The 72,089-nt window shown below is 42.4% G+C and overlaps 2 protein-coding genes across 3 annotated transcripts; both read right to left on the reverse strand.

Moving 5' to 3' along the window:
• Positions 1–8,176: 8,176 nt before the first annotated feature.
• On the reverse strand, positions 8,177–25,784 carry DDO (D-aspartate oxidase). 2 transcript variants are annotated; one of them, XM_081324404.1, is made up of 5 exons: positions 25,727–25,764; positions 17,481–17,655; positions 15,234–15,342; positions 13,565–13,741; positions 8,177–10,693 (listed from the first exon to the last, which is right to left on the reverse strand). In XM_081324404.1, exons 2-5 carry the CDS (start codon positions 17,650–17,652, stop codon positions 10,126–10,128), a joined length of 1,026 nt encoding a protein of 341 aa, XP_081180530.1. In that variant the 5' UTR covers positions 17,653–17,655; positions 25,727–25,764; the 3' UTR covers positions 8,177–10,125. The 2 variants fall into 2 exon arrangements, with proteins under 2 accessions (XP_081180530.1, XP_081180531.1); XM_081324405.1 differs by lacking the exon at positions 17,481–17,655 and having other exon boundaries at positions 25,727–25,784.
• Positions 25,785–28,575: 2,791 nt separating this feature from the next.
• Positions 28,576–57,857, reverse strand: SLC22A16 (solute carrier family 22 member 16). Its single transcript, XM_081327336.1, has 9 exons — positions 57,780–57,857; positions 43,595–44,071; positions 40,267–40,309; positions 39,638–39,712; positions 38,325–38,871; positions 32,649–32,776; positions 31,436–31,545; positions 31,192–31,291; positions 28,576–29,743 (listed from the first exon to the last, which is right to left on the reverse strand). The coding sequence occupies exons 1-9, from the start codon at positions 57,827–57,829 to the stop codon at positions 29,528–29,530; spliced, it is 1,746 nt and encodes a 581-aa protein (XP_081183462.1). The 5' UTR covers positions 57,830–57,857; the 3' UTR covers positions 28,576–29,527.
• Between the last annotated feature and the right edge of the window lie 14,232 nt (positions 57,858–72,089).

Here is a 72,089-nt window from a genome sequence, read left to right on the forward strand (position 1 = left end):
GTCAGTTATTATCATTATTTCCTTTTTGCAAATACAGAGCTGTGATCAATAAAAAAAAAGATTGGCCTAAAGCCATAGGGGGAGATTAAGGCCAGAGAGGGATTTAAATCAAAATTCAGCACTCTCTCAAGAAATGCAACAAGTCATTGCGGAATCAGAGGAAAAACATTTTCCTCAAGAACTACTAATCCATCCAAACTGGATTCGATTGGCAGCAGAGTAATCCCCTCAGCTCAAGACAATTTAACTACAACTAATGTGGGATAAGTGGATGGAGGAGTGCAATCAAGTCTGAAATGAAAAGGCTTAGCATGAATTGAAAGAAAGGAAGAAAATCCTACAAAATGCAAAGGTTTTATAGGGCCAACTTCACACACACCCTTGCACCATGTACCAAAGTGCTCTGGTTGTTATTTTTCAAATGCACAATACAGGAAGAATAACAGAACAATCAATAGCATATTAAAAATCTAAAAGGTCTGAGCGTAGCATGATTACTGTCTCTTTTGTTGGAAGGCTACAGCCAGTGAAAAATACTTTCTTAAAAAAGAAATCAGGCAAATGGGTCAATGCTGTTTGGATGAAAGACACTGGAAGATGGGCAAGAGCGATCTGTGGGATGAAGTAAAAAAAAAAAAGGCAAGATGGTAGCCAGAACATTGCAGTCAAACCTCCACTGTCCTTTATGTGCATCACAGACCCTCAATCACACTGTCTTGGCTGCCATCCTGGCTTTTTTTTTCAGACACCCCTGATAACAGGGGAGATCAGTTCTAAAGGCAAATCACACAAAGCAACCAAGAGAAGCTACCTCAAAGATCCTGTCAATCTTCCTCAGCGTGCCTGGCTGAGGAATTCTGGGAGTTGAAGTTTACAAGTCATAAAAGGGCCAGGTTTGAAGACCCCTGTTTAATTCAAGTCCACCACCATCCTCCCAAACTGTAGCCCAAGGCTACAGAGGGGAATGTGGAGACTTCCAGCACCCCCTGATATAGCTAGTGGAAGATATCCATTTCTCACTCCATAGCAGGATTACCAACCTTTCAAAATAGGAGCTGTGTGCCTCTGACAAATGAGGCCATAGGTACAGCAGAGGAAGGAAGCCCTGTTGATCATGGACAAAGATAAACTGGTCAGAAGTAATGGGCTATAATAGGAATGCCCAAGCTTGGCAACTTTAAGACTTGGCAACTTTAAGACTTCAACTCCCAGAATTCCCCAGCCAACCATGCTTAAAGTTCCCCAGCCAACTGATAAAAGTTGTTAAGCTTGGACACCCTGCCTGGGCTATAAGAATAACCTTGGGAAACAGGAGGAAGAGCTGCAGCCTAGACCACAACCAGGCTGCTAAGATGAGTCAAAACGGGTGGGGGAATGGGGGTCTCCTTGTTCTCTGGAAAATAAAGGCAGGAGAGGGAGAAAATGTTTTTAAATTGGCAAGATTCTGTTACTGTAACCTTACAGTAACAGGGGTCTTCAAACTTGGCCCTTTTATGGCTTGTGGACTTCAACTCCCAGAATTCCTCAGCTAGGCACGCTGGCTGAGGAATTCTGGGAGTTGAAGTCCACAAGTCATAAAAGGGCCAAGTTTGAAGACCCCTGCAATAAAGGTAGCATTAGTACTCATGGTTTGGTTTCCTGTCTGAATGACCCGCAAAAAACTGACATCAGGTGATTTGGGGCCTGTTATTTCCTCTCAGCGCAGCTCACTTCATATGGTTGTTGCAGTGTGAAAAACAAGAGAGGGAACACTATAAGCCTTGCTTTTAATTCCTGAATGAAAGGTTATACTGTAAAGCTAACAAACAAATAACTAATTAGGCCATGCAGTGGAAATAACTCCTATTTCTCCAGTACAGAAAACTAGGAGCTTGATAACACCTTTCCCAACTAACAAATTGTATTAAAGGACATAAGCTCACAAAAAAATAATAAAATACCTTTGTCGGAAGTGGGTTGCCAATTCCTTATGTTTTGTCTTGTTTTGTTTTGTGCCATCATAGCTCTCCTTTTCCAGTACGGACGATTCTATAGGCAACCGTACTACCCAAAATAGATCATTGTAGCATTTTAGCTACAAAACGAGTTAAAGCTATAATTTAAAGCACTGTAATTTCTTTAAATAAAAGCTTGTTCGGCATTGCAACGGGCTTTCCCAATAGTTAGATCTTTAGGCCGGAGGGATTTTCTCTGAATCGGCACGCCAAGGCTGCAGAAGAGAAGAATCACTGCTTCTCATTCGGCCCAACTCAGGAAGCAGCAGAGCCCAATCTATAGATCTAACTGTGGCAGCTTACAGTTTATTCATTATAGCTGTGACGACGTTTCTGTTTATTGACACATTCTAAATTGAGCCCGATTGTTTACAACGGGTCAATATTTTCAGAATTGTACCTCACGGTGCTTCATTTAGCTGCGTAGAGGTTTGCGGGAGGCGTGTGGGAGGGGAGGGGAACAATGAGTGCAGAGCATCACGGGTCCTCGGTTTCATTACACCTCATCGCGCTCTTTCTCTCTTTCTCTCACACGTTCCCCAACCCCCAGACTGGGACAGAAGAGCCGTTCACAGAAAGTAAGGTGTTCCATAGCACTTCAGTCATCATTGATGAGTGGGGAAGATGCCTTAGCAGGTACTGTGAAATTCTTCCTCCTTTTCTCCCTCCCCTCCCCTCTGCCAACCCACAACAGTTTCGAGCCTGCATAGAGTTTTCTAAATCCCCACACATACTTTGTAAAATAACAAGCAAGGCCAACATTTTGGGTGCGCTAACTGCTCTTTTTGAAAGCTGCTCTGTGCCTCTCTTCATCTTTCCCATTCAGACTAGAATAAATGCTTTTCTGGCTGTGGACCAGCACACAAACACGCACACTCGGAAAACTGGGGAGGGGGAGAAGAGATGCAGGAAGCACTCAGAGACCTCCTTTATACATTTATTGGCCTTATCTGACAACACCAACCCTGTTATTAAAGATTCCATGGCAAATAACAGCTTCTTTCACTGTTATAAAACAACAGGGACTACCATTATTATGACAGGGAGACTCTGCAAGGGCCCTACTGGGCCTATTTTGACATCCAGGAATTCCATTGTGATTTTTTTTTAAAAAAAGTAAGTATAAATAATGCAGGCAAACAAAACACACTGCATTCACACCCATACCTCCTGCTGTGTTCAAGGAAGGGAAGAGTGGACAGGTCAGAAGGACAGAATGCTGAGTAAAGTCATCAAGCTTCACCTCTTGGTAGGGAGCAGCCAGATGAAAAAGAGAACAAATTTGGGGGTGGGGTGGGGGGTTCAGAGCTATTACTGTATAGCTGGGCATCAAAAATTTGGGTAATCACTAGTTGGCAGCAAAGGAGGAATGGGGAACAGCTCTTTGATGCCATCTGGTGGTCTTCCATGGTACTGTCTACAATAAAATCTTTTTTAAAAAATGGGTAGAGACCCTACATTGCAAATCTGCAACTGATTGAAAATAGGAAAGGCAGCAGCTATGGCTTCATTTTCTGGCTTAGGGATGACATGCAGCCAGTGTGCAAAAAGGCACTTTTCTGATTCTATATAAAGCATAAACATGGGAGATAACCTGTGTGTTCACTGCTCTAGAACCCAGAAGAGAGATTCCGGTTGCTCCCTCTTGTGATGATAACGTTCATCTAGAACACGGGTGTCAAACTCAATCGCGTCATGTGACGTATCGTGACATACTGCAACGTTTTTTCTCTTTGCGGAGCCAGGGTAGGTGTGGCCTGCGCATGACGCATCCAGCCCGCAGGCTGCCAGTTTGACACCCCTGACCTAGAAGCACTGAAGAGAAGATGGAAGCAGAGGAAATGGATCTCTAACTGGAAAAAAGGACCAAAAGGGACTGGTAGGTTTCCTCATCTTCTGGCTGGAAAAAAATAAAAGGCAAGAGGGGAACCACAGTGTTGACCTTAGGAAACAAACATATGTATTGGGACTACAAAACTCCCAGAATATCCAGCTATTCTGCCAAAAGGCTGGAGATTGTGAGAGTAGAACGCCAAGCCGTCTGGAATCCCTTTGAGAAAGAATGCAAGTCATATTGAATCTCATGGTCTCCATTACATAAGTGAACACTTTCCTATTAAGTACTTTTCCTTATCATAGCTTCTCTACTGATAGGTGGGGAGGGTCAGGAGCTCTCTCTTCAGTTAGAGGAATTTTTGGGATCACCGATAGCCAAAATTAGGCAACTCCCAATATCTTCTGTTTTACTTTTCATCTTATTCCCAGAGGATTGCCAAAAGTTCTGCTGGGTCTTTTGGAAAAGTGTCTCATTTTTGCTCTATCTTGCTTTTGTTAGTGGAGAGATAACCACGTGCAGTGCCACAGATGTTATGCAATGCAGGCTAGATTCATCAAATATATGCACATATTCCCATTCTTCTCAGAGGGTTTTTTTTTTTGGCAATGTCATGAAATGTGTCTCCCTGATGCCATTTTTACGGGTCTATGACAACTCGACATGGCCAACTCGCCCTGTCCAACTTGTCATGGCCAACTTGCCATAGCTAACTTTGTTGTTGTTGTTGTTGTTAGTTGCGAAGTCGTGTCCGACCCATCGCGACCCTATGGACAACGTTCCTCCAGGCCTTCCTGTCCTTGCCATAGCTTGCCATAGCTAACTTGCTACGGGGCAACTCGACATGGCCAACTCGCCACGGCCAACTTGTCATGGCCAACTTGCCATACCTAACTTGCTACGGGGCAACTCGACATGGCCAACTCGCCACGAGACAACTCGCCACAGGACAAGAGTTACACTAATATTGAAGAAATAGACTCATTAAAGAAAGGATGGCAAAGGAGGGACAAAATGAAATGTGAATGACACAAATTTAAAAAATTCTTAAATTATTTTAAATAATTAAATTGAATTGTTGAATTGTCCCACAGCAAGTTGTCCTGTGGCAAGTTGACTATGGCGAGTTGTCCCACGGCAAGTTGGCCGAGGCAAATTGGCTGCAACGAGTTGTCCCATTCTGCATTGTTACCACCTCAACAGCTCTCTGGCTTCTCCCTGCAATAACTTTGTGGTGCAGAGAAGGGACACAATGATTTAAATCTGCCTGTGAGCATCTGTACAACTTGTACAGGGTCGGGTGGTATCATGTGGGGTTTCGTAGCCATCGGCCTTGTGGATTAGTGCCCCTCCCAACCGTATAAGGAGGGAAAGGCCTGGTGATAAGCATCACTTGTGGGGGAAATGGTGATAGGAGTTGCAGACATGACCATAAATCTTTGTCCAGTTATTGCAGACCATGCTACCGCTATTCTCCCATACGCAATCTGAAAGCAAATAAGAATTAATAGCAAATGATGTTTGTCTTATGCCTCTTCACTCCCATTTCTCTTACTGCTTTCCATCTGATAAGCTTCTAAAAAAAAGAGGAAATGTTATTTGTATATTTCTTTGGGGCAGTTAATGAATTCTAACTTGTTTTTAATCATGCAGCCAACAAATGCAGCAAAACAATCCCCAGAGCAATGCAAATTCTGGGGCGGGGGATGTAAAATCCAAATCCAACTGCCTGGGCGCTTATAATTTACCTTCCGTCTTTTAAGATTTTCCCAGAAATGTTGAGAGGAGAGTTGAAATCTGCTGCGGAGGTAGCACTTTCCCTCCCTGGGATGCAAAGAAACACCCTCTTCTCTCCATTCCACAACAGATCCATCTCCTGCCTAACAAGCCTTGCCAATTTTGCCCCTAGAGGCAGATCCCCATCTGCTAAACCAGGGAGTAACTAATTTGAAGAGTTCTCTCTCATCACACATGGAATTTTAATGAAGTTAACTGAACCCCCTTCCTGCTCCCTCTGTTGACTGCGCCTTAAGAATATCAATACACAGGCTTACAAAGAAAACCCTATTAAGACTCGCAGCTACCGGGGTCTCGTTTTGAAAGGCACTTGCTAGCGTGCCTTAATTCTTTTGGTTTGAAGGCTTCCTGCTAGTCTCAATCCAAAGGAGCTTTCCCGAGACAAGTGGAAATACGGTTAAACAGCAGCAGCATTTTTCAATCTTTTCAGCTGGAAGAGATGCAGGTAATCCATGCTGATCCAGGGCCCCCCCCCAAAGTATGCCTGGACCCACGTCATTCTTGGTGAATCCCTTCAAGGTTGCATTTCTGGTGTTCGGACAAGGCAAGATCTTCCAAGATCTCAAAATGCAGCATTTGGTGACGGAGGAAAACAATTATCTTCCAACTAGGTTAGGAAATTCTGCATTAAAACGGCCATCAAATTTCTAATGGCCTTCTTGGTCTCAATTATTCTAGATCAGGGGTGTCAAAACTGCTGGCCCGCAGGCCGGATATGTCATGCCAAAACCGCACCCACCCCATTGCCGGCAATGGGAAAAAAGAGCCTTGGTGGAGCAGTGGGCTAATGCCTCCTTAAGTAACACCAGCTGCCTGCAATTAGTGCAGGTTCGCATCCCACCAGGCTCAAGGTTGACTCAGCCTTCCATCCTTCCGAGGTAGGTAAAATGAGGACCCAGATTGTTGGGGGCAATAAGCTGACTTTGTAATAATGCCGCTTAATAAGCAGGTATATACATAGAATGAAGGCTATTGCTAAGCACATTGTGCTTTAGATTGTAAGCCGCCCTGAGTCTTTGGAGAAGGGCGGGATATAAATGGGATTTTAAAAAAAAAGTTGTGATACATCGTGACACGTCACGTGACCTTGCGAGTTTGACACCCGTTCTAGATGGAGAAATAGCAGCATTCTTCTTCCCTAGCCAGCTTCATCAATTTCAAATACTGTAGCTTCTTTATCAAGTCAAGAAAAACATATTTAAGAGAAGTACCTGTTTCAGCCTCTCTCTCCCCCACCCCCCCACTCTGAGTTGCTTAGAGAAAGGAGAATAACAAGTACAGTGCACAGTGTGTCTATTCTAGATAGCTTTGCATATCCCATTTACTCAAGACATTCAATCTCAGTAACCCTATGGGTAACCACTAGAAGGTAATATTTAAAAAAAAAAACACCTCTTTTAATACCATGTATTGCTCATCTGGAGTACTGCAGCCCACCCAAGAGGTATCCTTAGACTCAGCGAGCCGAGTTGCTCTTTTAAACTAATGATTCCATAAAACAGTTTCGGCTCTTACATCGAGATGGGCATACACTTTGTTGATTTCTCCCCCTCATAGAAGCAGCCAAATGAGAGTGATGGAAACAAAAATTAGTAAGATTTTTGGCATGGTTCTTGAATGGTTCAATGTTTTAAAATCCATTTATGCTTTCATCTATATGTCACACACTCCATGGAATCTAGACAATTAACATTATTAAAAGTTGAAAAGTTAAAAAGGCCACACAAAAAAAAGCCTCTCTAAATGACGCTTTCTTCCCCCGTGCAGACAAGTCCCCGCTGCCTTCCAAAACGTAGGCAGAGGAGTCAGACTAAACTCTCACGGGTGGGCGTGTGGGTGTCAGATATTCCAGCACAGAGATGCTGCTACTGAAAAGCCTTGCTTCCGGGTATCCTGATTTTCAGCATGTCCTCTTGATCGGGAGATACCGGATGGGCATATTTTACCTGGATCAAATGGTCCTGAAGACAGCAAAGAGCTATCTATACACCACCCAGAGTCACTCCATGAGCCTCTTGTAAAGAGTTGACCTTAGTGGAAGACATTATATATTGGCCTAGTTTTCAACTTTTCACCTCTTCTTTCTATTCGTAGTAAATAATGCTCTATGTTGGAGTTTAACAACAAGCTCACTGGAATAAATGAAGAGAGTCCCATTCTGAGAGTCCCAGCAGAAGATAGGCTCCTGGGTCTCACCTGCAAAAATGCAGATAATGACTAGATAGCAATCGAGAGTTAGTTTTCTCAGTCTTTTTGCTGCAATCTAACAGCCAGGTGGATTTGTGTATCCCAGATATGTTAGCCCTAACACAACACAAATTTCTGATACATTGTGGTCCACTGTGATCCATTGGGGGGGGGTGTCTATGTGTGTTTAAATAAGAGGTGGTCATTTTAAGGTGTCCTTCCTTGCTTTTGGGGGGGGGCATGCAGCAAAACACAAGAAGGTAAGTTTTGAAGAATAGCCAAATAAGTGACTGATCCAATACTGCCCTCTTCTGGCAGAAGGAGAAAAGATGTGTAGAAAGAAATGATAGAAAAGATAAGCCAGTAGAAGTATATTTTATTTCACTGATACCAGCCTTGACAAAGATCATGGCGTACTTCTAGACGTAAGCTGTAACTGATTACCTAATTCAGTCAATTATGTATGCATGTTAAAATACAGTATTTGGTAATAAAACTCAAGCTGCCACATACGTATTCCCTCCTAGAAATTTGACAAAAGATTCTGAATGTGCAAGCAAGATAATTCACATTTGAATTAGATACCTATTTCTTGAAGGCTCCATCAACTGAGTGATGATGACATGAATTGGTAAAGCGGCCTTCCCACCTGGATGCCCTCCAATCCAACAGTATTGGGGTACAGGGCCCCACATTTTCATGTGGCATCTTGACATATTTATTGACAATTAATAGCATCTGGAGACAAGTACGAATGAAGGCAAATATACGTTTCCCAGGTTAATGTTGTAGGATCCAATCTGGTTCAGTCACCGGGACCAGAAGTTTAGTCTTCCAAGTTTTCGGACTTGTGCTGGAACCAAGCCTCAGGGAACTTCTCTCTAGCAGAGTGTGAGCTGTTCTAAGTGTGGTATTTATAGTGCCTGTTGTATGTGGTTTTTTAGATGTTGACTGGGGTGTGTTGATGGCTGGCTTTTAAGTCATTGGCTGTCGTTTGCTTGTGCTGCCCAGCCCTCGCCTTCTAAGTACTTGAATAGGCTGGTGGTAAATTAGCACTCCTGTTGACTGACGAGGGGCCTGTTTCCCAGGCGTCAATCACTTCCCCGGCTGTTTTTGTGCTTGCTCGTCCAACAATCTTAGTAGGTGCAAAAGCAAATGTGTGTCCTTGTTCATTGCCAGTGTGAGGCTACCAATGAGTTTGGGTCTCCTCATCTGACCATTTGCTTGTGTTCTTGCAAACTGCTGATTAGCTTTCTCCTACATATCAGAGAGGCAGGGAATTCGGTAGATTATACTGGAAGTAACTCCCACCTCCAAATAATCTTTACAATGCATAAATTGTAAAGATAAGTACATCTAGAGGACAGCAAAAGGCCCAGGGAGGGTGAAATTTCGGTTGAGATTGAGGGCCAAAGGATAAAGCAAGGAGCTGAAGGTGGACAAAAAACTAGCACCATTCTTGTTTAAGAAGAGTTCCAGCCCACAAGAAATCTTTTTATCTCCCTTCATGTTTATTCACTTCTTTGATTTCTGACCTTCCTTTCATTTTAAAGCTCTTGGGGGAATATATAGCACTCCTTTCTCCCCTTCCCCAATAAGCTAGACTGAACTGGGAACGAGCATGATCAAGCTAAAATCCCTAGTGATACTGGAGTTATACTGGTTCTCCCTAGTTCCTAATTCAACAACTTAACCCGGTGCTTCCCAAACCTGGCTTTTCTTTGGATAATTACACACACCCACCCACTGCCCAATCATAACAGGGACACTGAAATACTGAAAGTGCTTTACCGTGGGTAAAAAGGGCTCTCTATGAAGGAACTATGAAGTCTCCACTGGCTTTGAAGCCAGGTGCAACCAAAGCATGAAAGCTTTGGTCACAGAATTAACATACAGAGTTATTGCAATGATTAACTTTCCAGTGACCCCTTTGGGCTAGATTCTATGCTTTCAGACTGGGATTGCAAAGCTACCTCCATGTCCACAGATGAACTGTACAACAGCAGGTCTTCTTTTAAACTAATGGACTACCTATGTATATACAATTGGAGTGACTGCTTCCCATGAATTAGCCGTAAAAAGCTGAAGGGTGCTAGTTCTAAGCTAAGGGCTTCCTGACCAGTGAAACCTAGCAGGTAGTCCTTCTCTTCAGTCTTAGCACTTCATGCTTTCCCAAGAGGGCCACAAGCACTGAGCAATTAAGTGACTGGCATATAATCAGCTGGATGACATTCCTCCGGATTTTACTTCACACCCAAGATCCTAATTCTACCAGACTGCTAAGGATCAAGAGAGAAATTTTTCTTTCTTATTTTACAGCTTTGCTTTGTGCCCAGGTATTGCCAGGGTTTCGAGGCACTCCTTAACCAGCCACGTTGCCTCCTTGGCAGTGCCCTGGTGTATTGAAAAGCCACCTCCTCCATGGCCATAATTGTGAACCACTGGCAACTTCTCACTCCTGTGGGTCAGTACCTCCTTCTGTAGTCTCACAGCCGACCGAGATGGCCTCAGGCCCACCTTCACCTGTATATTCTCAGCTGTCCGAAGTGAGGGCTCAAGTGTGGAACATCTATCAAATATATTTTTGCTGGTAACGGGATCTGGGGACAAATTCCAGTTGTCTTTTTCTCTTATCCCACCTAACGTTACATTGTGTATCCCTGGGTAGATGTAGGTCAGACCATCACCGTCACGAATGAAGTGCTTGATCCAAGGAGCGTGAACCTTGAGAACTTGCCCTCTGATGGGGTGTATATCTAGGTCTCCTGTAAGTTTTCGGGAACCAAGGCCTGAGCAGTTTACTACGATGTCAAAGTCACGGTATAGCTCCCAGAGATCTTCTATTTTCCTAGCGTGCACCTGGCCTCCATTTTCTTTCAGCCTATAAAGAATATATCAGAGGTAAAAATATGGCACTTCTGAATCCTCTGTGGGTAATCTTTTACTTAGATCATATAGTTCAAAGAGTGAGATCACAAATCTGAAATGCAAAATTGAAGTGAGTAAAGAGAGGACCAAGTCACATATGTGTGACTGTGTGTCATCAACAGCATGACACAAATGAACACATTTTGAACTGTGCTTCATTTGTACCATATTATATCATAGGATGCTAACTATATAATTCAGATGGGATGTCGTTGTGGTTTCTAACAGATACCTATGGCACAAATCCCATCAAACCAAGAGGAAACATGCATGTAGGAAAACAGTGCGGGATATATCCTGTTGCCTTTTGTTATCAGCTTTAAGCTACAAGTTCGGCTAATAGGAAAAGCACTCATCAAAATGATATAATATCTCATTCCTGAAAAACTATTATTCAATTAGCAATTAAAATTATGACTAGTGGTATTTTTTTTAAAGAAGAATTTGTGTTTTTGGAAAGAACAAAAGATTTTGAATAGCATGTGAGAAATGTCCAGCTAAGTATAGATCCTCTTTTCCCACTGGAATTGGATCCCTTCTGTTGAGTTCTTCTTCTTTACGATATGGATTGGGAACAAAGTGGGTAAAAGTACGGTTGGGTTTCTGCTCAAAAACACAATTTTTTTTCGCCGCAACATTCTGAGGAGTCTGATTTGGGAAATCTGCCGAGTTAATAAAAAGCAACCATTACAAATTTCTACAGATGAAAGAACTCCTGCCCGACAGCTACCCAGAGCATTTATCCCAGAGTCCTGGACTGCTTAATGAAGCATGTGAACCTTTGTTTGATATTAAACAATATCGTCACAGGGCATATTTGTTAAACTTCAGAGCTTCCCATTTCCCAGTTTGTGCCAACATGCAATCGTGTTAAGATCTGAACTTGGCAGAACTTTATATAAGTGAAGATATTTGCAAGCTACACTACCTTGCCTCCCAATGAAAATTCTTACTATCCACCATAGCAGGGGTCCTCAAACTTGGCCACTTTAAGATTCGCGGACTTCAACTCATTTGGTTACTACTGATTCCCTTTGGGTGTCTTTTGATAAAGTGCCAGAAATAGTGGCTGGGACACTGAAATGATGTTTAATGAATTGCACATTTATCAAGTAGAGATTGTAATCGTGTTTTTCAGCTCACTGGACCTGTGCCCTTGTTCAAGGAGGCCTATCAGCCATCTCTGCAATGGGCTTTGTGCCACGGCATTCCACTGAGGAAAGGAAACTCCTGTGGGAAATCACAAAAGAGTAAAGCAGAAATGAGAGGCAACAGAGGTCTCTGCTCATAAGCCCCCCTGACAAATATGAAATGGATCCCACAGCTTCACTGAGTATCAGTACTGTGTTCGGTGTTGTTCTAAAAAATGAAACATGACAGGGCCTGTATGTCCCAAGAGACAACAGGTAGGATTGGGAGAAGAAAAAGCACTCCTGGATAATTAGTGTAAAACAAGAAGCCCAGAGCTGAGTACTGTGTACAAAACAGCAAAACAACCTAATGACCAGCTAACCGTCGGTATTATTTGACTTGTACTCTCCATCACCTCGCTCTTGAATACAAAATGGTAAAAATGTCCAAATATTTAAAAGGGATCTCTGTCCTGTAACACAAAAGCTGTCTTCCTGACTAGAGTGCCTCTAGAGATGTTGGGCCACCCCTATCCAGCCTATCCTATCGCCAGCCAGCATTATCACTGGATAGCATCAGGCTGGGGAAAAATCACAAAGAACATCAGCTCGCCCAACATGTTGGTGGCTGATAAACCCATGACTAAACGCCAGACAAGGCATAAAAAGTAGCCTTGATGTAAGATGAAAGGAACTAGTTTAGGTCCAGTCATAAGTGCAGATGTAAATGCTATACGATGCCTTAGAGGAAAAAGGAGAAAAAGTACTTTGCAGTAGTGATTAAGAACAGAATTAATTTAGGCACATTAAGATCCATAATAAATGGTCTTCTACTTCACTTCGTTGGACAGTCCACTTTACTGACTTGACAAAAGGACAGACACCAAAATGTCACTCTCTTTGGAATCTGAAGCTTTCTCCTGAACGCATGCTGGTGTAACAAGTATTTCCGTCTAACTTTGCCATATCTTATATTCTAATTTCCCAGATTTTGTTGGATCTTATGTACTGTGCAGTGGCGAAGAAAAAACACATACCTAGGAAGTAAGTCAGGGCAGAGTGGCACAACTGCTGGTTCCTGCTTTTAAAGTCATAGGTCTGACCGAGAGGAACTTTACTCCTGGTGGGACATCTTTTAAAATTACCTGCCTACAATTGCCCATTAATAGTAACTTGTAGATTTTTAAGAAGAAAAATTCCCTCTTATCCCTGAATCTCCGCGTAAAAGTTAATTTGTGAGTACTATATTAAAAAGAGGCATGCTCAAGATGGAAACCTTAATTGATAAGATTGTATTTTGTTTGCTTGCTGGGATTTGTTCACTATGATAGGCATACCTAAAAGCTAGGACGTATCCTGGTCCAGCATTATAAAATTGACCTATCATATTGACAGGAAAGGTTCAATGAAGTGGGGAAATGAAGGATTAAGTGTAAAATGCACCAAATGATTTAGATCAGTGGCTCCCAACCTTTTCTATGCCCTGCACCCCTAGAACACTTCTGATATATTCTCACACCCCTTACAAAAGTTCAATGAATTATGCACAAAGACCTATAATTTTGAAAACCCAAGTTTTCGCACCCCCTGGAATATTGTCTAGCACCCCCAGGGTTGGGAACCCCTGATTTAGATCATATTTCTTTACTGTATTGCTACATTTCAGTCTAAAAAAAGTGAATCAATACCCATACCTTTTCTCCAGCCAAATTAAATATGAAGGGCAGTCACATTTCAGTGTAGTAAAAGCTTGACCATATTTGTGCTGTGGAAATTTCTTCAGCTCCTTTTCAGTCATGGAGCGAAAGCCCAGAACTACATCAGACCAGAATGGGGTCTTCTCCTCAGGAATGGCCTTAAATATTTGCCAACTTGTTCATATGCAAAAGAATAAAAGTGTAAACACAGACATTCTTGGTGTTAAGAGTTTCTCCCCACCGTGGTGAAATAATTTTTCAAAATAAAGTTTTTAAAAATTCACCAAATAAAACCAGCAAAGTTGAGTTCCTAATCCACATGTTAATATGATGTTTAGGCACCACCAGTCAACTGTATGTTTCAATTATCTTTAAATAAATAGAACCTGCTACAGCTTCTACATGGTCCATAATTAAAAATATATTTCTGCAAGTCTGAATATATATTTACTATTCATGTGTTACTGTTTACAAATTCAAAATAAGAAAACAGTGAATATGTAGTTTGGATGCTATTCCACTTGTCTCAGTGCTAGTTTGTTGTTGCTGTTATTGTTATTGTCACTATAAAGCTGTTAATCAGGCTTGAAGAAATGAACGACTCAGTAGGCTACAGCCATTCTGCAGCTAGCATTTATCCTGTCGTGTTGTGATTGTCTATTTTCAATAATCACAGGCTCCTCTAAGCCTCTATCTAAGCCTTAGAAAATAAAGATAATTCATTCTTATAAAATAGGAGAAGGCTATTAAATGGTTCCAGGCCGCAACTTCAACTAGGAGAAATATTGTTTTAAAAGTGTTAAACTGAACTCCCAAAGTTAGGGGGAAAAACAAGAATGGGGAGACCAAGAAAAACCTCTGCTAGAGCTGTATGGAGTTTTACATGACTTCCCACATGTGGGGTACAGTACATGGGGTCATGTAATGTTATCCCTCTGCTTGGAGAGCTTAAAGGAAGTGGACTGTATATACACAATTCTGATGGAGCTTGTAGACATCCTTTCCTGCAACTGCTGAGCCTTAGGAGTTGGCTAGCTCTTAAAAGCTAATGCAACATATATAGTCATCTAAAGTGTGATGGTCTATGACAGGGGTCTTCAAACTTGGCAACTTTAAGACTTGTAGGCTTCAACTCCCAGAATTCCTCAGCCAGCCAACTAAATGTGGCCAAGATCAATCGAGTTACAGCATCCTGTTTCTCACAGTCATCAATCAGATGCAGTGGGGTAGTCCAGAGGCAGGACTTGAGAGCAATTCTATCTTCTGACATTACTTGCTGATCACTGGCATTTAGCACCAAACCTGCCTTAGAATATAAAGTACCGTGAGAAATCAATGAACCTCTTATATATCAACAGGACATTATAAAAATCATAGGCTCAAGGCCAAGCTTCTGAAAACTGAAAGTCACATTTTTAAAAGAGAAAAGCAAGTGCCAGTGCAACATACTGTAGTAATGTTTCCCTAAATAAATTCTGAACCCAGTTTAAGGATCACTAAGATATAATTCTAAAATAAGTGTTGGTATTGTTTTTCTTCTGCAAAACTCAAGACTAGGGTTCTCTCCTGGTCCTCACCAGTATCATATGCCTCCCGAATTTGCCCTAATAAAGAGGCTTGCTTAGCACAATGCCGAAAGAAATCACAAAATGAACTCTATATTCACCCAGATACCAAATGAATCCCAGCTTCTGAGGCCTCTGAGGAATCACAGATGGACAACAGATGGTCAAAGGTCTCCCTAAACCACTGCTTCTGCTGACGAACAGGTGTGCCTGCAGAGAAGAAAGAAAACACGTTTCAAACGGAGGGAAAGCATTTGAGGAAAATCCAAAAAGAGCAGACATAAAACGGGCTGCACTGAAATTTATGCATTGGATACAAACTGCTAATGGGAGGTTTTGAGAATCAAACAGAAATTCCACAGAGGAGGAGAGGGACAGAGATGGTGTCTCTGAAACACCCATGCCCCCCCCAAAACAATCGCCATACTATTCATGTTATTTTGGAACAGGGGTATCAAACTCAATTTCATTGAGGGCCTCATCAGCATTGCGGTTGCCCTCAGGGGGCCGGGTGGGTATGGCCAGGGTGGGCGTGGCCTACTGGGTGGGTGTGGCTAAAGTGCGTATGGCCTACTGGGTGGGCATGGCCAGCTCTACATCGTTCGCATCAAGGGTGCCTATGGGGGCCTGGGCAGGAGTGGGACAGATCTGAGGGTCTCTGGCAGGAGGAGGGTCTCTAGGCCAGGGCCAAGGCAGTGGGGGCCATTCCCTCACTGTTTCCAGGATGGCTTCGCAGGCCACATGAAACCACTTCGCGGGCCGGATCTGGCCCCCAGGCCTTGTGTTTGACATGTCTGTTTTGGAAGATCATCTAGACCTCCAGGACAAATTTTCCAAAAACACATGGAGTTGCAGAGGGGAAGAAGGAGGAATCATAATGGTCTTTTTACCACTCCTCTCCTCCAACAAGAGCAGAACTCTTCCTAAGGAGCTATTTCTCCACATTTAGCTAAAGATGTGGAATAAAGTGACATGAGACAATAGTTTGGTTTGCAGAGAGGCTAATTACATAAAAGGATGGTTGATTCTCCCTGTGAGTCCTAACCAGAAATGCAGCTGAAAACAGGAGCCACTAGCTCGGGGGTGTCGAACCACCAGCCCACAGGATGGATGCGTCATGCCGAAACCGCGCCCACCCCAGCTCCGGCAATGGGGAAAATGTCGCAATACGTCATGACACGTCACGTCACGTGATGTGGTGAGTTTGACACCCCTGCACTAGCTCCAGAGATAAGTGGCTAGTACATGCGGTGAGATGCAGAGGTAGTTACAGAATTTATAGAGCATGGAATCATATGGCTGGAAGGGACCTGAGAGGTCTTCTAGTCCAACCCCCTGCTCAAGGCTGGAGCCTTATATGATCCCAAATGGTTGTCCAGTGTATTTGTGAAAACCTCCCGTGATGGAGCACCCACAACTCCAGGAGACAAGCTATCCCATTGATGAATTGTTCTGTCAGAAAGTTTCTCCTTACTTCTAGGTTGGATTTCTCTTTAACAAGCTTCCACCCATTACTTCTTGTCCTGCCCTCTGGACAAGAATTCAGAATAAAGAGGAGGCTGTTGCATGGTCATTGAGGCACAATGGCAGACACAATGGGCAACCTTTGAGGCAGCCTTGACTTGGTGATTTTACAGGGCATGTAGGCCAAGCTATTTGTAATTTCTAAACAATGAAAGAGGAGATCTTGTAAGCGTGCTACATTTTTCTCACAAAATGAGGGCAACCGTAAAGAGTATCCTGAGCAAAAAAATGGCTCCAACAAAGCTTCTCCCACTCCTGGTTATTCTGTTATTGATACCATTCAGAATTTGACTAAATCACTTACTTATTGGAAGGAGTGCAAGTGTAACAACCCAGCATCACATTTTTACCTAATTGGGATTCCCTCTTTGTAGAGTGTAATGCAAGAAATGAGGAGGGTAAATCAAAATCACATGAACATTTATAGATGAAGTAGGAACGTTCCAAATAGGCCAACTGTAGAACATATCCATGTATTATGAAGCTATTGCCAAACACAATTTGTGTTATCATTGTCATCATCATCGCCATCAACAATTGTCATGGAATATAATATATGTACAACTAGAATGGCATGTGTAAAATGGGAGGAAACTATTATTCCCAAAATGGACAATTTATTTGGGACCTTTGTAACACTTATTCAGCAAACCTTAACATGGCCCAGGAATAGTAATAGCTTTTAAGTATCCCTTGAAACTGCAGCTGTACTTCCTAGAATATTGATTTTGGGGCTACAAAATAAAAACTGGGGAAAAAATAGGCATAATATAAATACTTGGACAACTTCAGATTTTGCTTTCCGAACTATAAATTTTGCTTGCCTGGATAAAGATGTGGGATAAGCATTCCTGCAGCAACATCACTGGTTGTGTTAGGAGAAAATCTATCAGCCATGACAGACACTCTGCAGTTTGTAATGGAGTCTGAAATGCACACAGCGGTGGATAAGCCCATCAGACCAGCACCAACAACAACAATCTTTGCCTTCTCCATGTTCTGCTAAGAGAAAGAGAAAGAAGGGGTCTGAATTTAAAGAAAAGGCTTTTGCACGGCTGGTTGCCAAGAAATCTACTCAACATACCCATGAACTAACTAGGAGTTGAGTGCAAGCTAAAGGATACTGTTGCTAAAAAGATTACTTACACTGTGTAACTTTTTATAATATCTCAAGTAATTCTATTACACATACAGTATTTCATTCTCTGCAGAAAAAACAAGAAGGTACAAAGAGGCTTTTAAGCCATACACCAGAGGTCCCCAACCTTTTGGGCACCAGAGACCAGTTCCGTGGAGAGAGGTTTTTCCGTGGACTGGAGTGCGTGGTTTTATGTGCTGCCTGCATCTCACGGATGGGGCTCTGCTTGTTTGTGAGGACCGGTTGCTGGCATGCCGTGACCGGGTACTGGTCTATGGACTGGGGGTTGGGGACCCCTGCCATAGACTGTCCTGCTGGAGTGAAGGGGTTTAAGGAAAATATGATCAACCATATGCTTGACTTGTCTGGAGAAAATTAAATCAGTAACTGTCCAGATGCATTATGAAAGTAGGTTGTTTCTTCTGCTTTAATATGTCATATAAATCCATATTCATAAAATAAATTATTAATTAGTATGCTGTAAAATGCAGCCAATTTTGCTTTTTTCAATAAATAGTAGTTTAAGAACTGGAGTTGGCAGCTTGTAGCCGGCACTATTATATTTAGATACCAAATCAAAAAGTAAGATAAACCAACTTTTCCTGCCTTGCTAACTTTAGCTGTGTTGGCAGTTAGAGGTAGCATTGATACATTCTCTTCTTTAAGCTAAGCCAAAGCCGGTCATTATTTGCTTAAAATCAAAGATCAGCACAAAATGTGGAAGATTCACCCCCAGTTCAAAAAAACAACAACAATGCAAAACATGGCATGTGCAAAGAAAACTAGCAAGAGGCCTCATGCTGACCCCGTGCCCTTGACTGGAAGCATCAACAGAGGTGTTCAGAGACCTACTGTTAGGTCAGGCACATGTTATTTACTTGGTTAAAACTGCTTCTTCAAGGTTTTTGCAAGCAAATAATTGGAGGACCAGGGTGGTTCTTTTTTTTATTCTTGTGACCTATGATATTCACCACCCTGGGAGAGCTTAGCTGGTGTTATTAATGCAGTGCTCCATGTGCAATCAAGTTAACTAGCTGGAAGCAGTTAGAAAAAAAGCAAGGAACATCAAGACTATTATGAGAATTTTTAAACCAGCTGCTCAGAGGCAACAGTCTTTCCTTTCCTTTCCTAAAGCATGCTGAACAAAAATCTATTCCCAGTTACTCAACCTGCTTAATTTCAACAGTATTCTTTCATTGACAGAATTATCAAACCAATGAATTAGAAACCTTTGCCGATACTTTTTCTGTTGCACATCCAGACCTGCTTTCTGCCCATCCCTGCATCAAGAATGGTCCACATCTGGACTGTATCAAGTTTTAAAGAAGAACTACAGAAGAATCAGAATTTCCTAGTTTAACTTTATAAGCTACATTAATTCATAGGTGTAGATCAGGGGTGTTCAAACTTGGCCCTCTTATGACTTGTGGACTTCAAGTCCCAGAATTCCGCAGCCAGCGCAGCATGCCTGGCTGAGGAATTCTGGGAGTTGAAGTCCACAAGTCATAAAAGGGCCATGTTTGAAGAGCCCTGGTGTAGACAGATAGGTATGCCAGATAAGAGATTGGAGGGGACATCTGTAAGCTCTTCCTAAGTGCTACTGAAGTACGGTGCATTTCTCCAGTCCTTTAAGCCAACAGAAAACTCAGTAAGTAATTTGTATTGTCCCAACAGACAAATTCAAATCTGCCAAAGGAAAGAGACTTGCAAATTACAATTTTATTGCAGGACAATTTAAGGGGAGAGATTGGCAGACTCCACTGGCTTTGTTTCCCCTTTCTCCCAAAATCAGCACCAGGTAGGAAAAACTACCACCAATCCCAGCCCTTGGAACAGGGACCCACCCTGGGGAATGTAGCTTCACCAATCTTTCTAGTCACTGTGTGATAAACAAGAGACTGCTTTCAAGAAGTTTTTCTGCTGACAGGGCACTAGGGCAGAGAGCACCTTGCAATGCATTAACCACTTAACCCTGGATCATTCACCACCCCACCGCACAGAAGCTACTGGTATCCTATAACAAGTCAATCAGCCTTCCTATCACTTGAGCTAGAAGGGAATCTGGCAGAGAACGCTTGCCGCTTTTAGCTTTTACTCCAGCTCCAGAATATCCCACATTAATAATGCTACCAGAGAATGTGTTGTCAGCAAGTGGTTGCACCTGGGCAAAATAGCACGGAGTAAGAAAAATGGCACATTCTTCCTTCCAAAGTCATAAAAAGGTAATAAATCTGCCAAACCCTTTATTGGCAAAAACAAAACATTTTGAGTTTTTGGAGGCAGAACCGGCAATATAATTTTTCTTCCCTTTTAAATCAACCCACAGCCCCTTCCTTTTTTCCCCTGGATCCAGTGAAAGACTCTTGAATCTTTGCTTAATGATATTATCTTTATTGGTGAAATAAAACAGATGGAAGTAATATAACCACAATAGCTCAATAAAACATATGAATACAGTTAATATCTGTACCATCAATATACCAAAGTTTTAAGAAATGGGAAATACACTTCCTATGATTTAGACATGAAGTTAATTTATCAGAACATTTTGTTTCATTTGTATAGAATTCCTCAATTAATGTTTGAAAAGGATGGATCAAAGCTTTTTCTGCTGCTATTTTAAGACAATTGAGGGTTCTTTTATCTGCATGATTTTGTCATGTTCCTTCATGATCCTTTTTTGGCCCCACATTAATACATAGGATAACACAACTTTTGGGGGAAAAACATAATAGTTACGTATGTTATGTTCCACAAATTATTCTTCTGTGCAGAAGGAAAGAAATTTACATTTCTGATGTTTAAAAAAAAGGATTCAATAAATCTGTTCTTCATCATCTAGATAGAACAGTGCTTTTCAAACTTGGCAGCTTTAAGAACTGTGGACTTCAACTCCCAAAACTGAACTGCTATGTTTATATATGGTCTAGATTTCATGTTACAAGATTTAACTAGTTTTTATTAATACAGTATTTTCCTTTTTTCTTAAAAAATGAAAAGAGATTGATTTTATTTTAACCGTATATTTAACAACAAGTCCAGTGGTCTACCAGAAGACTGCTACTTTCCAAAGGCACGTCAGGCATGCTTCATCCATTCCTTTATGGAAGTCAAGACATTCTATATCGGGTTTTTTCTAAATCAGACATTGTACAGTAGGTCAGGGATCTTCAAACCTGGTCCTTTTATGACTTGTGGACTTCAACTCCCAGAATTCCTCAACCAGGCACGCTGGCTGAGGAATTCTGGGAGTTGGAGTCCACAAGTCATAAAAGGGCCAAGTTTGAAGAGCCCTGTTGTAGGTCAACATGCTGGCTGGGGAATTCTGGGAGTTGAAGTCTACACTTCTCAAAATTGCCAAGCTTGAAAAGCACTGCAGAAACCAGTGTCCAGTTTTTCCTGAAGCCTAAAACAACCTAGCCACAGATGGCAGAGCTCAATAATGGGGGAGCAGGAGGAGGGGCAGGAAGAGAAAAAGAATGTACCCACATCAGCCTCAACCAGCCATTGTTAGTCCATGGCTACAGCATTATGTGCGAGTGTCACATATCACTTGCATGCCATCAAATATGACAGAAGACAGAAACTTTTAAAATGTAAGGTAGATAACCACTAGATAGCCAGGCAGCTTTCTCTTATTATAAATGGTCAGTTGTTGCCCCCATTTTACAAAGGCCCAATCACACATATACTAAAAACATGGGTATGTGTGCTTGCATATGCTAGCCATTTAAAAACAATATTTCATTTTTTGAATGGAGTGAGGAATGACCCTTGTGGTCTTTAAATTGTTTTTTTCTTTCTAGCTATAGTAGCCTGAATCATAGTAGCAGACTGAATCATGGGGAGGTTTTGTACTTCTCAATTAGTCAGCTGCAAAGAGAGGTCCATGATGTTCCCATCCTGTCCTCAGTATCCAATGGCTGCAAAAGGGAAGATGATCCCAACAACAACAAGCGAACAATTTGGAGAGATTGAGGAGCTGAAACATTGCTGTTTTGAAGTGTACTAAATGACAACCTGGAACTGAGATTTGTGGCACTGGGTAACAATTTGACATGTAAGTGCTCAATGCACACACATGCTCAAAATACTACCTAAGAATATATCTTTGCTCCAGAATTACCGTAGATTCTGATTTCACCTTTGATTTATATATCAATAGATGCAGTTTGTGAAGCAAGTTGGGTTTTTTAATGGTTTTAAACAGGGTGTCTTTTGCAATCTGTTTGAAAATAGCTGAAAAGCCTGAACTTTCTATGCAGCTTTGCCATTTTACTGATCTGTTTGTTTCAAAACAAGAATCTGAACTTTGAACTTGGCAAGAAAAAATCTAGTTGATAATTTCCCAAATATATTATTTGGAAAGGGATAGCAGTTAAAAGAACAGCTGAGGTATTTGTTCTTTGTCCCTTCTAGGAATGAATACAGCAAAAAAAAAATCTTCAAACTGTGTGGATTCCTGCCATAGCCATCCTTTCAAAAGTCATAGAGCAAAAGGTTTGGTAGACCAAAGGGCTTTCTAAACCTCTCTGGGGATCTTCTCGAAGTTCTCTTTAGGCTAGCTAAACCCTTCCCCCCAATTAACTTTCATCTTTTATTTGCAAGCATTCATGCTTTTTTTTCATGGTGAGATTTTAGATATTAAAACCACATATACAATATACTTTATTTCATTAACTAGAAAAAACAAACAAATGCTGTCATGGGAATTCTGAGAATTGAAATCCATACATATGAATGATCCCCAGTTGGAGAAGATTGCTTTGCAAAGCATATACTGTACAGTAGTCTTTCTTTCATTGCTAAAGAAATTGTTTGTCTTAAGACTACTTTCCCACCATTCTATAATCTGCAGAAAGATTAAAATTCACGATCTACAGCTATAATTCAGAATCTGACAACAAAAAATGAAGAATTCACTTAAAGAATCAAAGCTATTTGGCTCCTAGAACTGTTGCTTTGATTTCTGAATGAACCTTCAAATATTATCATTGTCATCATCCTACACTAGTTAAACAGTAGCATCCTGAATGTGTCAGTGTGTGCTTCCCAAATAGTGGGATGTAGCTAACAGTATGCTAAGTCTACACCAGTATATAACAATACATTAGTTTACAAGATAATTTCTAGATTAGTGATCTTATTTTGCATAGAATACCTTGGCTATTTGGGGGAAAACTGATTGTACTTGAGGCATGCCCTTATTTTATGAGAAAACCTTACGTGGAGGCCTTAATTGATTAAAGAATTGATGGCAAGTTATAGAAAAAGCCAGCCATAAAAATTAATTTGTGAGAAAACAAACTGATGTTTCCTGTTATTTGCACTGTCTATCTCAACTACCCAGCTCTTTCATTTACAACTGAATTTCTTTTGAGAAAATGGGTACACTTTTAAACAAAGTACTGAGTTCCAGATACTTGCCAATTTTATTTTCTTAAGGATACTTATGGAATCCAGTGGCATTCATGGAAATGAAGACAAAGCTGAAGGGAACTGGTGGTTTACTTTTGCAGAATATAACTTTTTTCCCCTAAATTAAAAAATATAGAAAGTCAGGTAGGGCAGGAAAATTTGCTTTGAAATTTACTTTCTGCAATGCAGTCTTCTCTTGGCAGTGTTACATGACGAATGAACATTCAACTCCTAAACAATAGTGTGCATTTAGTAAGGGCTTTAAAGGCTGGATCATAGATATATGTCTATGACTACTCCATAACAGACAAGTGAAATCAAACTTAATAAGACACTTGAATGTGATTGGTTTCTTTCATATACTTTAGAAGCTACTAGAACAAGGAAGAAATGGATTAAAGTTATAGTTTATTTATTTAGCCAAAGGCTCTTTTGCTTTATTTATATAAAGCATCCTTCTCCTCTTCAATTGCTATTTCCTCTCTTGGCAAATAGAAAGAGGGAGAAACAATTTCTGCCTGAAAAATCTGTCCTTCTAGCTGAATTTAACTTTTTTAAAAGAGATACTGTGATTATAGACTACCTAAATTTCATTTAAGTTTAAATTTGTTCCCATTTGCTAGTTTAGGATAGTTATATTAGCCTAAGATTCCCTTTTACACCAACTAGTAGTAAAGGACTGTATAAGTTGTTGCTCAAAATAACATAAAGCTCCAGTTCAAAGAGCTCTGGGATTGGCTCAAACATGTTGAAGATTTGGAGTACTTCTAATTTTCTATTATTTCCATTTTCAATTGATCGTTGATCCACTATTACATTGATGGTCAACCAGTTTAAAACTCAAAAGTTAAATACTGTGGGAAAATAGAAATTTCACCTATGGGGATTTGAGGTAGGCTGAAACCAGAATGGACCGACCTACAGTACTGCAGAGCTTCAAAAGATCTATGGTGGCTTCCCATTCAAAGCTGCTGTACCAATGCATTGACTCAATTTTAATGTTATCAGTTTTTAATATTCTTTGTCTAAGAATGTGGTTAAGCACGCTGCCACATTTACACTATTTTTACACAGACCCAAACCTTGTGAAATAAGTTGGAATGGACCTGCAAGTGTCCTCACTATCTTTGACCACAAACAGCTGACCAATATGGGGGTACAAAAAGCACCATTCCAGGCAGCCCCCCCCCTTTCCCTTGGAAAAGTGCCTCCTTTGGTGGTCTTAACAAAACTTTTTTTCTTGCAAGGAGGCAAAAGACAATAAGACTACAAGGCAGTCTCCTCTCTATCTCCAATGAAAAGTGAATGAAAATTCTTGCCAATGAGAAAGTGACCATTCCCAAATGTGAGTGTCCCATAAATTAAACAGTAGATTTGTCAAGCCAGAAACGCATCAAATCAGCTGCTCAATGTAAAAAAGCCACATGGAAAAACAGGGAAGCTGTACACCGACCCTCAAGCAAGGGCACAACTCCATTTGGATATTTTAAAAAAAAAAGAACCCGTCAGATCAATACTGAACACAAGATATCTCTCTTTTTCTGCTCCTCCTGGCTTCCTCACCATCTTGCTTGAAGTCAAAGGCTTGTGATTACTGGATCTTATGAATAAAGTTTAGTTAGTTTAGTTAGGCCAGGGGTAGGCAATCTCGGCTCTTTTATGACTCGTGGACTTCAACTCCCAGAATTCCTGAGTCAGCTCAGGAATTCTGGGAGTTGAAGTCCACGAGTCATAAAAGAGCCAAGGTTGCCTACCCCTGAGTTAGGCTAATAATGGCATTGCCTTCATGTGGATTTTGAATCTTTTGCTTACCCAAAAGATTCAAAAGCCCCTTTTCCAAGGAGTAGCTCCTGTTCCTAAATAACTGCGTAGCATTTTCTGCTGAGCGTTTATAACAGATAAAGCTTTCTTAGAGATTCATCAAACAAGTGGGTCCTACAAACGCATATGTTGTAAAAAAAAAGTTAATCATTAAGGAGTCACCAGACATTTTGCTTATTTTTAGTGCAAAAGGTCAGTAACTCTGCATGCCGCATTGCTCCAATAAAATAAGAAAATAGCAGTTACAACGAATATTAGAATCTCTTTTTCCCAAAGCCCTTTAACGCTAGCAGGAGTATGAGTGTATAAATACCACCCACTAAGCTTCCTTCATGAATTTATTTATTTTTATTTATTTTAATCCCATTTATATCCCGCCCTTCTCCGAATGAAATCACTTTTCAAGAATATCTCAAGCCATTTTGTGTGTGTGGTTCAAAATAATCGTTCTTCAAAAGACACTTAAGACAAGGACAAATAGAAAAAGACGTTGGTGGCTTGACCATTATCAGGGAAGAGCAATTTCTCCACAGCTGCAAAAAAACGAAACAAAACACCACACCTTATGTTGCTGTAAAGTACAACAACGTACGCTTCGTGTATTTACTGAAGAATTGACTAAATATATCGTCGACTTTAAGGCGCTTTCAAGAACCACAAGTGTTACGTGGGGAAGGGGAGGGGTAGAAATACCTTTCTCCACAGAAGAAACCAGAAGCTTTCGCACAGAAGAGTTGCGTGTCACAGAAGCAGGAGGGCCAAGCTTACGCCGGGAAACGCGAGCCCAGTGGGCGGAGTTATCATGATTAGCCAACTCTACTAGATTCCGATTGGACGGAATGGGCGAAAATGGATTCGGCCCTTTTCGCCTCGCGCGCGCGCGCGCGCGTGCGCCCGCCGAAAACGGCTTGTGAAACATGCGGCTTTCGGAGCGATTTCATTTTGAGGCGGCAAATCTGGGACCTGTTACTACTGGTAGCCCAGCTGCTGCTTTGCTATATAGTATTTTTAATCAGAGCGGCTAAATTGTACAGGCACAATAGTAGTAAAAAAAAACATTCAGGTAACGTGTGAAGCTTCAGAGTGATTTAGTTATGGATTAGCACGTTGCATGAAAGATAGTTATGCAGTGGGGTATCTCAAAAGAGTTCTGCCCTGCACCCAGTGCTCTTCAGCATGTTTACAAATGACATAGATGAGGGGATAAAAGGGAGATTGGGCAAATTTGCGGATGCCACAAAGGAGGGGGGGATTGCTAAAACCTCGCAAAACAGGCTGACGGTTCAAAGACTTGGAGTTCTTTTTAGCAAAATTCTATTCAGTGACGAGAATGGTGAGATAATCAAGTTGGTACCTTGGCTTGGCAGTAGTTGTGAGAAGGATCTGTTCTGGAAGACCACAAATTAAGCATAAGGCAGCACTGTGCTGCAGCTGCCAAAAGAGCCAATACAGTTTTGGGCTACATCAGTAGATGCTGGTACAAAGGTACAGTATAACGTCAAGACCATGGAAGTGATAGTTCTGCTCTGCACAGCATTGATAAGACAGCAGTTGGAATACTAGATTGGATTTTGATTTTCCCAAACAAGAAGACTGCTGAGAAACTGGAGAGCATGCAAAGAGCAACAAAGATAGTAAAATCCTTGGAGATTAAATTCTCTGAAATAATGTTAAAAGAATTAGATATGTTTAAGCTTGAAGAAGAGAAGACAAAGGGGAGAGATGATAGCAGTATTTTAACACTTGAAGAGCCATCTCAAGAAGTCATACATTTATTCTCTGTAATGCCTGAGGGTAGAGCAACAACCAATGCTTTATAGAGGTCTAATCTCAAAATTAGGGATGCGGTGGCTCAGTGGGTTAGGACGCTGAGCTTGTCAATCAGAAGGTTGGCAGTTTGGCGGGTCGAATCCCGAGTGCCGCGTAACAGAGTGAGCGCCTGTTACTCGTCCCAGCTTTTGCCAACCTAGCAGTTTGAAAGCACGTAAAAATGCAAGTAGAAAAATAGGGACCACTACGGTGGGAAGGTAACAGCGTTCCGTGCGCCTTTGGCGTCTAGTCATGCCGGCCACATGACCACGGAGACGTCCTTGGACAAGCGCTGGCTCTTCAGCTTTGAAACGGAGATGAGCACCGGCCCCTAGAGTTGGAGACGACTAGCACGCATGTGCAGGGGAACCTTTACCTTTACCTTTAATCTCAAAATGAGAAGTTTGCTGATCGTAATAGCTTTTAAACAGTGGTATAGCCTGCCTTCTTTCATGGGTGCTCCATCATGGGATTTTCAAACAAAGGTTGGAGAGCGTGGGATGGCCCAAGGATTCCTGTCCTAGAGAGGGGTTTGGAGTAGAGTTCCCCAACCTTTTGGGGTTGGCAGCCTGGAGGGAGGGGAGGGGGGAAAGAAGAGATGATTTTGTGCATAAGGGGGGTGAATGCATGTGCATGCATGCGTGCATGGACGAACACCATTGCTCATGCGCGTGGGGGCTTGAGTGTCCACAACACAGCAACGCTCATGCGAGTGGGGCCACGAATGCCTATGATGATGCTCTCGCGAGTGGAACCACAAATACCTGTGATGATGCTCGCGTGAGTGGAGCCACAAACGCCCGTGATGCTCACGGCAAAGCTCATGCAAGTGGGGCCGCAAACGCCCACGACAGTCACAGTGAAGCTTGTGCAAATGAGGCTGTGTTTTCTCTCTCTCTCTCTCTCTCTCTCTTTCACACACACACACACACACACACACACACATCCCACAGGTTGAGGACTCCTGGAATAGAGGACCTCTAAGGCTCCTTCTTGCCGTGTTAGTCCACAATCATATGAACTTAGCCAAATATAGTTCATTAGTTAAATCAAGATGAATTAAACCATGGTTTAACATGATAAGAGTCCAGTCACTAAGCTAATTTTCAGATTCATTTGATGGAAACAGTTGCAATTGTTCTGGGTTTACACAAAACTTTTATGTCTTTCATTGATTTATATCACACCTTTCACTAAACCACAACCTTGCCATTCATTTTTTAACTTCTGGTATTCTGCAGCCCATATCTATCACTTTTGGAAGTATTAATCCAACTATTAGATCTACCTCCACTTTGCCTTGTAACTTCAAAAGGTCACAAGACAAATGATTGCAAGTCAAGGACTAGCTGTATACTATTGCCAGCATACATTATTAAAAACTGGAGTAGATTCTCAACATAATGCACATACTTTTTATTATTTCTTTCATGTATCGGTTTCATTAGATCTTTTCATGTTGCCTCCATGCGCTTGTAATGGGAGCCCTAGGCTTGCTTTTAGAGGCATGAAAACCCACACATACCTCAGTTTCAAGAGCACCAAACATGGACTCACACAAAAACCAGGAGAGGTGGGGTAGGGATAAAAAGCATTGACTTATTCTGGAGAAGCTGATGGAGGATGGATAGCAGGAGAGAAAGTGCTGTTTTAAGGGCTGGTTTTACCCATTAGTCTCTATTGACCTTCCAGAAGGAATAAGATAATGAACTAAATTAGCAAAGCACTGAGGAATCCTCAAAGGGGTTTGCTCAGAATTAATATGATGTATCAACAATTGTCATGCAACATCAGTCATGGAACAAAGTACAAGGGTCCTGATGGAGTACCTGGAGCCTAAAGCTTTTTTTTTCATTTCAGTATGTATATCTATGGAGATTCTCAGGCATCCAGGTCCTGGATTTCCTAAAGGTGCTGTTAAAAAGGCAACTAGACTTTCTTGGTTTTTTTCTTTCTGTATATACCGTTTCCACCTCTCTGATTTATTATATTCTATTTTTATTTGTTCTTGGTTTTCTTGACAATCTCTGCACATTTTCTTCAAAATGTTCCCAGGCCCCTTTCTCCCCAATTTGCTGAGATGTTCAATTTTGTAATAAGAATTGAAGTATATATACATTTTCTAGACTCTGCAAGTTATCAGACATTTTCAAGAGTGTTACTTTTAACACCATCTGATTTCAGTTGTGTTCTCCCAAACATACTAAAACTACATCAAGAAACAGTATTTTGTTCCATCTGCATAATGCTGATATCTAGCACAGGGTCCATGAAAGTTCAAGAATGCCTGTTTCTTTTCCTTAACTGATGCCATTGCTAGGCAAGGTCCAGATAAATCACTGCAACACAAAGTGAGTGTCCCTACACTGTCATACTTCTGCCTGAAATCATGAGTTTCTACTTTCTTCTGGTGTTGGCTGTTGCTGATGTAAGGAATCCTGAGAGAGGTTTTCAAAACAAGCATAAAGAGAACATTTTCTCTGTTTGTGTGTCAGAAAAATAATTCACATTACTCCAGCTGCTAGCTAGATGATTCAGAAAAGCATCCTGAATAAGGAACTAGTTTGTATGTCTCTTTTCTTGAGAACGCAAGAAAATGTTCCAGTTACATGGCGCATGGACTGTCTGTTAAGATGTTGCAGATAAAATTACACAAGCTGGCTAAAAACCAAAGGGATGATTTTATCAGTCAGTGCCCTGTGCTCCTTGGTTTAGCATTTCCACTTTCTCCAGTGCTGCATCACTCTGTGCTGGAAGATATTTTTCTGAATGGCTGTTTTTGGTGACCCGGTCATCTAGCTCTGCAGCTTCTGCCCATGTATTTGTCAATGGTTTTCCAAGTGTTTCTGGCAGCAGCAGTGTTAGCACACCACTCAAGAAGGCCATGATTCCAACAATCAGCTAAAAGAAAGCAAATGTCATTCAAATGAGCTCAAAAGAGAGACAATGCAAAAGGATACTATACAACTGAAATGCACTCATTGCTGCCAATGTATATTGGAAACACTGATATCTAGAATCTCATTAACAGGCGGCTTTTCATTTCTATTGCTAAGCAAGGCAAGTTAAGTCAATCTTGCCTGATTTTACAATCTTTTTTGCCACAACTGTTAATCGAATCACTGCCTTTGTTGAATGAATCATGTGGTCATTAAATGAATCCAGCTTCCCCTATTGACTTTGCATGTCAAAACTGGCTGGGAAGATCACAATGGAGATCACATGATCCCAGGATACTGCAAATGTCATAAATACATGCCTGTTGCCAAGTGCCCAAATTTTGATCATGTGATCATGGAAATCCTACAACAGTAGTAAGTGTTAGGCCCATTGGCTCAACAAATGGTTATAAGTCTAGGACTGCATGTTTATGTCCAACACAACCTCTTAAAAACCCAGCTGAAAAAACTTTTAAACATTTTTTAAAAATTCTAGAATTTTTAGCTAAACGGAAGTAATCTACTCTTAAAGAGTCATCAGCCACAAAGTCATCAGCCACAAAGAGTCATCAGCCTCAGCTCCAATAGCAATGCCTAAAACACACTTTTCCGTTTTAAGCTTTTAAATGTTCCTACATTGATTGATTGATTGGGGCTTTTTATGGCCCTAGAAACAGTTGTTTAAAAATATGGCCATAATGTAACTTTTCAAATTCTTCATGCCGTGTTTCAATTAAATAGCTATAATTATAACAAACTCAATCATAAGTAAGATCAGCAAAAGCTGATTAAGCTACCATGTTAAGATAAATTACCAATAGGTGGGGCAGCTAATAAAATCAAGAGAAGGTAAATAAAAGGTTAAATTTCCAGCAAAAACTCATCATGGGAGCGGCTTGCCTAATCTCTATTAAAGTTAATTCTACAATTGGACACTATTACCTCTGTACTATGGCTGAAAGCACAGCAGTAAGCCATGTTATGATCAGTAATGCATTCTCCCCTCAGTGCAAAGATAAGATGGGCAATGTTTTTCAAACTTGTCCATACTAAGATGCATGGACTTCAATTCCCAGAATTCTCCAACCAGCCCGGAGACTTGAAGTCCACACAGGTTAAAGTTGCCAAGTTGGAAAGGCTCTGCTGTAACACTAAGTATTCCCAAACACTAAATCTTCAAATCACTTCTACAGCAGAATCGCATCTCTAAGCGCTGTACTCTGTCCTAGCTAGAATTATTCCTTTAAATAAAGGTTAGGGCAGAGAAAACACTGAGAGAAAAAAGTACATATTAGCACAGGCTTCAAGTGAAGGATAAATCAATTTAGCAGCTGGTAGTTCTCAGACCCAGGCATTTAAATTATTTTTTGTTCATCTTAGTTCGGTGTTACTCTTAGATAAGGCATCTACCTGTGGGAAGAAGATCCAAACACTTGATAGATAGACACAAAAAGGTGCAACCACACTCCCAACTCGGCACATCATACTCCCACTTCCAACAGCAAGGGACCTACAATACCAAAGATGGTATTATTCACATGAATTGTCCAAATTAAGTGCCTACTGTTGCAGCAGAAAATATTTTCCATAAAGTACTGAAGTCATATATTAATACCATTAATGCTAGCTGTAAAGAAGGGGGGAAAAACCTCACCGTACAACTGTTGGATAGAGTTCTGCCGTATACAAGTAGATAAGGCCAAATGCAATTCCTATTGCAAATTTTCCAGCCATGTTTGCTACTATACTCAGAGTATTGAAATCCTATTAAGAAGAAAGACAATTCATAAAGCATGTGGAGAGAGAACTCACATTTAATTTTATCCTTGTGTACCAGAATTCATGCAAGACTTCTAAACATGAAAAATCCATTTTGTTCATCCAGTTCACAACAGACAAGAGTCAGGCTTCCTTTATTTAATTGTTAATTCCAAATTTTTGTATATAGACCCCATATTTTGGAACGCATTATCTCCAGAGGTCCATGAAGTCCCCTCCAATTGTTTTTAGAAGAAATCCTTAAAGACAAGTTTTATTTGACCAAATTCTCAACCCTAAATAAGATTTATTAGTGTCTATCCTGGGAGAATGCTGAATTATTATTTTTTTATATAGTTGTGTTTTTTTTATTATAGCGTATACAATTTTGACTTGTAACCCACCCAGTCTTTGGAGCTATGTGAGCTAGAAAAACTGTACAATAATAAAAGTCATCTGTCATGGTTCCGACAGACAGAGACAAATAAAGCAGAACTCAGAGGCTTGCAAGTTCCTCAAAGAACATGTTTATTGATACAAAGTATCAGCACATCAAAAGTGAAACCAAGTCTGAATAGACACCTAACAATTCCCTATACAAAGTTAAGAAATCCCACCCTTAAAGCTATGCAAGCAACTACGTTCCCCAATACATCTGCTTGGTGGGCTTTTCACGAAACGCCCAGCCTGCAGTCCTGGGAGGAGCCAATGACCTTGGTTCCCATGGGAGAAAATCTGTTTAGTCTCTAGCGAAGCACCTGGTAAACCCCCTCCCTCCGTGCCGAAAAGGAGTAGGGAAAGTGGCTGAAGCCACGCTCATTTTCAAAGTTGACACCATCATCATAAGCCATCAGCCACTAGAAGAACTATTTGTAACAAGTTTATCAACTTAACTGCTCTTGCAAGATTTTGCAATTTTATTTTTTTAAGGTCCCTATAAATTCATAGGAATGTTACATTCACAAAGGAATGTTAATTCACACTTCAAATCACAGAATGTAAAGAGGTTATTTTGGCTTGATGTGGGAAATCAAATAAAGCCTCACAAATTAAATACATCAGATGTGTTCCTACAGGATCCAATAAGTTCTAGGTGTTGAGTCACTCACCTGAGGTATGAACATCACTATCCCACAGATCACTGCACTCATGATGAGGAATGGGATCAGGGTATTCCTTCGTCCTACTCTGTCCATTCCCAGGCAGGCAATGACATATGCTGGAAGCTCCACAGCACCTGCCATTGTAAGATTAATGGTTTTTTAAGAAAGTTCTTAAGTACATAAAGACACAGCAGCATTAATACTTCCCAGCAGTTTTTCTGTTTCCTAGAGAAATAGCTCTTTTTTCATTCAATTGACCTGGTGGTATACTTAAGTCCTTGCATTTACACAAAGGGTTTCATATCCCCAACAAATATAAGCTGAGTTTTTCAGCCTGATTTTTTAAATGTTTCTTCTAGGCATATTGGTTCAACTCCCATAATTCCTACCCCATAAGAATGCTGACTGGGGATTACGGAAGTTGGAATTAAATCTGAACAACATTGGGTTGGGGAAAGCTAACATAGGCGAATAACCTTCTATGTCTTATTCTTCTTCATTCCCAAAATGGGAACGATAAGATTTAATCTAGCTCATAAAGTTGGTGCAAACATTGAATGTAATTAAGAGAAATGCACGCCATTGAAAAAAGATGCTCCAGAGAAATGGAAATTGGCTATCCTACTTACCTCTACAATATGTCTTTTTAAAGTAAAGAACTCTTGAAGACTCAACCACTTCTTTGGGCATAACTTTGTAATGGTGACTCATCTTGTAATGTATAGTTAGTGTGGAAGGGAAAACACTTTTAAGTATGGCAATTAATTGGTATGCATATACTGATCCTGAATGATCCCAAATAAGAGGAATAATCTATATAAACTGAACTGTTTTGAGGCCCACTAATTTCAATGGAAGGAATCTAAGCATACACTGAACATTCTCCAGGAGGATATAAAGGTCCTTTTACTTGTCTGAATCATAATCACTAGGTTAATATGATTTCCTCTGCATCTTGTTAAATTGGGGTGGGGAAATGGTTAAGCATGTACCACAAGCCTATCTTTCTTTATTCTAAAGCAATTAGGCAGAATTTCACTGGACACAGATGTCAACATTTGAGGTAGGCCTGGCCAGGAAACAAGACACTATGAGTACTATTGGAAAGTAGTTTAAAAATCTTGAAACCCAGATAGAAATTCTTTCTCCTTCCTCTTATATCAAAGAGAATCAGGTGGGGTACACTTGAATTCCTTTCTCACTACTTCCTCCCTTCCAGGCCTAAGCTAGTGTTTACAGAATGTTATTGAATTCTGTTTTCAAAGAATTCTTGAGAACTCTACACTCCTACACAACAAAGGGGGAAATAGCCCTTATTTCCCCTGCCCTTTGTAGTAGTTGGTAGAGGTGTGTGTAAATTTTACTACATATGGGATTAAACTTTCCTTTCAGACATGTTATGTATCTGGCTTATTGCAGTGGTTTTCAATCTACAATCTGCCTGGGGGGAAGCGTCACAGGAGGTCTTTGAAGGCTTGAAGAAATGTTATTTAAATCTTAAGTCTTGGTGGTGCACGGCCACAAAATGTATATAATGGGGGTCCCTGGTGAAGAAAAGATTGAGAGCCACCGGCTTATTGTTTGCTCTTTAATTTACTTATTTAAGCAAAGCATGTTAGCAGATGCATGTCTATTTATGCATACAATTAAAAATGTAGCACATAATATATTTTTGTATAGTTGATTTTTCTCATCTTAATGTCAGAGAAAGAATGTAAGAAGCTGAGCATTCAAGCAAAAGGCTATATAAACATCTCCCCCATCCAATTGATCATGTGTGCAGAAACTGAGAAATGAAGGTTGAATATTAGAAATTCTGAATTATGATTAAATTAATTCACTTATATGAAGACTAATTCATATGGGCAAGATACGTCAATTAAAATTAGCCAACAATAGCCAGATATTTTCAGCGGGGAAACAAGATATGGAAAACAACACAGTGAGAACATAAATATACAAGTACAGTTAGTATTTGCAAGAGGGAAGTCTGGAAGATGAGGGAATAATTGCATAAGCCACATTGAAAGGACAATAAGTTCAATACTTACTTTTCTAATCATATTCAGACATTTTTTGTTAACTGCTTTTCAGCTATTAGGAACTTTTGGATCTACAGGTCTTACAGCATTAGATGACTTTCAATTAAACCCTTAGGGAAAAAAGATTTAACTACAAGTTTAAGAATTTATTTAAAAAATGGAATAAACAGCAAAAGGGTGATTAAAACTTTGATTTTAGAAAGTTACAAATAGACTAAGGTTCAAGATAAATTTGAAACAAGATTTTGGAATTAATAATAAAGAATCCTTCCCATGGGACAATAGCTTTGCTTTGATTTTTTTTAAAGGTAAGATTTTAAAAATTGGATACTAGAAGGAACTAAAGATTATAATTAAAAGAGAAGAACGCTCAAACTCAACTCACAATTATAGAACAAAGCAAAATATTTTGACATAGAACATATTGAAGGATATTTTTGAACAATGAACCCATAAGTTAATCTTAAGAGTATCTGCATTCTATAAATCGATTGAGTTTAAAAGGTCTTATGGATGAGGAACAGTTTTACCTGACAAGATCAAGACTGAGTTGAAAATGGATTTTAAAATGACAGACTACAAGAATGATACAGAAAATAATGTTACACTGGACATGCATTTCTTAATAATGAAAAGGAATATACAAATAACAAACCAAGAGAACGACCTGGATAATTTTTCTATATTGAATTTACAAAAGAGGCTTGTTAAATTTTTGAAGAATTTTGTGAGACAGGACAAAGAAAAGATGAAAGGGAATTAAGTCCTATGACATTATTTGAAGGGACTAAAGACCAAGATTGTTAGAAATAAAAGGAAGGAATATAAAATTGATTTTTATTTTCAAAAAAGTGATTCTGGTTGGCATACAACAAGATTAAATGTCAATAAAAAACAATTATTATTATTTTAAAAACTTTTAAAAACACAAAGCTAAGAAAGAACAGCAGATGTTAATAGCAATGGAGCCACCTGATGGCATTACCACGTTTCAAGGATTTTAAGAAAATCAACAGCGATGGAGCCAGTCTCGCTTCAAAGGGAAGATGTTCCATAAACTGCCAGGGCTGAGAAGGTCCATCTCCTAGGACAGACATGTCAAACACAAGGCCCGGGGGCCGGATCCGACCCGTGAAGTGGTTTCATGCGGCCCGCGAAGCCATCCTGGAAACAGTGAGGGAACGGCCCCCACTGCCTTGGCCCTGGCCCAGAGACCCTCCTTCTGCCAGAGACCCTCAGATCTGTCCCACTCCTGCCCAGGCCCCCATAGGCACCCTTGATGTGAACGATGTAGAGCTGGCCATGCCCACCCAGTAGGCCATATGCACTCTAGCCACGCCCACCCAGTAGGGCATGCCCACCCTGGCCATATCCACCTGCCCCCCCTGAAGGCAACCGCAATGCTGATGCGGCCCTCAATGAAATTGAGTTTGACACCCCTGTCCTAGGACCTGCCAAATGTTGCTCCCTAACTGACAGTATCCATAGTGTGCCTTTCCTGTCAGATCTGATGGGGGACGGGCAGATGTAATCGAAGTGAGACAGCTGCCACAACCTGAAACCCAGCTGGGCATATCTCAAAAAGAGTCACATTCCCCTCCCAGACCCAGCCTAGGAGATTATGACTCATTTTAAAAACAGCAGAGACAGAACAAAACAAAAAAAACCCTCCAACTTCCAACAGTAGACTGGCCCATCAGAGCTTATGTGGATCCTAGGCAGGGATAGGGATTGTGCATGAAGGTGCAAGCAGAGAAGTGAGCAAGGGAGGATGGAGGGAGGGAGGAGGAGAAGCAGATGATGAAAAAGATATGTAAGAGATGCAACTGGGACTTCTTGGCTGTGCCCTTCCTTGCAGGTTTGTGCCTGCCTTTCTGCAGGTGCAACAGCTGGGTGGGTGGTGTCCCTCACATGCCAAGCACAGAATGCCTTGGGCTGGGCTGACCTAGCAGCAGCAGGAACCGCCCACAAAAATGGGGGGGAGGGGAAGCAGGGGAAGGAAAAAGTTTCATTATTTTTAGTTTAAGAACACTGTTAATACATATCTGCAAGCCAACACATGAAACAAATATAATAATTTTGTAACTTCTGGCCTGAATGGGCAGGAGATCCCCAAAGACTGAAAAATATTTCAAGGGTTCCTCCAGGCTGAAAAGATTGGGAAAGGGTGGTTCATAAACAAGAAGTAAGTAATGGAAAGAAGAGATTGTTTGGTCAATTTTAGGAGAAGGTGTTAAATTACTAAAATTGTTTATACTTGTGATGGCGGGGGAAGCCACTTTATATTTTTTTTGTTTTTCTTTACTATAGTCTTTTTTTCTTTCTATTCTATTTTTCCTTCTTTGCTGCACTTCTGTTTTTTTCTAACTTTGTATTATTTTTTACTATTGTAATTGGAATTTTTAATAAAATTACTATTAATTTTATTAATGGAGATTGGCCTATATGTTCAAAGATATTTAGTCGCATTACTTTTCAGTAACAATGGAGACAATTCCTTGCTTACTTTACTTCTCCCTGCATTGCCAAATGTAAAAGGGATAATAAAGTCTTAATGAAAACCGAATCTTTAAGAGGAACTCTTTAAGTTCTTAAGATGACCAGGCTATCCCTTCCAACCTTCTTCCAGCGACTCCAGCCATGCTTGAAACTTTTATTTATTACAATTATTTGTATTCCATGAACCACGTGGTTACACAATTACCTGCCTAACCCATTTATATAAAGTTACAGTCTATGCAGGGCTTTTCAACCAGAGGTACGGGTACCACCTGTGGTACATTGGCACCTGGCAGGTGGTACGCAACCATCCTAGAAAAGTGGTAGCGGGGGAGGGGAATGAGCTGAACCGGTGGCATCACCGCACAAGCCTGAGCGAGAGACGGCTGGAGCTGCAGGGCTGTCAGGGCTCAGAAGAAGCACCAGGATCAGCGCTTCTTCAGGGCTGTCAAGGCTCAGTGGAAGCTCCAGGATCAGCGCCAGGCTCCAGCTGGAGCTCGGCACTGATCCCGGTGCTTCTGCTTAGCCCAGAAGCGCCGATCAGCTGGAATGTTGCAGCATCTCCAGGGTCTTATGATTTACATTCAGATGCTTGGCAACTGATTCATATTTATGAAGGTCACAGTGTCCCAGGGTCATGTGAAGTGACCAAAACCTGCTGCAACCACCCAGTAGATGGGGGGAATAAAAACCAACCCACCACCCCCGCTGCCAATCTTCAACAGAAATGCTCACAATAATGAAAACGTTGGACAGAAGGAAGAGTGCCGCCAGGCGGGCAGGCAGGTAGGTGTCTTGCTCGGCTATGGCTTGGGGGCTCTTTTTTCAGTGCCATCGTAACTTCGAACAGTCACTAAGCGAACTGTTGTAAGTCGAGGACTACCTATATTTCATCACTTTTTTCCTTTTTTTTTGGTCATAAAGTTTTTGACACGTTGCTAGGCGACTGGTGCTACTCAGATGTTGCCATATCCTAAAAGTGGTACAATGGGTGAAAAGGTTGAAAAGCCCTGCTCTATGGAATGGCTACCATCCTAGCATGGGTCTGGGCTCGGAAGTAACCTGCAATAGTAATAATCCCCGGACATGTACTGTTGTATTTCTGACCCAAGTGCAGTAAGTTATATCAAGCAATATTTACCTATGAGAAACAGATTTAAAAATTCATTGCCTCCAAAGTTCACAGAACTGAGGGAGAATACATAATATCCTAAACTCCCAGTGAACCAAATCAGCCAGACTGTAATGGTCCTTCTTGCAATGTGCCAGTTACGGAACAGATCTAAGATGCTGTGCTTCTTCATGGGAGAATGGCCATGATCTCCCATTCTGCTACTGACAAGATCATCTTGCATCGGGCACAGTTCAGCAATTTTACAAGGAGTGTTTACTTTGTTCCATGTTGCCATTACATTAATTAATTTTTGTGCTTCTTCATATCTTTCCTCTGTGAGCAGCCAGAAAATTGTCTCTGGGAGCATCCAGCAGCACAAGACAAATGGGAGAGTGGCTACAGAAAGGCAGATCTGGTAGACCCACCAGGTCCGTGCCAAGTAGCCCACAAGGGCCACCACCATGATTCCCACAGCAAAGAAAGCATGGATGTGCATGGATGCCCAGGTGCGGGCTTTGATGCCTGTGTATTCAGTCACATAAACAAACACCACCACCAAGTAGCCACTTGAAACCTAGGAGGGGGAAAAAAAGACACATAAAAGAAAATGGCTCCAGTATAGTCTCCCTCTAAGATTCTTTTACAATTAAAAAAAAACACGATGGTCTGGGATGCTCAGAACAGCAAGGCCCCTTTCTTAAAAGGGAAAGCGGTGCTTCAGTAATGAATGGAGCAATAACAGTGAGAGTGCACAATTCTGAGAAGTGAGATAGATGGTATCTAAATTGAATAAATGCTGGAAACTAATGTGGGCACAATCCAGCCCAAAGAATGCCCAGGTGGCAAGATATAACAGCATGGACCTGGGGCAGGGAACTGTGGACCAGATTCAGATCTGATGGTCATGAAAAGAAGTTGGGCAAAATGATTTAAACATAGAGCAGCCCACATTCACGTCCCTGAATTCTTGCATAATATAAGTATATATAAAATGGGGGGGGGGAGAATTGCCATCTAAGACTCATTATTCATGAGCAGGGAACTCCAAAAAATTAACCACTCTGCCCTTAACTCTGGCTGGATGGAGACTATGTCCATATTATCAGCCCTTAAGCCACACTGTCAATTTTTTTGAAGGAAAATGCTCGAATTGTGATCTTTAGTTCACTTATTGCATTTTATCTTAACAGGATTAGATCCATAATAAACCAGTTTTTTTTAAACTCTAAACACTCTTTTAACTTGATTGGAAGATGCAGCAATTTGTACTTTTTGAAACATCAGTAAAAAAAAGTAATGCAAATAATTTTGTTTGAAAAAAGATAAGCTTGTACTCTTACCATTGCAAGAAGGAAACGGACAATCACAAAACTGTTGTAGTTAAATGTGAATGCCACAGCGATGCCAAATATAAACTGGGGCAGGGAACTGTGGACCAGATTCAGATCTGATGGTCATGAAAAGAAGTTGGGCAAAATGATTTAAACATAGAGCAGCCCACATTCACGTCCCTGAATTCTTGCATAATATAAGTATATATAAAATGGGGGGGGGGGAGAATTGCCATCTAAGACTCATTATTCATGAGCAGGGAACTCCAAAAAATTAACCACTCTGCCCTTAACTCTGGCTGGATGGAGACTATGTCCATATTATCAGCCCTTAAGCCACACTGTCAATTTTTTTGAAGGAAAATGCTCGAATTGTGATCTTTAGTTCACTTATTGCATTTTATCTTAACAGGATTAGATCCATAATAAACCAGTTTTTTTTAAACTCTAAACACTCTTTTAACTTGATTGGAAGATGCAGCAATTTGTACTTTTTGAAACATCAGTAAAAAAAAAGTAATGCAAATAATTTTGTTTGAAAAAAGATAAGCTTGTACTCTTACCATTGCAAGAAGGAAACGGACAATCACAAAACTGTTGTAGTTAAATGTGAATGCCACAGCGATGCCAAATATAAACTGTCCAGTGCTTGTGAGCCACAGGATATACCGTCTCCCCAGTCTGTAAATAACAACTGTAATAATAAATATTGCAGACATGACATTGGACAAACATGCATCTGAACTAATAAGAAAAAGGACGTCCCACCAATCCTGTATTCACTATCAACTCTACAATCTTCAGAAACGTTATGTTGGCTTCCTACAAATTACAACAGTATGAGAGCAACAGCAATAGCACTTAAGACTTACATACCGCTTCACAGTGTTTTACGGCCCTGTCTAAGCAGTTTACAGAGTCAGCATATTGCCCCCAACAATGTATAGCTGCAACAATGGAAATAAACTAAGCTTTCATTATATAATTTTTTAAAATAGAAGAGTTTATTTGATAGACACACAATAACTGTGTTTATTTCAAGGTATATAGATCAACAAACTTTGAAAATATATAGAAAAAGGAAAGAAGGCAGCAAGGAAAAGAAAAACAGAATAATCCACAGCAACCTAAAATATCTCATTAAATTGCTGTAATAATGGAAACTAGTTGCACATATTTAGGGTCAGTTACAAAGTCAGCTTAACAGAGAAACAATTACTATTAAATACATGCATTACTACTTTCAATTAATAGTCTTCTCATTGGGAATTTGATTAAAAAAAAATTTCAAATATAGAGAAGCAAATTCTTATAATTATCCAGAAGAAAAAAAATCTGAACAGTTTAGTAACACCCACAGGTGTTAGTACAAATTATATTATAAGCAGAAAGGACTCCAAACCCATTAATAAAATCTTATTACGGTAATTCCAAAATTAATGGAAAATTCGAGATGTTTTTCTAAATATTCCTTACCTGCAGGTTAACAAGCATAAATCTATTTAGCTTGCCTTAATGAAAAATTTAAAAAAACTTGAAAGAACAAAAAATAGGAACCATATTTAACCAAAAATGAATTAAAGATAATCCCCCCAAAACAAAGAATATGTAAAAAAACCACATCTATCTATCTATCTATCTATCTATCTATCTATCTATCTATCTATCTATCTACATGCATATCTCATAAATGGGTTCAGTTCCTGTCCACTACAATAAAGCAAATATTGCAATAAAGCAAATCACACATTTTTCCCCAGTTCATATACAAACTATTTTTACATTATACTGTAGTCTATTAACTGTGCAATAACTTTATGTCTAAAATATGTACATATCTTAATTTAAAAATTGCTAAACCAATGCTAATCACCATCTGAGTCTTTAATGAGTCATAATCTTGCTGGTAGATCTTGTAAAAAAACTCAATATCTGCAAAGTGCAATAAAGTGAAGCACAATAAAACAAGGTATGCCTATGTCTGTCTGTCAGTCAGTCAGTCTGCTTGCCTGTCTGCCTGCCTACTTATCTATCTATCTGCCTGCCTGCCTGCCACTTATACTCCATGAGTGTCAATCTCACATTTGGAGCAGTTTGAGTGGTTTGAATTTGGACTGAAATCACAGAGACTCCCTCCCAATTCCCACGCCTCAATGTTATTCTAAACTTCCCATGAAGAGACACTTCTTCATGTCAGAGAACCCAATAGAATGATGAACCTCATTTAGATGTGCTTCATGGTTCTACACACACATTTTCCTCTTGTCCTTGCATAACCCTGAAAGACATTTCTACTTTGTTTTTCCCCGATATCTTTGTTTAAAATTTACAACAGGCACCATCCTTGTAGAGGCATGTGCTGTCCTGGCAGCAAATATGTATATAGTGGAAAGACAGCTACATCAGACAATAATAGTGTTGTAATTTTTTTTTTGGTTTTGTGCCAGTAAGGTTTATGAACTTTCACCCAATAGAATCAAAATTAAGAATTCCGAGGCTATGAGCAGACAAAGAAGAGTCAATTAACATTTTGAACTATCTACATTTCCAAATATTTTTCATTAAAAAAAATATATCAGTATCCACTGCTGTGTTGGACAACCTTAAGACAAATACTGGTAGCTGCAGCAGAGCCCTGGTCATACCTGCATAGCAGGACAAATATAACTTGGACTGTCCCAGGTCAAGTTGACAGGGACATTAGATTGCATTATCTTGCTAGCAGCCATCTTCAATGGCATCCCAGCCATCTGAGTAGCCAGCCGTGATTTCCTCTCTCCCGTTGAAACCTTTGTAGCACTTGACTTGGAATATCTCAAAAGTTGGTGTGGCTTACAAAGAAATGAGGGAAAGTGGTTCCTAAGAAAACTGGAGCTCCAGGCTTCAAGCAAGATGCAAGCAAAGTAAAGCAGAATCAACATACAGAGAAGTGTTTACTTTTTCTATGAAGGGTCAGAAATTGAATTTGTATTTATTTTTCCGAGTTGTGCTGCTCTGTGCTTTTTACTACGATATGTATCAGCAGGGAAGAAATCCAGCTGATAGCAGAGACAGATACGTTGGAAGTAAGGCACAACTGAGTTAGACCTGACTGGTAAAAAGAATTCATGCAGCTTTGTACAGAATTTCCATCTGACTTAAACCAGATCCCATTATGTACATTTGCAACCGTAGCACATTAGGAATCTATTAGCCCAATGGGAAATAATGCTGTTATTGCACAATGGGTGCTCAATGGTTTAAAGCAGTGGTGGCAAACCTATAGCACGCGTGCCAGAGGCAGCACGCAGAGCCCTCTCTGTGGGCATGCGCACCATTACCCCAGCCCCACCTCCCCATATGGCCCCCTCATCAGCAGCCCCCTCGGAGGAGAGTGGCCCCTGGGTGCAGCCCATACGGAGTAGCACAGCCAAGGACATGGCAGCTGGGCAGCAGGGACAAGACTCTGCCCTCGCGCCCCGTTGCACACAGATGATGCTGTGGGGTGCAGAGGGTGTGGCCACCATGGTGCTGCAGGGCCACCGGGGCGATCAGTGGTGGGCTGTGGAGGCAGTAGGTGGTTCTGTGGTGGGGCGGGGCGGGGGTGAAGGGGGGCAGTTTTGGGGCACTTGGTGTCTACAAGGTTCACCATCACTGGTTTAAATAAAACCCTAGGTACGTGCAGCTTTAGAAGCGAAAGTTTTCTTTACTTGCTAGATATCAGACTTTAGACTAACTCAAACATGGAATGTAAAAATGAGCAGCAAATTTTCTTAGAAGCTGAAGGCCAAAAGTCAGTGAAGACAAAATATGTCAGTAACAGAAAAAATACTGCATTAGGAGGCTCCTGTACTGTGATTTGTATTATGTTAATTCAACTATCACTCCACTATGCTCTGGGAGGTACAAAAGAGTACATCCTCCCAAGAACCAGGAGATATTAAACCTCAAGTCCTCCGGCAATTTTTTGCAAACTCCATACTGTACCTGTCTGCAAGGTCTCCAAAGATTACAGCTCCAACGAGGACTCCCAGCATAAATGTTGGCTGGATTAATTTTGCAAGCCATTCCTGCTGACAGACCAAATCCCACTCGGTTACAATGGTGCTCTGCCAATTGGTGTGGTCGTAGATGTAGCCATCAGTACACAGAAAATCAGTCTTGTTGCCACTATATTCATAAGAAAAGCTTGAGGCATTTTCTCGTTTAGACCTGCTGCACTGATTAAGCTCCCAAATGTCTCCATTTGCCAGCTGGACCAAGATGTAGCTTTGCGTTGATGTCCACAGACTCCAGGCATCCTCTATGTTCGAATTCGATGAATTGTAAATGAGGACACGACTCACATTCCCAGCAATGCTACATACAAACTTTGGTGTAACAGCCAAGAAGACAGAAGCCAAGTAATGGATGCCGCAAGAAATAGATTGAAACACACAGGTAAAGTAAAGCAATGCCTGGTATCTGTAAAGAAAGACAGATAATTCACAATATTTACCATCTATAACTTAATTAGTTTAGAAACAGTCCTATTTATTTTGCTACTAATATATTTTAGTGCAGATTTTTAAGCACTGGATTAGTGGTTAAAGGGGATCAATATAACTAGTACATCATGGGAGCGCATAGTAAAATTATATTGCCATTTTGAAAAGAATGCCAGAAAAGTGATTCTAAAAGAATTTAGCATTTGCTTTCATGGATCCAAGTTCCAACCTAAAATGCAAGCGCAAAGGCAGCAGGGAATATTTTCATCAATATTTAAGATCCAATCCACTGGGGGAATAATGCTACAGCCATGTCCTCAATAAACTCTGACATTTCCAGCTGTGATTTGTGCTTTTCCACTGCTGTGCAACAGGCCAAAATTCAACTGGAGCATGTCTCCCAGTCATTGCAGTTCCACGCCAAGAAATGCTTGACCTCCTGAGACTCTAATGATCATGCAGTTATTAAAAATGTTGGAAGTATTACAGAATTAAAAGATAAGACACTCTGTGACCACCATTTAATGTCTTTATACAGCTGCTTCTATATAAACAGCTGCCCCATGTACAACTGAAATTCATTGGAAAACTCACAGCAGACGTGCATAGCCGAATTTCCAAGGATCAGCCAGTTTCTGAATATAGACAATTCCATGCCTTCCACAGCAGGACAGGATGGAAAATGATCATGTAATGATGAGCTTTATGGTAATACGTTTGTACATGGGCACAACATCGTTAGCTACACTGGGCACAATATTCATTGAGGATAATAAAATTTCATTAGCATTTTAACATTCCTTCTTTCTTGCTTCAGCATAAGTGGGGAAAAGGACCTTGTCTCCATTCTGAAAGGTCAACAAATGACGATATTGGGGAGGGAGGGACAGAGAGAGAAGGACTGACAGACAGACAGATGGATAGGTAGGCAGACAGGCAGACAGCCAGAGAACATATAATAGAACAGTTGGAAGGGACTCTGCTTGAGCAAGAGACCCCATACCATTTCAGACAAATGGTTTTCAAGTCTCTTTTTGAAAGCCTCCAATGATGGAGCGCCCACGACTTCTGAAGGCAAGCTATTCTATTGGTTGATTGCTCTCCAATATCTATCATTGGAGATATATCTGTATCTCCAACGTATGTATGTGTATATGTATAACATATATGTACTCTTCTCCATGAGTCTTTTTAGCAGAGGCATGCAGCAGTCTGATCTTACCCACCCAAAGTTAGTTCAAATTCAGTAAGGCTTTAAAAGAGCTGTACCATTTCCTGGATTTACATGGTAGCTGTGCCAGCATACATTTGAGTTCAGTAGGCATTAGGGAGACCATGACAGGGTGACTTCATTCTACCCAATGAGTTCAGCTTTTTGAGTTACTGGTTAGACCCAAAGTATCAGAGAATTTTGTTTGACTGGTCCATTCAGCATTCCCAAAGAGGGATCTTTTCCAATATCCCCTACGGTTTATAAACAGGGGAGAAAGTCAGCTGGTTTTGCTCTCACTATTGTCTTAGCAATGAACTCCAAACACGTGCTGGAATCCAAGAGCTTATTCAAGAAAGAAATAACAAGTTAATTGGTTTAGCTTAGCTGACTGTTTTGAATGTGACTGTGTCCTTCCTTAGTTCTCCTGGATTTCCCTTTTTTTGTCTAGATCAGTGTTTCTCAACCCCAACAATGCTGGCTGGGGAATTCTGGGTCTTGAAGTCCACACGTCTGAAAATGGCTGAGGCTGAGAAATACTGCACTGGTCTAGAGATTTGGCTTTGAGGATTTTCTCTGTAGCAAGATTACACGGTTAAACAGCTATCCTTTCTTTGCTAAGATTGACAAAAGATTTATGAATTTTTGCACTGCTGGCAAGAAGCATCTTCCTTTCTATTTTCCAAAGCTTGGCTGAAGAGAGATGTCCTTGGCAGAAGGCTGTAGATGCTGCAACTGGACAGACAAGTCTTACTATAGGCAACTTATTACAATCCCTTTCTAGTGGAGGTTCATGGAAGAAAGAATCTGCTTTTAAATTACCAGCCCTCCCAACAAATTGCACTGCACAAATTGTCCAAAATACCACGTGGTCATTCTGTTCACCACTGTTTTCCCCACACAACCAAACATTTTTACTTATAAAAAAAAATCAACATATATATGAAAGCTTAGGTAAGATTGGCAGTGTGTCTTAACAGACATTAACTTTTGCTTTATAAAGTTCTTTCCTGCATTATTTTATCTCCTTGGGGCTCTTCGGTGTCAGCATTTCAGTTGTTGTTTAAAGTAGTCAGGCAATTACTGTTATGACTATTTTCTCTATTATCTAATCTTTAGACCTCCAATTTATACACTTGTTTGGGAGAAACAAGAAATTACTCATGTTGCAGTTTAAATAAACCAGGGAGGGATTATTTGCTTAAAAAAAACTTTGAACAGCATTCCATTCACTCTGCCTTTTAAAATATTGTTTATTTTCCCCAATTCCATATTCATATTTTCTAAAAAAAAATATAAAATATTATTTATTCTAATTTTACTGCATTTTGTCTCAACTCTTAGAAATTGGTTTCTTAAACACTTATACTACACGCAGGGGTGTCAAACTCAATTTCATTGAGGGCCGCATCAGCATTGCGGTTGCCCGCAGGGGGCCAGGTGGGCGTGGCTAGAGCGCATATGGCCTAGTGGGTGGGCGTGGCCAGCTCTACATCGTTCGCATCAAGGGTGCCTATGGGGGCCTGGGCAGGAGTGGGACGGACAGATCTGAGGGTCTCTGGCAGAAGGAGGGTCTCTGGGCCAGGGCCAAGGCAGTGGGGGCCGTTCCCTCACTGTTTCCAGGATGGCTTCGCGGGCCACATGAAACCACTTCGCGGGCCGGATCTGGCCCCCGGGCCTTGTGTTGGACATGTCTGTACTACAGTGTCTTCCCACAAAAGAATGCAACATGTTTTCAGTGCAAGTCTACTGCAACATTATTTCCAAAAAATACAGCCCAAGATTTAAAAGAGGAATGTGAGAGGTATGGCTTGAAATTTCCAGATCCCCCCTTCCACCCCCTCCCCCCCATGGACAAAGCCAACTATTTCAGTGTTTTAAAAATATTTAATTTGCAGGAATTTAAAGGTCAAAATAAGGCATAAAGCATCCCTTTCACAGCTCAGAAACCTCTTCGTGACTTCACAGGTGAGTGCCTAACTATCTGAAACCATAATTGTGGAAAGTCCATTTTGCTGCACATAACCTGATGCATCCCTTGAGCTAATGGAAGTTATGCACTTGATAAATGACATCCCTCTGAATATTGTGCAGTTTAATCATTCTGAAATCAACCTTTTCTTATCCGATCTTCTCTGCCTGTGTTGAACTACAAGATTCATAGTTCTCAGCCACTACTACAATGGCTCCCAGGCATGGAAAAGGCTGTTTTGAACAGTTGATGACTACATTATCTCACACATCACATTCTTCATGAAGCTTAACTTACTTTAATATTCCTAAGTAGTCATAATATCACATAGTTTTTATTAACTTGTTAATATACAATATGTCTTGATTAGTTCTCTATAAAGCCACTGTGAAGGAAATATGAGAACCTTTGCCCCCAAACCCCTAAAATGTTACAAACAACAGGGAAGAATTACCTCAAATTTGACTTCTGCATTTTTCTACTAAGTACCAGATAGGAGTTTTGGTTCAAGATGAAAAGAAAGTAAAACTAACGTTAAAAGATACTTTAGAACAGAAATTGTATCACGCATCTACAATTGTCTTTTAGTTCAAGCCTATACATGAGTGATATGCCAGCAGTAGCATTTCAAAAAGTGGGTGGGACCCAAAATAAATGTATTTCAAGTTAATTGAGCTCCCTTAATATGATTACTCCCTATATATTTAAGAACTTTTCCTTCCCTCCTATTAAAATTATAAACAGTAGCACTAAAGTATTTTTCTAAGGCTTTCAAGGCTTATGGGCATCCCTCAAAGCACAAGTTGTGAAGTCTTAATCTGAAGTATCAGAGTAGCCTTAATTGCAGCACAACACAGAGGACCATAAAAAACATAACATGAATGAAGTTTTCTATCCCAAAATGCTGATTCAGACTAGGTTGCTATCCTAGTACATTATTACCATTAAGATTTGTAAATGCTTAATCTTCTAAAACGATGTATTAAAAAAACTTACTTGCATCTGACATGCTAAGCCAACAGTTATTTATTATGTCTTTTTATCTCTCTTAGTTCAATGGGCAGAACATACTTTATAGGTTGTGATAAATCTACAGGTAGTCCTTGACTTACAACCATTTGCTTTACTTGAAATTCTGATGGCACTGAAAAAAGTGGCTTACTTTTTGGTCTTTGCACTTACAACTGTCACAGCATCCCCACGATCACATGATCAAATGTTGGTATTCGGCAGCTGGCACATATTTACAATTATAGCATCCTGAGGCTACCCGATTGCCATTTCCAGTCTTCCCAGAGAGCTTCTGACAAGCAAAGTCAAATGGCGAAGCTGAATTCGCTTAACAATCATGGTGATTCACTTAATGAAAACAGCCAAAAAAAAGATAGTAAAATGAGATGTAACTCATTTAACACCCACATTATTTAGCAATGGAAGCTGTGGTCCCGATTGTAATTGTAAGTTGAGGACTACCTGTACGTAAATTTAAGTTATATGGCCATCTGTGCTCCCTAAAATCTTCTCTTAAAATCAGAGTATTCAGGATCAATATAGGATGGAACATAGGATGCTGTTGAATTGAGATGAATCATTGCCTTCTACACCAACCCAGCAGCCTCAGAAAAGCTTGTAATGGACATAAGTGGGAAGAAAAGTGGAAAACGTTCCTGTCCCAGACTTGAACTTTGCTTGCAATCCTTGCTGTCTTTGAAAATTAAAGAGCAAATTTGCCTTTATTACACAGGGGAAGGCAAAAAAAAATTCCATTATTTAACTCCTTGCAAAATAACTCAGAACAAACATATAAAATCTTTTATGCAATTTTTACGAAAACTAAACTATGTGAAACTGAGATGAAGTATAACTTTAAATTAAGCTTTTCTCTTTTTTTCCCTTTAAACAGGGAATTCCATACCATCCTGTGAGATCTGTGAGCCTCGTAATTATTATTATTTTCCTCTTTTGGTCCTTCCAAACCTCTTGATCTGTTGCTGTAGACAGAAAGGTTATTGTTGGGCAGGACATGTTTAACACAAGTGTTTTCAGGAGAGAATTTATCTAATAACAGATCATCAAAAATAATGACTGCTACAGAATAACAGTTCCCAACTCAATGAGAAGAGGAAGCCAACAGGTAAAGAGAAAAGATTATTCAGCAACGGTGGTAGGATCTATTCTGTTTGAGCCAATATTGGGAAAGTTAGAGTAGCTATAAACAAGTGTAGCACACTGCTCTCTTCTTATTAAATAACCTAAGTTTTTGCTTTATATGGTTAAGCACAAACATAAGCACTTTGTTCCCTATATGGTCTGAATGATCCCATCTCCAGCCTAGGATATCCTGACCTGCATTTTCTTGAACATGACCTGTCCACTGAAAAATAATGGGGGGAAGCCTTCATTCAGTACAGTACTATTTTTTTCAATGACCGCTAATATACTTTTACAAAATGTTATTTGTGCCTTACTGTTGACTAATGTTTCTCTTCATGAATTGCAAAACTCTGTGAAAAGGAACTCAATACACACACAGTTGGAGTCCAAGCTCTTCACCATAGATGTTTCTTTATATGCTGCTAGATGTCACGGAAGGACAACTTTAGCCACTTCTTATGGTAAGAAATCTGCAAAAGTACAGATTTGTGAAATCTATAAAAATACCTTCAGCTAACTGAGCTGGGAATGTCGACATGGCAGCCTTCCCCAGCTGGATATCTGCAATCCATGGGTGCAGAAACCACAACACTTGGGATTCTGAGCTAGCATAGCTGGTTTGAAGATTAACAAGCTGAAGCAGAGTAATCTTTTGCAGAATAGATTTCTACACTCCACTACCTGCCGCACAAGTAATCCATATGTTACAAGAGTTAATAATCTTAAAAAAAAGATCAATGTAAGAATTCAAAAACTATCAGAATTAATGCATCACAAAGCCAGAAACACTTTATTGGAAAAAAAATTATTTAGAAAAAGATGCATGCACAACCCCAATCAAGGCAGTTTCTAAATAATCTAAAATACAGTATTAGTTGTGTTCAGTCACTTATGCGTTCAATAAGGACATACTATGATTCCATGAGTAGTCCCATTTTAGAATTGCCTTACAAATGATATGTAACGAAGAAATAACTTGTAAATTCTTGTTGAAGTAGCTCCTCCAGAAGCATAATTGGAAGATGCTAAAAATATTCTGTATTCTGTTTATCTACATTGCACAGTGGAGACATTTGGGGTCACCTGAAAGTTTTCTTACAGCAAATATTAAATTTCAGACCAATTTAGGCTAAGGAAGAACTATATATGGAAGACATGGCTAGAAAACATTGAAGAGGATGGCTCGAACATTAATGAAAAAGACAGAGGTCCAAGATCTTAAATTAACTTAGTAGCCAGATTAGTAGGTTAAGAGACCACAGAGACACATGGAGACACATGAAGCCAGTTTACTGGTCTATAGACCGGTAACTGTGGCATGATGCAGACTGTGCAGCATCCACTTTAAGGGCTGCAAATTATTGCACACATCAGGACTTTTCTGTGGCCAATTCAAGAGCACTGAAATGTGCACAACAGACAAGGACAAAAAGAAATGTGAGCATTAGGATCAACATGGAAATAGAAATTAACTGTGCTGTTCTTTATAAGAGTCACTTACTTTTACTTTTTCCCCAAAGGGAAAACACAAGGAACTTGTCAATTTAATTTACCACACTTTCATGTTTATCCATTTTTTCTGCATCTCTGTAGTTACAAGTACAAATATAATCCATCAAAATATCGATATCGTGTCATGTTTATATATCACACTGCCAGACAGATTAGGCCAAGATGTATCTTGTGTTCAGTTATGCTTAGTTATGAATATTAGGTAAAGGTAAAGGTTCCCCCGCACATGCGTGCTAGTCATTTCCAACTCTAGGGGCTGGTGCTCATCTCCGTTTCAAAGCTGAAGAGCCAGCGCTTGTCCGAGGACGTCTCCGTGGTCATGTGGCTGGCATGACTAGACACCAAAGGCACACAGAACGCTGTTACCTTCCCACCGTAGTGGTCCCTATTTTTCTACTTGCATTTTTATTTGCTTTCGAACTGCTAGGTTGGCAGAAGCTGGGACGAGTAACAGGCGCTCGGTCTGTTACGTGGCACTCGGGATTCGACCCGCCAAACTGCCGACCTTCTGATCAACAAGTTCAGCATCCTAACCCACTGAGCCACTGCGTGAATATTACCGACCTAGAAAAGTTCAGACCAATTCAGCACCCATTTTATTACATTGTTACACTGAAACTTGAAAATGTTAAGAACCTACTCTACTGGATCAAGTATCAAGATCAGCAAACAACTATCTGTTCCAAAATGCTAATTATGATAGTCCTAAATTCAATCCATTTTCTCCCCCACTCATACACACACACTGATTGTTTTGAGTCACCAAATACCAGAGAAATTTAGAGCACCATTAATGTGCAGGTTCTGAATCGCTAATAAAATTGTACAAGCTTTCCCATTGTTCTGAAATGCTTCTTCACTGAGAAAGAGGCACCAAGCCAGGCAGCTGTCTATCCTGAAGGCCTCAGTTCTACCCACAACAGCCAGCAGCAGAATTTTTGCAGGTGAAAAACTATTTCTACTTCTTTCCAATTTACTTAAACCAGACATGTCAAACACAAGGCCCGGGGGCCAGATCCGGCCCGCGAAGTGGTTTCATGTGGCCCACAAAGCCATCCTGGACACAGTGAGGGAACGGCCCCCACTGCCTTGGCCCTGTCCCAGAGATCCTCCTTTTGCCAGAGACCCTCAGATCTGTCCCACTCCTGCCCAGGCCCCCATAGGCACCCTTGATGCAAATGATGTAGAGCTGACCACGCCCACCCAGTAGGCCATACGCACTTTAGCCACGCCCACCCAGTAGGCCATGCCCACTCTGGCCATACCCACCCGGCCCCCTGAGGGCAACCGCAATGCTGATGCGGCCCTCAATGAAATTGAGTTTGACACCCCTGGCTTAAACTAAGAAGCAATGCTTGGATTGCAGACACAGGACTGACAACTGTCCCTGTATGTTCCTTCATGTCATTTTCTAAACTTTTTCTGGCTGCTCTACAAGCTTATGGCAGATGAGGCTAATCCAGCAGTTTCAGAGAGAAATCAACATGGGGAAAAGGTGTATGGGGTGCTTGGGTTGGTAACATGTTTACAGACAAGAACAACAATACCATCAAGTAGTTTTCATCTGACCATCTAAGGGACTAATCAATCAATCAATCAGAAAAGAGCTGGACATTGGATGTCTTCTAGTCCAACCCTGCTCAAGCAAGAGACCCTATACCAGGGACCTTCAAACTTGGCCCTTTTATGACTTGTGGACTTCAACTCCCAGAATTCCTCAGCCAGCCTGCCTGGCTGAGGAATTATGGGAGTTGAAGTTCACAAGTCATAAAAGGGCCAAGTTTGAAGACCCCTGCCCTATACCATTTTAGACAAGTGGCTGTCCACTCTCTTCTTAAAAACCTCCAGTGATGAAGCACCCACAACGTCTGAAGGCAAGCTGTTCCACTGGTTAATTGTCCTCACTGTTAGGAAGTTTCTCCTTAATTCCAGGTTGCTTCTCTCCTTGATTAGTTTTCATCCATTGCTTCCTTGTCCTGCCTTCAGGCGCTTTGGAAAATAAATTGACCCCTTCCTCCTTGTGGCAGCTTCTCAAATACTGGAATACAGCTATCATATTTCCCACCCACCCACCCCCAGTCCTTCTTTTCTCTAGACTGGCCATTCCCAAATCCTGCAACCGTTCTTTATGTTTTAGTCTCCAGGCTTTTAATCATCTTAGTTGCCTTTTTTGCACTTTTTCCAAAGTCTCAACATCTTTTTTGTAATGTAGTGACCAAAACTGGATGCAGTATACAGTATTCCAGGTGTGGCCTTATTAATCTCGTGGCTTCAACTGGCCCTCACAATCAAGGATCATGTTTTCTGCTTTTCAGCCTTAGAGAATGTATGTGAGAAAGAAGACAAGGAAGGTAAAGGTAAAGGTAAAGGTTCCCCCGCACATGCATGCTAGTCGTTTCCGACTCTAGGGGCCGGTGCTCATCTCCGTTTCAAAGCCGAAGAGCCAGCGCTTGTCCAAGGACGTCTCCGTGGTCATGTGGCCGGCATGACTAGACGCCAAAGGCACACAGAACGCTGTTACCTTCCCACCGTAGTGGTCCCTATTTTTCTACTTGCATTTTTATTTGCTTTCGAACTGCTAGGTTGGCAGAAGCTGGGACGAGTAACAGGCGCTCGCTCTGTTACGTGGCACTCGGGATTCGACCCGCCAAACTGCCGACCTTCTGATCAACAAGTTCAGCATCCTAACCCACTGAGCCACCGCGTCCCTAACATGTCTAAAAAAATTGTTTGAAATTCAATGTGGTTTGTGTGTGTACACTGCTTTGTGGCACACTTGGGTTGGCATGTGCTTCCAGGGAGTGCCCGCCACAGGAAAAGCAAGCAGAAAAGAGGCTGCAGAATCAGGAAAAGAACATTTTTGTCACACTGTATATAAATGTGTCTTGTTTGAACATTGGTTGTTATCTGGGGATGATAGAACTTTTGACGGAGCACCACTTAGAAACAGAAGGTTGGGAAAAACCTCCGTATAACTATTATGCAGATTACCAATAAAGAGGGACATGCAGACACTTTCCTTCTGTTTTCACTTGTTTAATCAAGTTTTCTTGGATTTATATTATTACATGGTGCAAATATGGGTGGATTCAGATTTAATGATCCTTAAGAACAGATCAGCTAAAATCAGTATGATGTCTTGATTACTCTTGATTTCTGGATTCAACCACCTATTAAAATAAATATTCTGATTTATTTACATACTGTACTGAAATTTCAGTATCTTCAGTTATGTCATGAAATGTAGATAAAACTATATAATCAATCAGTCAAGTATCTTATTCTGTTCTCTGTATTTTTTCTGCAATGAAAAACTGTACACATCCCTTTTTATATATATATAAAATTTACTGGCTGGCCATCTTACCATAGGATAACTCTGAGAGGCTTACAGTCATTAAAATATGTACGTATGTATGTGTGTGTATGTGTATACACACACACACACACACATACATTAAAACATAAATAAACTAAAATCAAAATTAAAATAATTAAATGTCATTTATTTTGAATAAATTCTCTTAGAAACTGCCACACTGAAACTTTCTTACCTGAATAGGTTCCTTCTAAATTCAACCTGGCTTCACCATCTTGTCATCAAAAATCAAATATATTACAGTAACTGAACACACACACACACACACACACACACACACACACACTTCTAGTATTTACTTTTAGAACTGGAAAATGTATCTCCCGCACCCTATTTGGTTAGAGAGGGGAGGGGAAAAACCAAAGCAAAAAAAAAATGCATGCAGCTCTGTAGTGCACAGGAAGGCAAAAACTAAGCAATCTTTAGATGACTCCTATTCTCAACAGTTTAATACTGCAAGTGTAAAAAACAAGCTATGTTTTCCTAGAACACAAAACCATAAACTAGACCACCATATTTTAGTTTAGCATTTTGTGCAAATCCAAACCTGGGCAGTTGGTTTACAATCTAGTATTGAGCAAAGCCAGAAAACAGAAGTAAATCATGGCTAATTTGGCAAGTAGTCTATTTTTTATTTAGTTATAGCGGTCTTGCATTTTCTTTTAGTGTTCTTCAGATGTAAATGAAAAGTATTAAACTGAATGTTGTGCACCAATAAATAAGTAGGAACTGTGGCACAGATTTGTACTAGAGGTACAGACTGTATATATGTGTGCACCGATGCAACAGGTAACTTTTCATATCTAACCACTCATCTCAGTGACTACTGAACACTGACCTCTTCCTGGCTGACCTGGTTCTTAATACAAAACCAAGTACATTTCAATGACTTGAAGACTGAGTTCAGAGGTTATCTATTTCTCACATCTATGTTTCTTCATGTAAAATATCATATGCATGTTTTCTGTGCAGATGAAACCAATGCAACCAGCTCCTGGTTAGCAGCGCTGCAAACCACCTTCCTAACTCTCCACACACTAGTTTTAAATCTCTTAGCCTATTGTTAGTCTGGACAGAGTGTGGAGGCTAAATAGGTATGAAATAGTTGCACTGTTTATTTTTTTGTTGTGCCTGCCTTTTCTTAAAGTATGTAGGCTCTTTAAAAAAAAACCAAGCATTTTCAGAAGTGAGATTGGGTTTTTTCCCCAATAAACCATCTCACTTTAGATATTGCAGAAGGAGGGCCCTGCTAAGTCTAGGGTAGCCCACAATCAGAAGGAATCCAGTTAGTCAAAAAGGTTAGTCAGAAAAAATGCTACGGATTCCTCCTGATTTTGAGTTTCACTTATATTATCTTCCTTCTCCATCTCCAGGAATTCAAATGCACTAAACTTGTTGGCACTCTGCTCCAACTGTACAGGTAGTCCTCGACTTACAGTCATTTTTTTAGCGACCATCCAAAGTTACAATGGCACTGAAAAAAGTGACTTACAAGTTGTCCTCGCACTTATGACCATCACGGCATCCCCATAATCATGCGATCAAAAGTTAGGCACTTGGCAAATGGCAAGTATTTATGATGGCTGCAGCATGACCATTCATGAACTTCCCAGCTGGAAAGCAAAATCAAGGAAGGAAGCCAGATTCATTTAACAACAGCATGATTCAGTTAGCAACTAACAGTGATTTACTTAACCATGACAAAAAAAATCTGGCGTGACTCACTTACAACTTACGCTTAGCATCAGACATTCTGGTCTCAGTTGTGGTTGTAAATTGAGTAGTACCTATACTCCTTACAGATGGAGAGTCCCTTCATTAAACATCAACAGTTTATCACACCTCTATTATTTATTCACCCTGATTAAGCCGGCCAATTTACAGGAGTTCAGGCTTGATCAGCTGTACAGAAAAGCTGTCCATAGGATTTTAATTTTCTGAGATCTCAGTCTTACTAAGGATTCAGGCTACAAATAAACACGTTATTACACACAGATATGTGGGAGGGTCTTGCGGATGAGGGCATATCCCACAAATAGATGAGATTTATTCTATCATCCCATACTGAGTCACACGCCTATGCCCATCCATTCAAGAGCTTGAGTATTTCCAACTCCCAATGGCCCGAATACATCACCTCGCAGAACCTCCAGCACTTACTTCAAACGAGAGTTTCCACTGCCACCTAACCTCGGTTCTACCCAAACTTGATAAAAGGACACAAACCACTGTTTACAGCATGCACGGAATAATGACTATTATATCTTCCAGATTAAAGGGGGGGGGGAATTTTCCACAATAAAAACAGCCTCCGATTTGCGTAATAACCGTCACCAGCCACAACTACAAGCCAGCCTTAAATCCAAGGCTTCCCATCGCCGAAGACCCCGCTACCCGTTTCTAATGCAGAAGCCAATATCGCTCCTCTTCTGTCAGGAAATTCAGGGGTTAAAATCCACACACACACCCGTCCCAGTCACGACACGTGTTGGACTAGGACTTGGGGGTCCAAGGGCTCAAATCTCCCATTTAATCCCCGAGCTACCAGCGACCTCTCTCGGGTTATGCTCGAATAAGAGATTGATTCCCAAACTCAGCCCATCCGGCGGTAATCCAGCGGATCTTGCGAATCAGGCAGTTGGATTTGGGGGGGGGGGGAACCCCACGGCGCACCTACTACAGGAGGGCGAGGGTGCCGGGAGGGACGGACTAGCGGCTGGAAGTGCTATTCTCCAAAGCACCTGAAAGCAGGACAAGAAGCAACGGATGGAAACTAGTCAAGGAGAGAAGCAACCTAGAACTAAGGAGAAACTTCCTGACAGTTAGAACAATTAACCAGTGGAACAACCTGCCTCCAGAGGCGGTGAATGCTCCAACACTGGAGGTTTTTAAGAAGAGACTGGACAGCCATTTGCCTGAAATGGTATAGGGTTTCCTGCCTGAGCAGGGGGTTGGACTAGATGACCTCCAAGGTCCCTTCCAACTTTATTATTATTATTATTATTATTATTATTATTATTATTATTATTATTATTATTATTATTATTATTATTATTATTATTATTATTATTATTATTATTATTATTATTATCAGGCATATACATAGAATGAAGGCTACTGCAAAGCTTGTAAGCCGCCCTGAGTCTTCGGAGAAGGGCGGGATATAAATGGAATTTAAAAAAAAATCGGTTTCTCCCTGGCAGCCACGTGTCTCGCCCTGGAGCCCAATGCCAGGCAGCTCCCCTGCCTTTCCCGCGCGGCTCCGAGCACCGGGGAGAGCAAGGGGAAGGTCCCGAGCTGCCCTCGCCCGCGCGGACAGTTTACTTCACCCAACTTCGTTACTCTTCGTGCGCGCCGCCAGAGGACGAGGAGCCGGAGAGCGGCGCCTTCCTCCCCCTCCGCCCGGCGCCTACTTCCCACCGTCTTCCCTCCCTGCCTCCGCGTCGGGGCTGCTTTACCTGCCGAAGTGCCCGAGCGACTCGAAAAGGAGCTCGAAGTTGCGAGCCATGGCTGGGGGCGCGGCGCGGCTGTGCGCGGAGCCGGAGAGAGTCCCATGGCCAGCTCCCTCCTCCTGCCCGACAGAGCCCGCCTGTCGGCAAGGGGCGTCGCCTTCACCCGCCCGTCCAATGGACCCTTCAGCCGGGCGAGCGGGCCGCGCTCTCCCGACCCCTGGCGGCGGCGGGGGGTGTCCGTCCCCCCGGGACGCTCGCCGGCGGTGTCCTCCGCCTCTTTCCCCGCGCAGCCTCCGCCGCCGACCGCTAGTCCCGTCCTTTCCAGCAGCAGCAGGCGCTGCCAGGAGGATCGCCCCGTTAGAAGGAGCGGAGGGGCTGCGACGGGAAACGTGAGAACGACGGGCTTTGCTGGCTCAAAGGCGCGCTGTCGTCCCCCCACCCCACCCCTAGCCCTCACACTCCTTTAGGACAGGGGTCTTCAAACTTGGCCCTTTTATGACTTGTGGACTTCAACTCCCAGAATTCCTCAGCCAGCAAAGCTGGCTGAGGAATTCTGGGAGTTGAAGTCCACAAGTCATAAAAGGGCCAAGTTTGAAGACCCCTGCTTTAGGAGAAGGAGCGGGGAATGTCTTTTCAGGGCGAAGGTGAGAGGTGAACCTGCCCTATGGACTGCGGGGGGGGGGGAGGGGGGGTCCTGCTCTTGCTGCAGTTTCTCAATTTTCAGGTGGAAAAATGAGTTCTCTTTCCGAACTACTTCATATGTAACTCAGAAGAAGAAGGAAGAAGAAGAAGAATTAATGCTTGAATTTTGGCTCCGTAATATCTGAGGCTTGAATTCACGGCACTCAGCAAGGAGGACTAAAGAGGGGTTGGGTTGTTCCTGCTGGCTGCAGCAGGTTGTTGGAACCCAGCCATTGCCTTGGTGTCAAGCCTGTTTACCTCAACCTTCCTCAAGTCCATTCCCAGAATTTCCAAGACAAGATGGCAGTTTCTGTGAATTCAGAGAGCGGAAGTCCACACGTCGGGAGGACCAGAAAGTTTGTTTGTGCAGCTGTAAAATGATTGATTTATATATACAATCTATCAAACTAAGCCATAACATCAATACGTGTAATTAAAAATGTAACATATAAACTAATATCCATAAAATATCATTAAACTAAAGTTTAATAACGGGGTGTAATTTTCCTACATATTGGGAGAGAATACAAACTTTCCTGAAGTCCATTTCATAACCTGAGAACTGGGGAAAGGGGGGGGGGGAGTTTCCTGGCTATAATGTATGGTAGCTGAGCTCCTGACAGTAAATGTCTTCAAAAGAGTCTCTCATGCTGTGAGGAATACACACAATGGCATTTGTATTCAATATGGGATATGCAAAGGGAAACCCACTATATATAATATTTATTTATCAATCATACTTAAGAACCCCCCTATCTCCTTCACAGAAGGTCTCTGGGCAATGTACAATATAAATAGTAGACAGCATGGCTACATGTCAGAAGAAGGTGTGAAAACTTATAATGCCCTCATTTGGGTCAGAATCAACAACACATAGCCGGCAGATTATACCTCTATTTCTCAATGTCAGTTGACCTTCTGTGCAGAGCATAGTCTTGTTTGTTAACAGGTTCTGCTGCTCTTTCAAAAGAGCATGAAACAGAATTAAAACAGGCCTAACGGTGTTCCAAAAGAATACCAGGCTTATGCCCTCGTGTAATGCATGAATGGTGCTCTGTGAAGCAGCAACCGAGCATTACATGAGCAAATGCCTCTGTGAGATTCAGGTGCCCAAGCTAAGCCAAAGTGGCAGGGAGGGAGTGCCAAGTGACCAGCGGGGAGGAACAGGGCATACCCATACAAACATACAGCAGCCAATGGGAGCTGGGCAGTTTCTACCCCTGAATGTGTCAATATTGTTAGAGAGGCATCACTGGATATTTGTCTGGCAAGGCTTATGTTGGGAGAAGAGGAAAAATACAACATTCAAACCAAAAAAGATAAAGACGAACAGTACTGTGTCATGAGGATATGTCCTTAAAAGTGTCAGCAGGGCATCCTTGGGTTGGAACACTGAGACAGGAGGGTAGTCCGAGTGAGTGGATAAAGTTTCTAGTCATCTTGCTAACCCAGGGTAGATCCACCAGACTCACTTCTCAACCCCCCATGCTGCAGTTTTGTGCTGCTACGTCAGTGTCTCTATTACTGCATCCTTTCTGGGATTAGGTGAATGAAGAAGGGGCATGGACAGGCTGACTAATGGGGAGTAGAAAAACGGGGACTTCATCCCTGTGCCTAATCATCTCCTCCTCTGCATTTCCTTTCACACAAGGAAGGCCTTGGTCCCTGTTGGGGAGGAACACAACATCTGTCTTGGTAGGCCACACTCTTATAATAAAGAACAATATATTTTTTTTGCTTTGGGGAAGATGTGTGGATGACTGTGGATGGGCTTCAGATGGAAATAGATGAGCGATGGCTTGATGTATCTAATTTGCAACTTCAAATGAGCAGGACTCAAAAAATAACACTACCAAAAGTTGGTTGTTTGGGAACCATGTTTCAGCAGCAGAATTTGGAGGCACTTTGAGGAATAGAATATTCCTCAGAAAGCCCAAATGTGGCTTTTAGATCATGGGTTATTCCCTCTTTCCGTATTAGAGTCACCTAATAATCTTGAAGCCCATAGTGTGAAATCTGTAGTCTGAATTATTTTTAAAAATGACAAATTATATTTCTTTAAGGTCACTCAACATTTTATCAGTGTGACAGTAGAATTAGATTTCCTTGGAGTGCTATTTTCTCTCTGATTTAGATCTGATAATATTTTGATTCATGTGCCAATTGCTTAGTCAGCAATGAGCTGTGGACACATTTGTTTTCCAAGATCTAACAATATAATGTCAAAAACATTCATTGTCATAAAGCTTCCTTATGGACTCTTTCTTGTGGCAATATTAATATTTACCCATTCCCTTCTAGAACACTATACCGGCATCAATGGGACTGCCTTCACTGTAAAGTTCTATTCTGACTCGGTAACAGGAGCAAGACATGGCACTGTCCTTACAAAATTCACACAGAACCAGTTTTAAAAGCCAAATCTCATTAGCCAGTGGGAAAAATATTCACCACTTGCTCTCCTTACTATGGACTTAGACTGGGGAAAAGGTAAATTCTGACAGAGGACTAACTAGCAGGTTTAGCCATGTAATGATGGCTCTTGCTCTTATCAGTTAGAGTTAGCTCACTGTTGGGCTCCTATGGAATAAAACTATTCTGAAATATCCTATGGAGCAGCACTAAAGCTATGTTGAAAAGTAGCCTTTCAAGAACTGAAGAAAGAAGCTCTTCCCTTTCATCTCACAACTCTCTCTCACACATCTGTTAGAAGGATAATCCCTCTCACAACAGGAGTTAAGGATCAGGATCGGCTCCCTGTGATCAGTCATCTGGTGGTAAAATAAGTCAGCCTTCCCCACTCCTATTTCCCACCCTTCAAGTCCTAGAAGCTTGGGGATGTGTTGTTAGTTTTGTAGGGGTAGCTGGATAAATGGTTCTTTGGTACAGGGAAGAACCCAGTTTGAAAGAACTGGACTCTCTGTTGCCAAAGCAAAATCACCTTTAGTCACCAAGATACTGACAGATCTTAGTTCCTGGCCAAGTCACCAACTGTATTCTCAGTGATATGTTGTACTGTATTCTCAGTGGTGTACTGAGGAACATTACATGTGTCATGGAGGAACAGACAAAACACTGCTTGAATACCAGACAGCAAAAGGTTAACATAGGCTGCCTCCATGGTAAATTGGAGAAAAAATGAAATCAAAATAAAACAACCTGTTCGTCTTAATGCCTTGATTAGCAGAACATGAGAATCAGCTCTATTAAAGGACCTTTGGATCAATACAGTGGAAATGGTGGGTCTTGCCAGCCCTTAAAGCAGGGGTGTCAAACTTGCAATGTCATGTGACGTGTCACGACATATCGTGACTTTTTTTTCCATTGCCGGCAATTGGGTGGGTGCGGTTTCACCATGATGCATCCGCTCCGTGGACCAGTGGTTTGACACCCCTGCCTTAAAGTTTATCCCAGAGCAATCTCTGACAAACCCAGTCTTCCCCTTTGCCTGCATAAATATCCATATCTCATTTCTGGCCTATGAGGGAAACTGTTAAGTCATCGCTAAAAGTACCTATATAAAAATAGTATTTCTTGGTTTAAATTCACCACAGAAGAGAAAGAAAATCTTTCAATATTTAAAACAATTTAAGACTGATGTTATTTGCTTACAAGAAACACACATTAGAGTTATGGACCAAAAGTATTTATTAAATTCAAGATTGGGCACACAATTTATTGCTTCTGCAATGAATAAGAAAAATGGAGTGGTTATTTATGTCAAGAATACTATTACAGCGGAGTTAATTGAAGCAGATCAACAAGGAAGATACGTTATAGTAGATTTGTTAATAGAAGGCAAAAAACCGCTTTTGGTTGGATTATATGCTCCTAATCAACAACAAGCCGACTTTTATAGTTTATTACACAGCAAGATCACTCAATTGGATTATAAATCTTTTATTTTTATGGGAGACTGGAATGGTGTCTTGAATGTACAAATGGACAAGAGTGGCTCTTTTAGAAGTACCCCAAGTCATGCTAAATTGCCTAAGTCTTTTTTTGAGATGATGGATGATTTGGAGCTGCGAGATATCTGGAGAGAGAGAAATCTACAAGAAAAGGATTATACTTTTTTTTCTGATAGACATCAATCTTTTTCTAGGATTGATTTTATATTAATCACTAATGATTTTTTTTCTAGGATTAAGAAGATAAAGATTTGTCCAAGAACTATGTCTGATCATAGTCCAGTCTGGTTAGAGATTGATAAGGACAACAGAGATAGGCGCTCCTGGCGTCTAAATGAGAACCTGTTTAGAAATCAGGAAAATGTGGAAGAATGTAAAAAACAAATGAAGGGTTTTTTTGAAACTAATATGTATAAGGATACTTCTATGGAAATGGTTTGGGATGCTAGCAAGGCATACATGAGAGGTGTGTTAATATATTTGAATAATAAATATAGATGTAATTTGGAATTTAGGAGGAAAGAATTAGACTCGCAGACATGTCAAACACAAGGCCCGGGGGCCAGATCCGGCCCGTGAAGTGGTTTCATGCGGCCCGCGAAGCCATCCTAGAAACAGTGAGGGAACGGCCCCCACTGCCTTGGCCCTGGCCCAGAGACCCTCCTTCTGCCAGAGACCCTCAGATCTGTCCCACTCCTGCCCGGGCCCCCATAGGCACCCTTGATGCGAACGATGTAGAGCTGGCCACGCCCACCCAGTAGGCCATACGCACTCTAGCCACGCCCACTCAGTAGGCCACGCCCACCCTGGCCATACCCACCCGGCCCCCTGAGGGCAACCGCAATGCTGATGCGGCCCTCAGTGAAATTGAGTTTGACACCCCTGAATTAGAGAATGAGATTAGGGAAAAAGAAAAAGCCTTAATTTTGAATCCATCGGATGTGAAGATTAAAGAGGTTATTAATTTATTAAGGGGGCAATTTGATAAGTTGATGGCTGATCAGGTGGCAACTAACTTACTGTTTGCTAGACATAATACTTTTTGTAATGCCAATAAACCAGGTAGATGGTTAGCTTATATGCTAAGGAAGAAGCAAAGGGCTTCTAATATAGACAAAATAGAACATAAGGGCAAGGTTGTGTATCAACAGAATCTTATTAAGGAAACCTTTGTTGATTTTTATTCTAAATTATATGCTAGAGATAAGATTAATGAAGCAGATATTGATGCATATTTGAGGAATGCTAGTATTCCAGTTCTTACGCAAGAACAAAAGGCAGAGATGAATCAACTGATAACTGAGGAAGAAATTCTTTTAGCAATTAAACAATTGAAAGTGGGTAAAGCGCCAGGCACGGATGGTTTGACTGCTGTGTACTATAAAAATTTACAGTCTGAAATGATAAAGCCATTAAGGGAATTGTTTCAGACAATTCAAAGGGGAGGAGGGGTGCCTCCGTCTTGGAAAACTGCTTTCATTTCTTTGATTCCGAAGGAAGATCAGGATGTCACTCAAGCAAGAAACTATAGACCAATATCACTTTTGAATACGGACTACAAGATATTTGCTAAGGTTTTAGCTAACAGATTGATGAGGGTACTGCAACAGGTAATTCATGGTGATCATACTGGGTTTATAAGTGGTAGTCAAATGAAAAATAATGTGAGGCATATAGTTGACTTTTTGGAATTTTTGGAAAGGAACAACCAGATCCCTGCAGCGCTGATTTTTCTGGACGCTGAAAAAGCCTTTGATCAACTGGATTGGCAATTCTTGATGAAAGTATTAGATAAAATGAATTTTGGGGATAAATGTTTACAACCAATTAGGGCATTATATCAAAAGCAAACAGCCCGTATAATAGTAAATAACAGTCTGACCGAAGTATGCAATATTGAAAAGGGCACAAGGCAAGGGTGTCCGTTATCACCTTTATTATTTGTTTTAACATTGGAGATACTATTGATTAAAATACGGAATTCGGGAAAAATTAAGGGAATTCAAATAAGAGATCAGGATTATAGATTGAGGGCGTTTGCAGATGATCTGGTTTTTACGGTGACCCAGCCAGAAAACTCTGTTGTGGATCTGATGGAGATAATAATGCAATATGGGAAAGTTTCTGGATTCAAGGTTAACATACAAAAAACTAAAATACTGTCTAAAAACATGACAGTATTACAAAAGGCTGTTTTAGAAGGGTTAACTGGATTTGAAATTGTTAAAAGGGTTAAATATTTGGGGGTATATTTGGCACCCTCAAATGCAAAGTTATATAAAAATAATTATGAAAAGCTATGGGGTAAAGTTCAAAAAGAATTGGACAGCTGGAAAAAGTTACAATTGTCATTATTGGGAAGAATCGCAGCAGTGAAAATGAATGTTTTGCCGAAATTTCTATTTTTATTTCAAATGATACCCATTCTTAAAAAGGATTCAAACCTGGAGGAGTGGCAAAAGGGTATCAATAAATTTGTATGGGCAGGGAAAAGGCCACGAGTTAAATTTAAGATTATGCAGGATACGCGTGAAAGAGGTGGTCTTAAAATGCCCAACTTTAAACTATACTATGAAGCTGCTGCGTTGTCAGCGATAAGTGATTGGATTAACTTAACACAAGGGAGATTATTAAATCTTGAAGGTCATGACTTGTTATTTGGCTGGCATGCATATTTATTGTATGATAAGAAGGTAGATAATGTGTTTAAGGTGCATATTTTAAGACATGCTTTGTTGCGAGTTTGGAAAAAGTATAGACATAAGTTAAATTATAAGATACCTTTATGGGCAATACCGAAACACGCAATAGAAAACATAAATGTTGGGTTCAAACATGATGTGATTACATATAAGGAAATCTTAAGTTTGGAAAGGAACGTATGGTGTTTGAAGCCGTATAACTTTTTACGAGAAGAAAAGATTGTTCAAACCTGGTTTCAGTATGGGCAACTACAGGCCAGGTGGAAAGAAGATCAGAAAATTGGTTTTTCAATGACTGATGAAAATCTGGTAAAGCAAATTAGAAATCAGGGTCCAGCACATATCAAACGGATATATCTTGCATTGATAGAAATTGATTCAGAAACAGAACTTGTTAAAGATTGCATGATAAAATGGGCTCAGAATATTCAAGAAGTTATTACAATGGATACTTGGGGAAAGATCTGGGTGAGAAACGTAAAATTTACGCAAGCTCAAAATTTAAGAGAGAACTTTTATAAAATGTTTTATAGGTGGCATTTAGATCCCAAAAAGTTAGCAAGTATGTATCCGAATTACCAGCCTAAATGTTGGAGGTGTGGTGGCGAAGACGCAACGTATTTTCACATATGGTGGACCTGTAAAAAGGTTAAAGCATTTTGGATTAAAATCTGGTGGAATGTGCAGAAGATATTTAAGAAAAGGATAAAGTTTTGTCCGCAATTGTTTTTATTGGGCATTATTACTGATACTACTGTTGTGGACTCTAAGTTGATGTTGAACTTAATTACGGCAGCAAGACTTTTAATAGGACAATACTGGAAGAAGGAAGAACTGCCGACTATAGAGGAATGGACTTTAAAAGTTTCTAACCTGGCGGAAATGGCAAAGATTTCGGCGTATTTGAAAGACCATTCGCAACAACGATATATCGTGGAGTGGAAAAAATGGATTGATTACATCCAGAATAAATATGGGACTAAAAAGTTTCATTTAGCATTTGAATAAGTATTGATGGGACATTTATATTGCTTGTAGTCATTTTATAAGAGCTAAAGGGCGATAGACCTAATAGTTTATTGTTGTTAGCATATGGTAGTTTATGATTGTTTTTTACTTTTATACCTTGTATTTAGCTCTGGGAAGTCAGGGAGGGGGGAAGGGGAGGGGGGAGGGTTGGGTTGGGAAGGGGGGGTGGGGGTGGGGAGGGGTTGTTTTGTTAAAGATAAAATGTATTGAAAAACTTTTCAATAAAAAAAATAGTATTTCTTCCTTAAGCCAACATGATCCCATCCCAGGTTTAATGTTTCTAAAATCTGTATTGCTTTGTCAGTAGTTTGAAGGTAAGGCCAGATGACCTGTTGTGAGCATGACTGGAAATATTTATTTATTTATTTATTTATTTGTTTTTATAAACCGCCCTTCTCCCGAGGGACTCGGGGCGGTGTACAGAGTAAGGTAGGTATACAGATTGAACAATAGTGAAAAACAATAGTAAAAACAAACTGGGACCCCAATTAGAGCTATCAGGCCAGGCCGGACTGCTGGAACAGGTAAGTTTTTAAGTCGCGCCGGAAGGTGCGGAGGTCGGGGGCCATCCGGATTTCGGTTGGCAAGCAGTTCCAGAGGGCTGGCGCACCCACTGAGAATGCCCTTCCCCTGGGGGCCACCAGCCGACATTCCTTGAGCGGTGGCACCCTGAGGAGGCCCTCTCTGTGGGAGCGCACAGGACGGTGGGTTGTTGACATTGGCAGAAGGTGCTCCCGTAGGTAGTCCGGACCCATGCCATGTAGGGCTTTATATGTCATGTTAGCACCTTGAATTTCACTCGGAAGGCAACCGGAAGCCAGTGCAGCTCACGGAGGAGAGGTGTGATATGGGAGTATCGGGAGGCCCCCAAAAGTGTCCGTGCCGCTGCACTTTGCACCAGTTGAAGCTTCCGAGTGGATCTCAAGGGCAGCCCCATGTAGAGAGCGTTACAGTAGTCTAGGCGAGAGGTCACAAGGGCATGGGTGACTATACGTAAGGCATCCAGGTCCAGATAAGGTCGTAGTTGGCGCACCAGTCGAACCCGGGAGAAGGCCCCCTTGGTCACAGATCCTATGTGATCTTCCAGGGATAGCTGCGAGTCTAGGAGGACACCCAGGTTGCGGGCCCTATCAACAGGGGGTAGTAACTCATCCCCGATGTTAAGGGGTGGAATGATCTGAGTATCCTGGCTTGCCGGTACGTACAGCCATTCAGTCTTGTCCGGGTTGAGTTGAAGCCTGTTCCTCCCCATCCATTCCCGGACCGCTTTCAGGCAGCGGGACATCATGTCGAGGGCATCACTGATGCTGTTTGGAGTTGAGATGAAAAGCTGGGTGTCATCAGCATACTGATGGTACCCTACTCCAAAGCTACGAATGATCTCACCCAGCGGTTTCATGTAGATGTTGAACAGGAGAGGCGAGAGGACCGACCCCTGAGGGACTCCGCAAACGAGAGGCCTCGGGGTCGACCTCTGTCCCCCTGCCAGCACCGACTGCGAGCGACCCTGGAGAAAGGAGGAGAACCAACGCAGAACCGTGCCTCCCACTCCCAGTCCCCTGAGGCGCCGCAGCAAGATACCATGGTCGATGGTATTGAAAGCCGCCGAAAGGTCTAATAAGACTAGGACAGAGGAATGGCCCCTGTCCCGGGCTCTCCAGAGATCATTCATCAGAGCGACCAATGCCGTCTCCGTGCTGTAGCCCGGCCTGAAGCCCGATTGGCACGGGTCTAGATAAACCGCTTCATCCAGGACCTGAGGAAGTTGATGCGCCACCACGCTCACAACAACCTTCGCAAGCGAAGATTGGAGACTGGACGAAAGTTATTCAATGAGGATGGGTCCAAGGTGGGCTTCTTGAGGAGAGGTCTCACCACCGCCTCCTTCAAGGCGGTGGGGAAGTGACCCTCACTCAGAGAAGCAGAGATGACCGCCAGAAACCAGCCTCGTGTCCCCTCTCGAGCCGCATAAGCCAGCCAGGAAGGGCACGGGTCCAGTAAGCATGTGGAGGAGCTCAACCTCCTCATAATCCTGTCCACTTCCTTAGGAGTCACAGGATCAAATTCCTCCCAGATGACGTCGACAAGACTGTCCATGTCCTGTTCTTCCAACTCTGCCCAGTTGGAGTCCAGGCCGGTTCGAATCCGAGCGATTTTATCCAACAGATATTGACCGAATTCCTCGGCTCGACCCTGCAAGGGTTCCTCCCTCACCTCTTGGTTCAGTAGGGAGCGAGCCACTCTGAACAAGGCAGCCGGGCGATTATCTGCGGATGCGATGAGGGTGGAAAAGTAGTTGGATTTTGCCACCCTTATCGCTGCGAGATAAGACCTGGTGAGGATTCTTAGTCACAATCGGTCGGATTCGGATCGACTGGATCTCCAACGGCTCTCTAGGCCCCGTCTCCGACGCTTCATCTCCCGGAGCTCCGCGGTGAACCACGGGGCTCGCTGGGATCTGCGCCGGGTCAGAGGCCGCAGGGGTACAACTCGGTCCAGAGCCTCCGTGGCTGCCTTTTCCCAGGCTTCCACTAAGGCATCCGCCGAGCTGTGAGCAGGGAGTGCATGTGGGTCCCCAAGCGCTGCCTGGAACCTATCAGGGTCCATTAGGCGCCTAGGGCGGTACCATCTGGTCGGCACTGTGCACCCATGGTGGGGGGTGGCAAAGGGGAAGTCTAGCCGTAGGAGGTGATGATCGGTCCATGACAGGGGCGTAACGGTCGTGGCGCCCCCACCGATATCATCACGCCACCGTCCAGACAAGAACACCAAGTCGGGGGTGTGGCCTCCCTCATGAGTTGGTCCAGAAATTATTTGCGACAGGTCCATGGCCGCCATGGAAGCCATGAACTCCCGAGCTAGTTCGGACGATCCTCCCAGGGACGGTAGGTTAAAGTCGCCCAAGACCATGAGTTTTGGGAATTCAACCACCAACCTTGAGAGGACATCGAGTAGCTTGGGCAGGGCTGCCGCTGCATGATTAAGTGGTAGGTACGTCAGCAGCAGGCTCAACTGCGCCCCCGGGCCGTATCTCAGAAGGAGAGACTCACACCCGACTATCTGAGGGACGGTGGTCTCTCGCGGGCTAAGGGACTCCCTGATGATAACTGCCACTCCCCCACCCCTCCCATGGGCCCGAGGCTGGTGCAGCACCTGGAAACCTGGCGGGCAGAGGTCAACCAGAGGGACACCACCCTCTGGGCCCAGCCAGGTTTCCGTGATGCAAGCCAGGTCCGCGTGCTCGCTCTCCACTAGGTCACGAACGAGGTGAGCCTTGTTAGCTACGGACCTGGCATTTAGGTAGACCAGCCTGAGCATAGGAGGCTGCACACCTTCTCTCCCGGGGGAAGTACAGAGGGTCGGAGCGTCTCACCGCTTGTACAGAGCAGAGATGACTCTCCCGGTGACGATACGGCCCTCTGCTTGTGCACCTTCTGCCGTTCCCCACCATCCTGGGAATTGGCTGTTCGTCAGCTCGCCACTGGGCTTTGTCGGCGACTGGTCCTCGTTCTCCACCTTCGCGAATGGTCGTAGGCCTGGCCTGCGCTATGGTAGCTGGAAGGCCCGCCTTCCCCGAACAACCATAGTCTTTTCCCGCCCCCCTCCCTAACCAGACAAAGAACTTAACTAGGAATTTAACCAGGGGCCTCTTGTTGGACTTGTGTTGGAGGCCCCTGACCCTGCCTGGCCATCTCTCAGAGGCCCAATGGTTGGGCCGTCATCGAGATTCGATGTATCGTAGGCGGGGCGCATCCAGGAGAGGGGGGAACTCCTGAGGGCGAGTAGGTCTGTGCTCGAATATTGGAGAAGCATAGAGTCACAGGGTTTTTTTGGGAAGGCGGTCCCCTGGGTGGAGAATTGGAAGGAGGGTCGAGTTGGGTAGGTGGGTATCTGGACCGTCACCCATCCACTGCCACTTAGCTGGGTGAACCCCAGAAGCAGGCCACTCCCCATCCTATCACGATGGGTTGTGACTCTGCTTCCGGGGGTGGTCCAGGACCCACTCTGGGTGAAGCATACCCCATAGAGCTCTCACCTCTATGGGGCTGCAGGTGTAAGATCAAGCCACTCTGCCACCGTGGCTTGCACCCAGGCCCATCATGTCCTGTGGGGCGAGGGAGGGCAGGGGGGTTGAGAGCTGGTGGAGGCAAGATGATGATGGCCTCGGTGGTCTAGTCGCCGCTATCTCCACTGGTCAGCTGTATCGTGGTGTCTTTTGGTTGTAGATCGTCGGCACCCAGGGTGTGGGCCGGATACGCCACGCCGCGTCTAGTAGTGCTGCCATCGAGGGTTCTTGGTAAAGGTGGTCGACCGGGGTCTGGAGAAGCTTACGCTGCTGACGCTTTCGCTGCTGCTCCGTTGCATAGCTGCTCCCCGGATCCGCTGGTCCGCGGCGTCTCCCTGATGTGGATCGGAAGTGCCGCCGCCTAGGGCTAGGTCAAGGTGGTCGAGGAAGGACGAGGCGCTGGCCCTCACTCAAGACGGCTGCAGCGGTTCTGGGGGTGGGTTGGAGACGCCAGGCCATTGCTGCTAGCGCCGCTGTCAAAGGCCCCTCGGAGGTGGTTGATCGGGCCCGCATAGCCGGTCTGTGGCGCCTCCTTGATCCCATGGAGATGCCGCCGCTATTCAGGAGCAGGCCAGGAGGTCGAGGCAGAGCAGCGACTCCGGTCCTGCTCAGGGTGGTTGCAGCGGCTGCCTCTTCCGCCGCCTAGCTGATCCATCTGATCCGCGGCGCCTTTCCTGATCTTCACAGATGCCGCTGTTGCCCAGGGGGGCATATCAGGGAGCCGAGGAAGGGCGGAGACGCCGGCCCCATTCCGGATGGCTGCAGCAGCTGCAGCGGCTCAGGGGCGGGTCGGAGGCGCCACACCGCCACTGCCTCCGCCGGTGTTCAGGCCCGTGGGGAGACGACAGACTAGGGCCCCGCGGAGCTCTCACCGCCGCCGTTGCTGACGATGCCGCTGCCTCCACCACCCAGCTGGTCCGCGGCGCCTCCGTTGATCGCTCAGAGATGCCGCCGCTGCCCGGGAGTTGATCAGGGGGCCGGGCAGAGCAGAGCTGCCGGCCCCTCTTGGATGGCTGCAATGGTTGTAGTGGCTTAGGGGCGGGGCGGAGACGCCTCGCCGCCACTGCCACCGTTGCTGCTAGGCTCTTGGGACAGATGGCCAGACTGGGGGCTGGAGAGCTGTCGCCGCTGCTGCTGTTGTCTTCGTTGTCGGCGCCTCCGCCGCATAGCTGATCTGCGGAGACGCCGCCCTTGCCCGGTGTTCAGGACCGTGGGAGACGGCAGACGGCAGACTAGGGCCCGCGGAGCTCTCACCGCTGCCGTTGCTGAAGATGTCGCTGCCTCCGCCACCCTGCTGGTCCGCCGCTGGTCCGCGGCGCCTCCGCTTGGAGATGCCGCCGCTGCCCGGGAGTCGATCAGGGGGCCGGGGCAGAGCAGAGCCGCCGGCCCCTCCTGGATGGTTGCAATGGTTGCAGTGGCCCAGGGGCGGGCCGGAGACGCCTCGCCGCCACCGCCACCGTCGCTGCCAGGCTCCTGGGACAGATGGCCAGACTGGGGGGGCTGGAGAGCCGTCGCCGCCGCTACTGCTGTCCTCGCTGTTGGCGCCTCCGCCGCACAGCTGATCCGCAGAGACGCCGCCCTTGCCCGGCAGTAGAACAAGCGGTAGAGGCAGGGCGGAGGCGTTGGCCCCATTTACAACGGCCGCCAACGGCCCAGGCGGCGGGGCGGAGATGTCCCGGCGCCCCTACGGCTGATTCGGGAGGCAGCGGGCGGCAAAATTGCCCAGCTCATCTGCCCGAACTTCTGACCCCACCCCAGGGGTCCGTTGACATCCCTGGGGGGCTCCTGGTGGGACGCCTTACCATTGGGGGCTACGGAGCTCTCCCCAGCGCGTCCGCCATCTTTGGAGCTGGCAAAAAAAAAATATGCTTTAGGAACTTTAGGAGATTCAGGTACATCTTGATCATTAACCAACTTTTATTGTAAC

Source organism: Vipera berus (assembly GCF_964194415.1).
Source record: "Vipera berus genome assembly, chromosome: 1".
NCBI lineage: Eukaryota > Metazoa > Chordata > Lepidosauria > Squamata > Viperidae > Vipera > Vipera berus.

What these genes read in the sequence shown, in the direction of transcription:
- DDO (XM_081324404.1), bottom strand. Translation starts at nt 17,652, where the DNA reads ATGGAGAAGGCAAAGATTGTTGTTGTTGGTGCTGGTCTGATGGGCTTA. An exon ending in TATCCCACATCTTTATCCAG is followed by an intron (nt 15,343 to 17,480) that starts GCAAGCAAAATT and finishes TCTTCTCTGCAG; the next exon opens with GCACACCTGTTCGTCAGCAG. An exon ending in GGGATTCATTTGGTATCTGG is followed by an intron (nt 13,742 to 15,233) that starts GTGAATATAGAG and finishes CATATGAACAAG; the next exon opens with TTGGCAAATATTTAAGGCCA.
- SLC22A16 (XM_081327336.1), bottom strand. Translation starts at nt 57,829, where the DNA reads ATGGCTCGCAACTTCGAGCTCCTTTTCGAGTCGCTCGGGCACTTCGGC. An exon ending in TCGCTCGGGCACTTCGGCAG is followed by an intron (nt 44,072 to 57,779) that starts GTAAAGCAGCCC and finishes CTTTCTTTACAG; the next exon opens with ATACCAGGCATTGCTTTACT. An exon ending in TCCGTTTCCTTCTTGCAATG is followed by an intron (nt 38,872 to 39,637) that starts GTAAGAGTACAA and finishes TCCCCCTCCTAG; the next exon opens with GTTTCAAGTGGCTACTTGGT.